General features: G+C 36.9%; 2 protein-coding genes and 1 long non-coding RNA gene across 4 annotated transcripts; 2 read left to right on the top strand and 1 right to left on the bottom strand.

The window, feature by feature from the left end:
• The first annotated feature begins 28,655 nt into the window (after positions 1 to 28,655).
• LOC132036798 (probable arabinosyltransferase ARAD1) lies at positions 28,656 to 34,664 on the top strand. 2 transcript variants are annotated; one of them, XM_059427187.1, is made up of 4 exons: positions 28,656 to 29,320; positions 32,181 to 32,291; positions 32,548 to 32,643; positions 33,176 to 34,664. In XM_059427187.1, exons 1-4 carry the CDS (start codon positions 28,820 to 28,822, stop codon positions 33,590 to 33,592), a joined length of 1,125 nt encoding a protein of 374 aa, XP_059283170.1. In that variant the 5' UTR covers positions 28,656 to 28,819; the 3' UTR covers positions 33,593 to 34,664. The 2 variants fall into 2 exon arrangements, with proteins under 2 accessions (XP_059283170.1, XP_059283169.1); XM_059427186.1 differs by having other exon boundaries at positions 32,181 to 32,477; positions 33,176 to 34,605.
• Positions 34,665 to 41,413: 6,749 nt separating this feature from the next.
• LOC132036235 (uncharacterized) lies at positions 41,414 to 42,682 on the top strand. Its single transcript, XR_009409540.1, has 2 exons — positions 41,414 to 41,518; positions 42,054 to 42,682. It is a non-coding gene; the product is annotated as an uncharacterized LOC132036235 (long non-coding RNA).
• A 430-nt stretch (positions 42,683 to 43,112) lies between these two features.
• LOC132036234 (probable calcium-binding protein CML41) lies at positions 43,113 to 45,883 on the bottom strand. Its single transcript, XM_059426514.1, has 2 exons — positions 45,575 to 45,883; positions 43,113 to 43,522 (listed from the first exon to the last, which is right to left on the bottom strand). Exons 1-2 carry the CDS (start codon positions 45,783 to 45,785, stop codon positions 43,149 to 43,151), a joined length of 585 nt encoding a protein of 194 aa, XP_059282497.1. The 5' UTR covers positions 45,786 to 45,883; the 3' UTR covers positions 43,113 to 43,148.
• Positions 45,884 to 72,089: the final 26,206 nt, after the last annotated feature.

Genomic DNA, 72,089 nt, shown 5'->3' with positions numbered 1-72,089 from the left:
CTCAATATCATTTATAACATGATCATATTCATAAAGTATCAAGAATCATAACTCATTCCAAACATTTACTCAAAAGTGATACTGTTCACACATTCATGACCCATTTCTTATATTCTTTGTAATCCAAGTGTTTCAACTTCCAAATACTTTAAACAACATGGAAACATCATAAAACTTACCTTAGATGGTGTAGGATTGAACCTTGGTTGCATATACCTCACTTGAGCAAAACCCTAGATTTTCCTTCACTTGAATTCCTTGTTTTTGATGAACTTTAATGGGTTTTCTTACTTTGATTCACTTGGTTTGATGATAAGAACCTTTGATTTCCTTTGGATTCTTGTTCATGAAATATGTATGGTGCTCTAGAGGCTTTAGAGAGAAGTGGAGAAGTGTTGGAAATGAAATTATGAAGTTGGGAACACATTTATAAACTTAGAACATTTCAGCCCGTCGGGAGTTCCACGGACTGTTCCACGGTCCGTGGAACCTAGTGCTGGCCGTGAAACTGGTCGTGGTTCATGACCAGCCAGCCATCTTCTCTGCTGGCAGTTCCACGGACCCATCCACGGTCCGTGGAACACAATGCTGGCCGTGGAACATGGCCGTGAAACCCATTGTTTCACCAAGTTCGATCCCGTCGTCTCGTTTGATCTCCAATCCTTATGGAACCTTCTTAGCACTTGTTTATCACTTCATTAACAATCTAAGGGACGTTATAACTCTTCCCCAACACATCATTAAGTTGTCATCAACTTGCTACTCATAAATCCTTTCCGATACTTATCGCATACATGGCCTTCTCTTGGCAACTTTCTCGTCTAACATCGAATGTCTTTAAAATCTTATTTAGAATCATCAAATGCTATTTCTTACTTATTGAAACATCGCATACTTCGTACTCCTCATTAGCCTATTCACTGTGCATCAACGGAAAATTTTTTCGAGGTGTAACATTCTTCCCCCCTTAAGAACATTCGTCCTCGAATGTTAAGCACTCGGGAATTCTACAAAAATTTCGCCAGAGTTTCCCCTATAATATGGCACTACCATCCTGTCACAACAACCCATAATATCAATGCCTCACAGGGCCACAACATAATAGCAATATAATTTGGCCACACACGACCCAAATACATAAAAGGAAAACATACATACCTTATGATCTTGGCGTTTCATCTTGGCCCTCTTCCGGGGGACCGAAATAAGTGCGGATATTTGGATTTCATGATTTCTTCCGCTTCCCATGTCATCTCTTCTCGATTATTATTTCTCCACAAAATTTAACCGAGGCCACTTCTTTGTTTCTAAGCCTCCGTACTTGCCTATCTAATATGGCAATGGGTTTTTCATCATAAGCTAACTTTTACTCGTCACTTGAACATCATTTACTGGGACGATCCTAGTAGGATCTCCAACACATTTACGAAGCATCGAGACATGGAAAACTGGATGAACTGACTCCAAATCAGGAGGTAGATCTAATTCGTAAGCTACTTTGCCTACTTTGCGCACAACTTCATAAGGCCCAATATACCGGGGACTAAGCTTCCCCTTTTTGCCAAATCTCATAACGCCTTTCATTGGCGACACTTTCAAGAATACCCAATCTTTAACTTGGAACTCTAAGTCCCTTCGACGATTATCCGCATAGGACTTTTGACGACTTTGGGCTGCTAACAACCGATCTTGTATGAGCTTAACTTTCTCTATGGCTTGTTGGACCAAATCCGGCCCTATCAATTTAGCCTCTCATGTTTCAAACCACCCAATTGGGGATCTACACTTTCGCCCATATAAAGCTTCATACGGTGCCATTTGAATGCTAGAATGATAGCTATTATTGTAAGCAAATTCAATGAGTGGCAAATGATCATCCCAATTTCCTCCAAAATCTATCATACATGCTCGTAACATATCCTCGAAGTCGAATGGTACGTTCGGCTTGTCCATCGATGTCCGTGGATGAAATGCCGTGCTAAGGCTCACATGAGTCCCCAAACCCTCTTGGAAGGACTTCCGAAAATTAGTCGTAAACTAAGCGAGTACCTCTATCGGAGATAATAGATATTGGAACACCATGAAGTCGCACTATCTCTTTAACATAGAGCTTTGCATAATCTTCTGCTACATACGTCGTTCTGACTGGTAAGAAATGAGCTGACTTAGTGAGTCTATCCACAATCACCCATATGGAATCATACTTGCGTCGAGAACGGGGTAAGCCTGTAATGAAGTCCATGTTAATCACTTCCCATTTCCAAGTTGGGATTTCTATAGCTTGCAATAATCCGCCCGGCTTTTGGTGCTCGATTTTCACTTGTTGACAATTGGGACATTGAGCTACAAATTCTGCTATATCTTTCTTCATCCCATTCCACCAATACATGGATTTAAGATCATTATACATTTTCGTTGCTCCTGGGTGGATAGAATAACGGGAACAATGAGTTTCTCTCAATATTTGGTGGCGTAGACTTGCCACATTAGGAACACACAATCTACCTCGACATCGGAGAACTCCGTCTCTCGTAATCTCAAATCATGACTCCTCTTTTACGAGGGAGTGTATCTCTGTACTGCACTAGCGTGGGATCTTCGTATTGTCGCTCTTTCACTTCCACTACTAGCGACGAAAGCTGCTGAATTACGAATGGTAGTTCCCCTGCTACTACTGAGTCCACTACTCGAACTCCTAGGCTAGCTAGCTGCTTTGAGCTCACGAGTCATTTCTCTTTTCTCCGATTGTACATCACATAAACTTCCCATAGATGCGGCTAAGAGCGTCAGCCACAACATTTGCCTTTCCGGGGTGATATAGAATATCAACATCATAATCTTTTAACAATTCTAACCATCGTCGTTGCCGCAAATTCAACTCTTTTTGCTTGAAGATATACTGAAGGCTCTTGTGATTTGTATAAATATCTACATGAACACCATATAAATAATGTCTCCATATCTTTAATGCATGAATCACTGCAGCCAATTCAAGATCATGGGTTGGATAATTCTTTTCATGTTTTCGTAATTGCCTTGAAGCATACGCAATCACCTTGCCATGTTGCATCAATACACAGCCTAGCCCAACGCCTGAAGCATCGCAATAAACAACATAACCTTCCAATCCCTCGGAAGTGTCGGGACCGGTGCGAAGTCAATCTATCTTTTAGCTCTTGGAAACTACGTTCACAAGCATCCGTCCATTGAAACTTTGGCGATTTACGGGTCAGCTTTGTAAGTGGTGCAGAAATAGAAGAAAAACCCTCTACAAATCTCCTGTTAAGCCAGAAAGCTACGTACCTCCGTAGGAGTTGTGGGCCGTGGCCAAGTCTTTACGGCCTCAATCTTTTGGCTATCTACCCAAATACCATCGGCTGAAACAATGTGCCCCGAAAATGTCCGAGTTCAACCGAACTCACACTTAGAAAATTTTGCAAATAACTCTCGAGTTTGAAGAACTCGAGGACAATACGCAAATGATCCACATGTTCTTCCTCGGATCTAGAATACACCAAGATGTCATCGATGAATACAATCACAAACAAATCTAGGAAGGGCCTGAACATCTCATTCATTAAATCCATAAACACTACTGATGCATTAGTTAGCCCAAATGACATTACTCGGAACTCAAAATGGCCATATCTTGTTCTGAAGGCTGTCTTAGGGATATCTTTCTCCCTAACTCTCACTTGATGATACCGGATCTCAAATCTATCTTCGAAAACCATTTGGCACCTTGTAATTGATCAAATAAGTCATCAATCCTCGGAAGAGGATATTTATTCTTAATCGTCACCTTATTCAATTGCCGATAGTCAATGCACATTCTCAAAGAGCCATCTTTCTTTCGGACAAACAATACGGGTGCTCCCCACGGGGATGAACTAGGCCTAATAAAGCCTTTCTCAAGCAAGTCTTTCAATTGCTCTTTCAACTCTCTCAGTTCTGCGGGAGCCATTCTATAAGGAGGAATAGATATAGGCTTAGTGTCTGGCAACACATCAATAGCAAAATCAATCTCCCGCTCGGGAGGAAGGCCTGGAAGCTCTTCCGGGAACACATCCGAAAATTCATTCACTACAGGAACTGACTGAAAAGTCGGCGGTTCGGCTTCTACATCTTGAACCCGCACTAGATGATAAATGCAACCTTTTGTAATCATTTTCCTTGCCTTTAGATAGGAAATAAACCTACCCTTTGGTGACGCCGTATTTCCTTTCCATTCTAAAACTGGTTCTCCCGGAAATTGGAAGCGAACCATTTTCATTCTACAATCGACATTGGCGTAGCAAGAAGCCAACCAATCCATGCCCATAATAACATCAAAATCCACCATTTTTAACTCATGCAAGTCAATCATAGTACGGCGATCACAAATCACAATTACACAATTTCTATATACTCGGCTAGCTATTACCGATTCACCAACGGGTGTAGACACCTCAAAAGGTTTAATCGACTCTGGTTTGATTCTAAACCGACCCGCAATATATGGAGTAACATATGACAATGTGGAGCCAGGATCTATCAAAGCATATACATCATGAGAAAGTACCGATAATATACACCGTGACAACATCGGGAGAAGACTCAAGATCTTGGCGTCCGGCCAAAGCATAAATACGGTGCGAGGACCGCTAGAACTCGGGGGACTCTCCCCCTCCTCTACCACGGCGGCGCGTGTGAACACAGCCCCATAGGGCGTATAGATGCGAAGATCCGGCTACCGACCCCGAAGGCCGGGTCCTACCTCTACCACTAGCGAGGGGCAATCTCGCATAATATGGCACGGCCGACCACATGAATAGCAACCCTCGAACCCAATGCACCGACCCCAATGTAACTTCCCACACTATGGAGCATCGTGGTATGGGTGGCCTCGCGACCGAAATCACCTCTAAACCGAGATCCCGAAAAGCTCGACTCGGCCGGGATGAGTAGATCTATCAAATCTCTGGCACCGAATACCGTGGAGGCGCACTAGTCATAGAATAGCCCGAATGTCTAGAAGAGCTGTGTGCTGTGCCCACCTCTATACTCGTTCATCGGACCCGAAGATCTAGCCCTCTTGCTATGCCCTCTATCATGCTCACTTCTTTGTTGTTGTAAGCTTTCTTCTAAATTTTGAGCATGGGCTTGGATGCGTGCAATATCCATATTGTCCTGAAGGGACGCGATCAAGCATCTATCCATCAAATGTGGCCCTAGGCCTTTCACAAACCGGTGCACTCGGTCACCCATATCCGCTACCATGGCCGAAGCATACCTAGCCAAGGAATTGAAGCGGAGACTATATTCTAGAGCACTCATGCTCCCTTGTCTCAAATTCAAGAACTTGTCGGCTCTAGCTCGCCGAACTTCTGGAGGCAAATAATGTCGAAGAAATGCATCTACAAACTCTTGCCATACCGGAGGTGCATTGGCTCCCCGTGAAGCCATCCAAATCGTGTACCAACATACCGCAACATCCCTCAATCTATAGGACGCTAGCTCCACCGATTCGGTGTCTGAAGCATGTATCAACCGAAGCGTCCTCAACATACCATCAATAAAATTCTGAGGGTCCTCATCCGGCTTTGATCCAAAGAATTTCGGAGGGTTCAAACTAATGAAATCACGGGCTCTTGCACTAACAGCCCTATCACCTTGCCCTGAACTTTGCCTCTGAGTCTGGGCAGCAACCAATTGAGTCACCAAATTAATGGCCTCTTTTACATCTTGGCACGAAGCATCCGGTGGAGGAGCCGGAGGTGCTGGAGCTGGGGCTGAGGCTCCCTCACGCTCCTCTAATATAGGCACTGATCGGGAGGACTGAGATTGAGCCGCACTTTGGGACTCACTTTCTTCTACTACCGGTGGCGGTGCTCTTTCAGCCCGCTTTTCTACCACCGTCTTGCCCTTTTGGGCTGCTGAAGCCTTTCTCTTTACAGGCATTTCTGAAATACACAACACATGTTAAGAAACAAGAAGTTCTTACATCATAGCTCTATCGCACGATTTCTTATGAAGAAAGAAGGTCATTCATTCCTAAAATGTCCGCGACTTCTTGTTTATAAGTGTGGCGCGCAACACACCCATAACCAAGACTCTACTAGACACGGCTCGTAGACACACCCTAGGACTGAACTGCTCTGATACCACTTTTGTCACGACCCAACCGGAGGGCCGCGACGAGCACCCGGTGCTATCCCACCCGGGCACCCCTTAACATACTTATACATCACATCTAGGTGAGCCACATAGTTAAATCATGCTTTTCATTCATCATCATTCTAATCTCATTGGGCAACAACACATCTATATCATCATTAACAACTATGCCCATATAAATGTACATAAGCCGACAAGGCTATCAAAATAATATCCCAAAATATAGGCCGACAAGGCCGAACATATCTAACCATATACACATGTCTACGAGCCTCTAAGAAGGGTACGTCATATCATAACATATGGGCGGGACAGGACCCCGCCGTGCCCATGAATATATACACAAAAGAATCTATACCAAAAGCTGCAGCTTCGAATGAAATGGAGCTCCGCTATGTAGTCCCTGAGAAAATACAGCTATGGATCAAGTCTGTCTCCCCCGGCCACTGCGGGCATGACATAGCGCCACCAACAAAAGGACGTCAGTACGAAGAATGTACTGAGTATGTAAAGCATGATCAATATCAATATGAAAGCATAATAGATAACATATGAAATAACATAGGATGAGAGATAATAGCATCATCATCATAGCACTTACTTGCTTTCCATAGGGACGTTCCATTTCTATTGCGTATTCGCGTACATACATTCATATCCGTACTCATTTACCTTTCGTATCCATTTTTGTATTCGTATTCATATTTCCTTTCATACTCATGCTCATATCATATACATTGCATATACATAGCCTTTACTTGGCGTTTACCTAATCTTAACATAGTCGTACTCTTATTGTCATATACATAGTCACTATACATATACATAATCGTACTATTACATAGCATAATCGTACTCATATTGATGTCATATACATAGCATAATCGTACTCATATTGATGTCATATACATAGCATAATCGTACTCATATTGATGTCATATACATAGCATTTATATAGCATACCCGACCACGAAGGTTCGGTGTTTCACGTACCTGGCCCTACCAAGGCTCAGTGCCTGCAAGGCTCGTCATTCGTACCCACCATGAAGGTTCGGTGTTTTACGCGCGTACATATATATATATATATATATATATATATATATATATATATATATATATATTATACTACGGCCATATAAGCTCGGGGTTCACAATAGCCTCTCATGGGCACACATACATATAAGCTCATATCTATCTTTAGCCTTTTTACTATCGTCATTCATTACATTCTATCTTTAGAGAATTACTCGTCGTATAAGGAACTTAGTACAATCGTATCATTTGAGCATCATAAGCTTAATAGCTTCTAGAGATAGGATCATTGGAGAATATCATGAACTCGTAGGAAGGATAAACATTTGGCCAAAGAACCATGCCTTATGAAAGAAGGGTTAGCCTTACATACCTTTCCGTGCAACTATTCTATCACTTGTACGTTCTTCTTCAAGGCTCACGTTCTACCTTCATTGAAGTGCATACTCATATTAGATAATGGATAGCTTAGCATTCATGACTAATTCTAGAGAAAATCGGACAGCATCTCCTTTATTTATACGACTTCCTCCATAATATATATCAACTCCCAAACATCAATAATAACATTCACAATATCATCACAATAGCCTTTAGTCAACTACATTACTCTTACTTCACAATTCACTTCAATTCATCCATATTCATAGTCATATCTCGACAATACGTTCATTCACATACAATGTCGATTCCATACTCTCAATATCATTTATAACATGATCATATTCATAATGTATCAAGAATCATAACTCATTCCAAACATTTACTCAAAAGTGATACTATTCACACATTCATGACCCATTTCCTATTTCCTTATGTAATCCAAGTGTTTCAACTTCCAAATACTTTAAACAACATGGAAACATCATAAAACTTACCTTAGATGGTGTAGGATTGAACCTTGGTTGCATATACCTCACTTGAGCAAAACCCTAGATTTTCCTTCACTTGAATTCCTTGTTTTTGATGAACTTTAATGGGTTTTCTTACTTTGATTCACTTGGTTTGATGATAAGAACCTTTGATTTCCTTTGGATTCTTGTTTATGAAATATATATAATGCCCTAGAGACTTTAGAGAGAAGTGGAGAAGTGTTGGAAATGAAATAATGAAGTTGGAATCACATTTATAAACTTAGAACATTTCAGCCCGTCGGGAGTTCCACGGACTGTTCCACGGTCCGTGGAACCTAGTGTTGTCCGTGAAGCTGGTCGTGGTTCACGACCAGCCAGCCATCTTCTCTGCTGGCAGTTCCACGGACCCATCCACGGTCCGTGGAACATAATGCTGGCCGTGGAACGTGGCCGTGAAACCCATTGTTTCACCAAAGTTGATCCCGTCGTCTCGTTTGATCTCCAATCCTTATGGAACCTTCTTAGCACTTGTTTATCACTTCATTAACAATCTAAGGGGCGTTATAACTCTTCCCCAACACATCATTAAGTTGTCATCAACTTGCTACTCATAAATCCTTTCCGATACTTATCGCATACATGGCCTTCTCTTGGCAACTTTCTCATCTAACATCGAATGTCTTTAAAATCTTATTTAGAATCATCAAATGCTATTTCTTACTTATTGAAACATCGCATACTTCGTACTCTCATTAGCCTATTCACTTCACACGCGATCTCCAAAAGAATATTGATATCAACGTGCAAAAGATTGGTTCAAGTGATAATATGGTTGATTTGTTCACCAAGTCTCTACCAACTGCAACTTTCGAGAAGATGATACACAAGATTGGAATTCGACGATTCAAGTTTTGGATTGATGTTCTCATCAGGGGGAGTTAATATGCGCTATACTCTTTTTTCCTTAGCCAAGGTTTTGTCCCAATTGAGTTTTCCCAATAAGTTTTTTAAAGAGGTAGCCAAAATGCATATTATTAAAAATGTGTACTCTTTTTTCTTCACTAGAATTCTTCCCATTGGGTTTTTTTAAGTAAGGTTTTAATGAGGTACATGATCTATCAAATAGACATCCAAGGGGGAGTGTTTTATCTTTTGTTATGGATGTCTATCAGATTATAGATAAATATCACTATGTCTATCTTTAAGAGAGAAATTAGGCTTTGTAACTTTGGGATTAAGTCAGTTTTTTCCTATAAATAGAGGGATTTTTCTTCATTGTAAAACCACCCCTCAAGAGAAATAAGAACTCTTCTCTCTTTCTCTGCAATACTATTCTTTTACTTTATTATTTTATAACAAAAATAAGTTAAATAAATAAAGTACATGAGGTGAATATTAAAATAAATTTTACTTTATGGGTGTATTCGGTATGAAGGAAAATATTTTCCACAGAAAATGTGTTCTTGAAAAATAAGTGAATTTCTACTTATTTTCTTGTGTTCGGTTGGGTAGTGGAAATTAAATGAATTTCTTACTTATTTTCTCATGTTTGGCTGGTTGGTAGAAAACATTTTTTGGAAAATACTCACCCAAGTCCCACCAACCCCACCCCGACCCCTCCACACCCACCCCCAACCAACCACTACCCTCGAACTCACTTCATTTTCACCCACCCCTACCCCATACCACCACCCACCCCAACCCCACACCACTGCTCCATCGAATCCTCCCACCCTCCCATCCCCTCCCAAATTTTCTATTTCATATATTTTATTTATCTTTATAAATTTTTTTTAACAAAATAGGAATTTTTTTCTTTCTCACCCCGACCCCACCACCACCCACCCCACACCAAATTTAACCATCCAAACTTTCCATTTTTATAATTTTTTTATAAGGTAAATTAAATATGAAGTAGAAAATTCGAGAGGGGTAGGAGGTGCAGGGGGTTAGGTGTAGAAAATAAAAAAAGAAAACTTTTCAAAGCTTTTTCCTAAAAACAATTTTTTTGGAGGGGGTGATGGGGTGTTGGGGGGGGGGGGGGGAAGGGGCGTGGCGTTTCATAGAAAATAAAAAAGAAAAATACTTTTCAAAAGTTTTTTTTAAAACAAATTAATCTTTTTTGACGGGGGTGGTGGAGATGTTGGGCCCGGGAGGGGGAGGGGGGGCGGGGAGGGATGGTGTAGAAAACCAAAAAAAAAAAAATTAAAACTTTTTAAAAAAGAAAGAATTGAAGGGTTGGGGGGGGGGGGGGGGTTGGTGTAGAAAACCCAAAAAAAAAAATCGAGTGGGGTAGGGGTGGTGCGTGGGGTCAGGAAGTGATCGGGGCGGTGGGTTGGTTGGTGAAATGTCACTTGTGTACTTGTTTTCCCTACTTTGATTAGGGAAGTCATTTTTCCCGTTTTTAAGGGACTTGTTTTCCTAAAAAAAAATGTTTTCCAAATTTTTTGACCAAACGAACATGAGAAAATTAGAAAACATTTCCCGAAAAATATTTTTCTCCATACCGAACACACCCTATATAGGTACTTGAATGTATTAAAAAAAAAAAAAGAGAAAATACATAAAATCACCCCCAAACTTGCACTTTAGCAATTAAACTTTGCTAATAATTCTTTTACCGCCCCCCCCCCCCACCATTCTAATTTGAAGTGAAATTAATATCCCCTAAGAGGTGACGTGGCAAAGAAAGTGGTCTACACCCCTACACGCGCATGACAAATGAAAAGGTATAAAAAACAAATTATGTTATACACGTGACATCTTTTAATTGGAGATTATTGAATTATGTTATACCCCCCTTTTCTTTTTTCTTTTTTCTTTTTTTTTCCTTTTCTTTTATCCTCATTCGCTTTCTTTCTTTCACTTTCCCAAAATGCAAATATCCTAACTAATTTTCCGATGAACCGACACCGGAGTTATCGCCGGATAATCTTTCCGGTGATTCCCTCTCATCTCTTTTTATATGTTCTTTTCATCTCTTAATTTCATAAACATTCTGCAGTTTCCTGAAAAAAGACACAAAAAAAAGAAACTAGAAAACACGAACCCCCGTTTGTTTTCCCGTTCATCCACCGCCATTGTAGCTAAGGATGGGGAGAAGATTACATCGGAGGTGGTAGTGTATGTGGCTAATGAAGTGATGAGCACCTTATTATCATTGATTTAGTATTAAATCTCACTAATTATGTCATGCCGCGAACCATGGTCTGGGCATAACACGGCACTCGGTGCCTTACTGCATGTGATCGAGCGAACCACATGGTTTGCTGAATCAAAATGGGGCATAAACATGAGCGGAATATAACTTAAACATGATGAGCCTGAATAAACATGAGATGTCATAATAATAAATAAAATACTTGATTAAAATGTGAATACATATTGTCATAAATACTGAGCCAAAGAAGGCTATGCGACTCTGAATATCTGACATAACATGATTGACTAGTCTATGAAGCCTCTGACTTGAGTCTGACTCCTAAACTGTTTATCGGGATAAGATCCCCGACATACCTTTACTGCATAACTGAAATAACATAAATAAGATAAAACCCCGAATGAGATGGGGCTCACCAATAGCTGATACGTGTAGAGTCCTAACGAGCTAATCCGTCGTCCTGTAAATCTGCATCGTGAAATGCAGGCCCCCAGGCAAATAAAGGAGGTGTCAGCACACTTGAATTGTACTGGTATGTAAAGCAACTGAATGAAATAAAGCACGCACATGAAATAATAGAACTGAAACTGAAATTGTAAACTGAACATGAACAGAAGTATCATCTGACATGAATATATGTATAGCATGAGTAAAACATTTTCAGTGGGAGAGCCTTAGTATAACCGACATGTAACCACCACGTAAATATGTGGCGTCTGATCTCTGCTCGACCAACTAAGCCATCCTGTACCTTGCCGGGGTACAAGACATGAACATGAACATGAATGGATCCAATAACCACAATGGGTAAACATGAAGGTATCGTCCTAATTGGGCGAAGCGATCCTTATCCTACGCTGGCATACGTAGTTTCAGGCTATCTGAGCCTTCTCAGTAATCTGTGCAACTCCCAAAACATGAACATGGATATAGTTGGGTTAGTAGCCCATGAATTATATAACTTGCTTGTAAATAAGATTCTTGCTTGTATTACAACATGAAGGTAATATATAATATAACTTGTATGAAAGCATGGAGACATATAGGATTTTCATGAAAATAAGCATAATAGTTCATATCTTGCATGTAAGAAACCAACGAATGCAAAGTATGGGTTTTTCATGGATTACAGACAGATTCTCAATAACCAAGTAATCATACAAATATGGTATATAATGGTACATGAACTTAGGGTTATCACGAACATGGCTAAAATCCTAGTTTTGGTGAACTATTGTATAATCATGGAGGAGTGTGGCGTGGGGAAGAACAAAGATGTTTCCACACATAGAAAGAAACCCTTCATACCTGGTAATACTCCAAATTGATAGTAAAGGTATGAACTTTGAAGAGGAATCCCAAAACATTAAATCTTGAATTCCTTCAATGGTTTTCTTGAAAACCATAGGTTAAAAATGAATTCTTGTTTAGGAATCATGGGTACACATTAGAATTGACTTGGAATGCATAGAATCAGCTTACCTTAATATATCTTGATGGTAGGGAGAGGAGAACTTCGTTCCTAGGGCTTGAGAGAATGAAAAGTGAAAAATAAAATTGAACCCACGTATTTATATTTTTCGGCTGAAGCAGGTGAAGTACCGCCACCATGTATGGGTCGTACATAGAAGTACGGCCCGTACATTCTGGCCGTAGTTGGAATGGAATTTCCAGTAGCTGGGTCACGGTCACTTGAGACTTGGATGTACATCCCGTACATCTTGCCCGTACTTCGATGAAAATTCCAGAACCTCCAAATTTCTCCCAAGGTATATACGCCCTAAAAGTACGGCCCGAACAAATTGATGTAGCCTGTACTTTTCCCATTCTGAAGGAATTTTCCAATTCCAACACTCCCGTCTTGATTTCTAAGTCCCAAATCATGAACGCAGCCTAGTTTAAAGGTACGAGGTGTTACAATATCTCCCCCTTGGGATCATTCGTCCTTAAATGATGGGTCATGGTTAAGATGGAGATTGGACATGGCTTGAATACATGATTGTGAAAGAAACATGACATGAAACACGAGCTGGAATGACATAACATGGTTACATGGAAACATGAATACTGAAGCATGAGACATGGGTATTGAATACATGAACGTGAACGGGAAACTTAAGACCTGAATAAGTAAGGGACATGACATGGATACTGAAGGTATTTACCTTGAACGTTTTCTGCTTGCTCTTCAAACAAGTGCGGATACTTGGATTTCATATCTTCTTTGGCTTGCCATGTAGCCTCTTCAACTTTCTGACTCCTCCATAAGACCTTTACTGAGGTTATTTCCTTAGTTCTCAACTTGCGAACCTGACGATCAAGAATCGCCACAGGGATCTCCTCATAAGTTAAACCATCCTTAACTGTTATAGTGTTAGCAGGAATAACCAAGGATGGGTCTCCCACACACTTCCTCAACATGGACACATGGAACACTGGAAGGACAGCAGCCAACTCTTGTGGCAACTCAAGCTCATAAGCTACTTGACCAACCCTTCGTAGGATTCTATAAGGTCCAACATATCTGGGACTAAGCTTCCCTTTCTTGCCAAATCTCATCACACCTTTCATAGGTGAGACCTTTAGGAACACCCAATCATCAACTTAAAACTCTAAGCCCCTTCTCCTCACATCTGTATAGGACTTCTGGCGACTCTGAGCCGTTCTCAAACGCTCTTGAATCAACTTGACTTTCTTCGTAATCTGATAGACCAAATCTGGCCCTAGCAATTCTGCCTCTTCGAACCAACCAATGAGTGATATACATCTTCGCCCATAAAGAGCTTCAAACGGTGCCATCTTAATACTAGCATGATAACTGTTACTATAAGAAATTCAATGAGGGGTAAGTGATCATCCCGACTACCTTTAAAATCTAGGACGCATGCTTTCAACATGTCCCTAAGAGTCTGAATGGAACGCTCTGCCTGACCATCTGTCTGAGGGTGGAAAGATGTGCTGAGGTTCAGCTCGGTACCCAATCCTATCTGAAAGTATTTTCAGAAGTTCGCTGTGAACTGAGCACCACAATCTGAAGCAATAGACACTGGGGTCCCATGCAATCTGACAATCTCATGAATGTACAACTTGGCATAGTCTTCTATTGAATCTGTGGTCTTAACTGGCAAAAAGTGTACTGACTTAGTAAGCGGGTCAACAATCACCTAAATAGAGTCATGTCTACGGGATGAACAAGTTAGACCTATTATGAAGTCCATATTTATCATCTCCCATTTCCAAATAGGAATATCAATATTCTGAGCCAAACAACCAGGCCTCTGGTGTTCGTCTTTCACTTGCTTACAATTCGGACACTTAGGCACAAAATCTGCTACATTCCTCTTCATATCATTCCACCAATAAATCTCCTTAAGATTATGAGTTGTGAGCTTCTGACATGATTTTCTCTCTGAGCCCATCTACATCTGGAACACACAACCTGCCTCGGTACCTTAAAGTACCATCATCTCCCCCTTGTTCAAAAGTTGTTATCTTATGCTTGTGAATCCCCTCTTTCAGTTGTAACAAGTAGGGATCACTAAACTGCTTTTATTTAACTTCTACCACTAAGGAGGAATAAGCTTTGTTCTGAACAACAACAACACCTTCCTCGGAGTCCAAGAGTCGAAATCCTAAATTAGCTAAATGGTGAACTTCCTTGGTCATAGTTCTTTTATCTTCCTCAACGTGAGATAAACTTCCCATGGAATGCCGAATAAGAGCAACGGCTACCACATTCGCTTATCCTGGATGATAGAGAATATCCACATCATAGTCCTTAAGCAATTCGAGCCATCTTCTCTGCCTAAGATTCAGCTCCCTTTGCTTGAAGATATACTGCATGCTTTTATGACCGGTGAAAATATCAACATGCACTCCATACAAATAATGACGCCACATCTTAAGTGCAAAAACCACAGCTGCCAACTCTAAGTCATGAGTCGGTTACTTCTTTTCATGAGTCTTAAGCTGACGAGGTGCATAAGCTACAACCTTACTATGCTGCATTAGGACACATCCGAGATCAATTCCTGAAGCATCACAATAAACTATGAACCTTTCGGTTCCCTCTGGCAGCGTCAAAACTGGAGCAGCAGTCAACCTCTTCTTCAACTCTTCAAAGCTTTGCTCACATGCATCTGACCACTGAAACTTAACCTTTTTCTGAGTCAACTTAGTCAATGGAGCATAAATAGAGAAAATTCCCTCTACGAAACGTCTACAATAGCCTGCCAGACCTAAGAAACTTCTTATGTCGGAAACTGAGGTGGGTTTGGGCCAATTCTTTACGGCATCAATTTTCTGAGAGCCAACCTCTACACCTTCACCTGAAATTACATGGACTGGAAACGGGACTGATTTGTGCCTAAATTTACACTTTGAGAATTTAGCATAGTCCTCACGGTTCGGAAGTGTCTGCAACACTATTCTGAGATGTTCTGCAACACTATTCTGAGATGTTCTGCTTGTTTAGTCTCACTACGGGAATACACCAAAATATCATCAATGAAAATAATGACAAAGAGATCAAGATAAGGCTTGAAGACTCTGTTCATAAGGTCCATGAAAGCAGCTGGTGCATTTGTCAACCCAAAGGATATGACAAGAAATTTGAAATGACCGTAATGGGTTCTGAAAGCGGTCTTAGGAATATCAACTTCCTTAATTTTTAACTGATGGTATCCTGATCTGAGGTCAATCTTAGGATAGCACTAGGCACCCTGAAGTTGGTCAAACCAATCGTCTATCTACGGGAAGAGGGTATCTGTTCCTAATAGTGACCTTGTTCAACTAATGGTAATCATTTCACATGCGTAAGGAACCATCTTCCTTTCGGACAAACAAGACCGGCGCACCCCAAGGTGAAACACTAGGCCTAATAAATCCTTTATCAAGGAGATCTTTTAACTGTGCTTTTAACTCTTTTAACTCTGCTGGAGCCATTCTGTATGGCGGAATAGATGCTCAGTGCTGGGAAGTAGATCAATTCTAAATTTTATCTCTCTGTCGGGAGGAACTCCGGTAAGATCTTCTGGAAAGACTTCTGGAAACTCATTAACGATTGGAACGGACTGGAGAGTTGGGGTCTGAGTATCTGAATCCCTGACTCGAACTCAGTGGTAGCTATTCCCTTTGGAAATTATCTTTTTGGCTGTAAGATAGGAAATAAGTTTACCCCTGGGAGCTACTGAATTACCCTTCCACTCTATGACTGGTTCATTAGGAAATTCAAATCTTACAATTTTGGTTCTACAACCTACTGTGGCATAACATAAAGCTAACCAATCCATACCCATGATTACAACAAAGTCTACCATCTCTAATTCTACTAAGTCAGATATGGTTCTGCGGTAATAGACTAAAACTGGGCAACCCCTATAAATACGTGTAGCTACAAATGACTCTCCAACTGGAGTGGACACTTCAAAGGGTTCATCAAACTTTTCTAGTTCAATCCCAAATTTCTTAGCAATAAATGGGGTTACATAAGATAAGGTGGATCCTGGGTCAATAAGGGCATAAACATCGAAAGTGAAGACTGTTAATGTACCTGTGATCACGTCTGCACGTTCCTCTGGGTGCCTCTTACTACACTTGCCGCAAACTGGATTATCATAAGTCTGTTGACCCATACTAGCCTGAGAGTAAGAGTAAGTTGGCCTGAAATTCTGCCTCTTCTGATCATTCTTGAACTTTGGAGCTGGGGCACTGGCTGCAGATGGAGCGATCCTGATGATCTGTTCTTGAAAAAAATTCTGCCTCCACCTCCCCCATGACTGAAGCTACCTGCAGACTTAGCTCTCTTATTAAATTCTTAGTCCTTCTCTTTCTGCAAAGCCTCCTCCTCTTTCATTCGATCCTCAAGACCCTGAACAAAGGCAACCATCTTGGTGATAGTCATCTTGTCATTCTGAGCAAAGAATATTCGCATCACCATACAAGTCGGGTGTAAGGCCCAACACAAATCTCCTAACTATGGCCCTCATGTTAGGAAGCATATACGGAGCAAACTTAGACAAGGAAACAAACTTGAGATAATATTCGTTCACGCTTGTTACATTTCGCTTTTACGCAGGTTAAGGCATAAAAGTTACTACGAGGTTGTTGGTGCTCTAAATTGGATATTTAGTATTTTAGAGTCGCCACCTAATTTATTTAAGGAAAACTAGGAAAATCGGGTTTAAAGAATTTTTCAAGCAAGAGAAAAAGTCTTTTGGGCCAGAGTTCGAGGTAAGGGTTCTGGTGATCCCTTAGGGAAGGTTTTAAGCACCCTAGTATTAAGGATCCGTAGAATACAATTGACCTACGAGCTTCAATGTGTGATTTGGTAATTATTTGCTTAAGACTTGTTTAGATTTTCCGCAAAAATATCATTCTTATTCATGTCATAATTTCAGAAAAATTCGGCAAAAGTCCCCTTATAAAGGGGGGTTTTGGTTTACAAAAATCCGCGGAAGTGTTCAACTCACTTTATTTCCGGACTAGGACATACTCAGGATTTCTCCCAAGTAGAGTCACTACTATTCTAGTCCTAATAAATGAGTTTAGTTCTTACGGTTTTTATTATATATATATCATGTCAGCCCATAGAATCAATTCGTGCTCCAAGCCCAGATCATGTATACAGTTGCATACAAAACCAAACAAAACAAGCATATACCATTAAACAAGTCTAGTGTGAATAAAACTGAAGCAGCTTGGAGATATACATTTAAACATCTTAAAACCAAGATAAACACATTTAGGCTACCTTGTTTCTTTATTACATCAGAGAATCCCATAGGACATGAGTTCACATGAGGGAACCCCAGAAGTATTGGGTAGGGGAATTAGGCTGAGTTAACTAGAAACTCTAAGCCCTCCTCCCTTTCCTTTGACCCTAGGTAAGTCACACTCATGTTCCTTCACATGCTAAGTGACATCTCTTTAAATGACTTTAACATATCAATCCAATACATTGACTCTAAGTTACACCTCAGTTCAAATTAATTTCTCATTTTTATCAAAGACATATATAGAGGATGACAGGACATAGAGTCACAGACAGAACACAAACAAGTAGGATAGCAGGCCTTGAAATCATTTTTGAACAAATGGTGTATGGTGGGGTCACAGACATACATTATACACAATTGATTCAAGACACTTTCCCAATAAAAGAGCAGACAGGTTCAAATAGGGGTCATATGGCATATTTCCATCATATTTCAACCAAAATAAGGCCTCCAACATGTATCACAAGTTCCACTGATTACCCAATTTGTTCACAGGTGCCACACCTTGCATTTAAAAGACCTCTAAACCCCTCTGCATACATTTTAAGACCCAGAATACCAGACCAGTTAGCAAGATTCATAACATATGCTACACAGCTTAAAATAGGGTCACACAGAGGTCTTGGTCTTAAATAGAATTCATTTTATCTTCAAAGAAGCAGTTTTTTAGGTTTAATACCTCAGAGGTTCCATTTTTTGTCACTTTATATACATAACATCTGTAAGAACAGTGCTAAATCTCAAACAAGTCATCACAAAGGAAACAGTCATAGTATATTCCAAATAGGGGGTCTTGAATGACCTTAAACAATTGTATGAAGCTAAAACAAAATCCTTAATGCACAAAAAGGGAACATAAGTAGATATTGCATTGGTCTTTACTAGGCATAGGACAAACAGTTTGACACACTAGACATGGTAAACAAACACATGCTCTAACAAATAAGCCAAGCATTTATCCCAAATCCCTTTAATATTGTTCCACATTTTTATCATATGATAGGACCAGCATTTGTCACAAGAATGAGTTAACAGCACACCGACAAGGCTACATAATATGCTTCAGATAAACAAAGACATATAGTTTTGGCTAAACACATGTTGGCAACATAATTTGGAATTTGATAATACTCAAGTCATGTCATCTCTACTAAGTAAAGCAACTAAAAACCAACATGTAAACATGTTTGACTGGAACAGAACTAATCCAAGCTATCACGTAAACATGCTAAGCAAACTAACACATAAGCATGTTAAACAAAACTGGGCTAACTAATACATAATCATGCTTAACTGAATGAAATAATCATATAAGACTTATTGAACTAAGCTAATCTAAGCATACTAAACAGGTTTAACTATTAAACAAAATAGGGGCATTATTCATCTGATTATAATCAACATGCTTAAGAACCAACTAAGCTAACATATATATAATCCTATTGAGGCAGATTCTAGAACAAACTAAACCAGTAAGCATGCTTAGCAAAGTAACTAATTATCATACCAAATAACATAAACAGCAACTGATGAACTAAACTAAGCTATCTAAGCATGCTTAGCTAATTTAAGTAAAATAAACTATAAATGACTAATACAAGAACATATTAATCTAAACAAAACCAAAATAAACATGTGAACATACAAGCAGCTAACATAGACAACTACGAAGCATAATAAAATGCAGAAAAAATAGAAAGGAAAGGGGATTACCTCTTTGATGCGTAGCCTAGTGTCGAGAATGAACTTGGAGATCCTTTGCTCCGCAAATCCCAACTCAGCCAACACACAAAAGAAAAGAAAACTCTTTAAGACGTTGAACTTAATCGAAAGTTAAAGGTCTCAGGTATATAATACTATAAATCCTAGGTACTCAATTTTTTGCAAGTGTATATCGGATGCCCGGTCCCCCCCCCCCCCCCCCCCTCATAAAATGATTTGATAGAACCCCAACTTGAAGCAAAACCCTAATTTTCACCGATGTGGGATAAATCAATTTTTCAGACTTGTTCCTCACAATACATCATCGTGTGCCTTAGATTAGGGTCTAAAATCAAATAAAGGGTCAGATTTCACCCAAGCTCAATAGATCCTCGTGGTTACCATTGAGCCAATTACGTTTGAGGATTCAAATTCGTAAAACAACAAAGGTAATTAAAGGAAATCAGTGAAAGACCGTTGAAATATCATAAAAGTAAGAGAGAGGAGAGGATTTTACTGTGCTAAGGTAGCGTTTGGTGAGATTTGGGGACGAAACATTAATTATTGCCTCAAATGGTTGAACCATGACTGGAAAAAAGCGCGTACCACCTGCCATTTTGCCGTTTCAGGCAATGGTGACGAGAAGAGAGGGTTTTCTCCTCGTGGCGGCGCTAGGGTTTGCCGAGAGAGGAAATCCTCTCACTAAGGGTTCATTTGGTGTTGAGAAATGAAAGAAATAAGGGGGTATTACCCCTGTTATGCAATGGTCTGGGCCGGTTCGTGCCCTGTGTTGGGCTGGACTCGGTCCAGAATTAAAATGAAGAACTAAAGGGGGCCCTTTTATGCATATTCATATATACACGTGATATACATGTATGTCACATGTATATCCGTGTATATGTGTATATATGCGTCGGGTCTTGACACTCGTTTTAATAGATAACCATGATTAAGCGAAGACTAATTAATTTAGACCCTTAATTATGATTAGATGAAATCTAATTAAGCAAATAAAGGTTCATTTTGCAAATATGTCTTTTAATTGACTTGGTTTTAAGACCAGGCTCTTTCAATTGGGGCCTTATTGGTCCAATTAACCATCTTTAAAGTGAAAATTTTGCACAAATGACCTTTATTGGTCAACTACAAAGACTAATTTGTAATAATGACCTCAATTATGGGAATTAATTTCCAATTGGGTCATATTTGAACTATTAATTGATTATTTCAATTGTAGCCATTTGATGACCAATTTACAGAATTAATCACAATTAAAGATTCAATCAATTATGATAAAACTCTAACAAATTGAATATGCAAAAATAAGAATTGAGTTGTAAAATGATTAATTCATTTAATTAATCAGATTCCTTGGATTAAACAGAGTGAAATACTTGCAAATTGACATTTTAACAATTTAGATAATTAAATAAATAATTGTTGTAAATATATAAAATGTGTAAATTAATTTTTAAATGATTTATGATATTGTAGAAATTATTTTACTAAATATGAAATGGTAAAATATTATCTGAATAATTTTTATAAAATCATTTGGGCTTCTGAAAAATATATATTTCACTCTGTTTGATGTCCAGGGACTCTAAATGATTAAAATAATTTGCGGGAGGTAAAAAATTAGGTGTCAACAATGCTCATACTGTTCTGCCTGAGTCTCCCAAATTCATAGGCCTTCGCCTCTCTAACCTTAATCGGCTGGAAGTGATCAATGAAAGCATCAACAAACTCATCCCAAGTTGTTGGAGATGTATCTTCCCTGCACGACTGCTCCCACGTCTCATACCAACTGGGCAACATCCTGCAATTAATAAGCTCTGAACTCTACTGCCTCTGTCTTCGTAGCATGCATAACACGAAAGACTTTTTGAAGCCCATCGATAAAGTTCTGGGGATCTTGTCCCTTAATAGACCCGGTGAACAATGGAGGCTTCATGTTTAGAAATTCCTTGGTCCTAGAGTTGTTCGACCCTCCACTAGCACCTGCGCTAGGAGCCGTTTCCTGACGTTGTGGCTGATTAGCAACAATTTAGGTAAGCAGATGAATGGCTCCCCTAACATCCATGCCAGTAGCATTCGGCTGCAGAGTAGCGGTGGGACAGACCTCCGCAGGCCTCTCAGTAGCTAGGGTTTCAGTATCTTATGCAAACCTCTGAGTCTCAGGCTCCACTTCTGGAGTAACTTTAGTGGTAGTCCTCTTGGTGTACTTTCTTTACGCAGGCATTGTCTGAAATACGTAATACGTACGAGTTAGAAGAATTCCTGAAAGCATAGCTCTAACTACACGAACTAGAGTATGAAAGAAGTGAGACAATCCTAGATGTCTTGGTGGTCAACTGTTTACATGTGTGGGGCCCTCACACATACAAAAGTGACCTCATTGGACATGGTTTCATAGAATCCCTACGACACTTGAACCTAGGATCTGATACCAAGCTTTGTCACTTCCCGAACCATGGCCTGGGCGTAACACGACACTCGGTGCCTTATCGCATGTGATTGAGCGAACCACATGGCTTGCTGAATCAAAATGGGGCATAAACATGAGCGGAATATAACTTAAACATAATGAGCCTGAATAAACATGAGATGTCATAATAGTAAATAAAATAGTTGATTAAAACGTGAATACGGATTGTCATAAATACTGAGCCAAAGAAGGCTATATGACTCTGAATATCTGATATAACATGACTGACTAGTTTATGAAACCTTCCGATCGAGTCGACTCCTAAACTTCTTTGTGACAAGGCCCCCGAAAGATACCTTTTTTTACTTGCATAATCGAAATAATATAAATAAGATAAAACCCTGAATGAGATGGGGCTCACCAATAGCTGATACATGTAGAGTCCTAATGGGCTGATCCGTCGTCCTGTAAATCTGCATCGTGAAATACAGGCCCCCAGGCAAATAAAGGGGACGTCCGTACACTTGAATTGTACTGATATGTAAAGCAACTGAATGAAATAAGGCATGGCATATGAAATAATAGAACTTAAACTAAAACTGTAAACTGTACATGAACATGAGTATCATCTGACATGCATATATATGTATAGCATGAGTAAAACATTTTAAGTGGGAGAGCCTTAGTATAACCAACATGTAACCACCATGTAAATACATGGCGTCTGATCTCTGCCCGACCAGCTAAGCCATCCTGTACCTTGCCGGGGTACAAGACATGAACATGAACATGAATGGATCCAATAACCACAATGGGTAAACATGAAGGTATTGTCCTGATTGGGCGGAGCGATCCTTATCCTACGCTGGCATACGTTGTTTCAGGCTATCTGAGCCTTCTCGATAATCTGTGCAACTCTCAAAACATGAACATGGATATAGTTGGCTTAGTAGCCCATGAATTATATAACTTTCTTGTAAACATGATTCTTGCTTGTATTACAACATGAAGGTAACATATAATATAACTTGTACGAAAGCATGGAGACATGTAGGATTTTTATGAAAATAAGCATAATAATTCATATCTTACATGTAAGAACCCATGGAATGCAAAGTATGGGTTTTCATGGATTACGGACAGATTCTCAATAACCAAAAGGGAATATTAAGAACACATTAATGAAGTAATCATACAAACATTGTATATCATGGTACATGAAATTAGGGTTATCCTGAACATGGCTAAAATCCTTGTTTTGGTGAACTCTTATATAATTATGGAGGAACGTGGCGGGGGGAAGAACAAAGATATTTCTACATGTAGATAGAAATCCTACATACCTGGTAATACTCCAAACTTGTAGTAAAGGTCTGAACTTTGAAGAAGAATCCCAAATCATTAAATCTTGAATTCCTTAAATGGGTTTTCTTGAAAGCCCTAGGTTAAGAATGATGAATTCTTGTTTAGGAATCATGGGTACACATTGGAATTGACTTGGAATGCATAGAATAGGCTTATCTTAATGTATCTTGATGGTGGGGAGAGGAGAACTTCGTTCCTAGGGCTTGAGAGAATGAAAAGTAAAAAATAAAACTGAACCCACGTATTTATATTTTCTGGCTGAAGCGGGTGAAGTACGGCCACCATGTACGGGTCGTACTTCCGTACATAGAAGTATGGCCCGTACGTTCTGGCCGTACTTGGAATGGAATTTCCAGTAGCTAGGTCATGGTCACTTGAGATGTACGGGAAAAAAGTACGTCCCGTACTTCGATGAAAAATTCCAGAACCTCCAACTTTCTCCCAAGGCAAATACGCCCCAAAAGTACGGCTCGTACATGAATGTACGGCCCGTACTTTTCCGGTTCTGAAGGAATTTTCCAATTTCAACACTCCCGTCTTGGTTTCTAAGTCCCAAATCATGAACATAGCCTAGTTTAAAGGCATGAGGTGTTACAAATTATATTGCAAATTACAACTTCAAATCCAAAAAAAAAAAAAAAATGATGGTTGCTTTCTTCCTCCAAAAGCTAAATCTTCATTAGCACTACCTTAATTTCTCATCAACTTCACCCACCTTGCCGGAAAATTTTCCGGCCACCTGCACTGGATATTCCTAGCTAATTAGAATCAATAGAGTGCTTATTTTTTTCCGCCTTTTGTTCTTTGCTTCGGATAAGCTGTGAAGAATAGAAATAAGTTTGAGAGAAATGGATTTGGTGGAGCTTTTTCTGGCGTTTGACCGCAGCTCCGGTGGCGGCAGCAGTAGTGATGGTGACAGGGTTGGAGTTTGTGAGTGAGGAAGAAGGGTATAGAATTAGTGAAGAAAGAATGTGGAAAAAAATACGTGTCATGACATGGTGGGCGCGTGGCTCACAACACTTAGTTTTGACCTGGTTTGAGCAAAGGCGGGTTCAGTATAATTCACTAGAAAGTTGTTTAGAGGGGTAAAGAAATGTCCGTAAAGTTTAATTGTTAAAGTGAGTTTTCGGTGCAAGTTTAGGGGTGATTTTATGTATTTTCTCTAAAAAAAACTATAATACTTTAAAAATCTAAAAAGTATAAATTAACTAGCAACATATGCAGTGAAAATCATAATATGCTGGGATTGTATTTATCCATTTTTACAATTTTTGGACATTTTCTAGGCACATAGAAGTGCCTCTTTGCCAACCCAAACCTTTTCAAACTCTTTCTATTCCGTTCCGCTCCTCTCCTCTCCCTCACGGTATTCTTCCATCCATTTTCAGTTTTCCTACTGATCAACTCAAATCACTCCTCTCTCTCTCTGTATTCTTCCTCCACTGCACTACATTAGAAAAATGGATACACATCGCTACCGCCTGCAAAATTCAACTCCCTGAAACTCCTCATTGGCGCCACAGAAATTTTCACTTTGTATTCTCCATTCGCCGTCTCCTACCGCTCTATATTCCCCAATCGTTGTCTCTCTAAGGGTTTGCTAATGACTTCGCTCGCCGGCCAGGAGTTTATAAACTGGAATAGGCTTACGTGGAATCATCTTCATTATACAGGTATGCAAATCCTCTTTTTCAAACCACTTCATTTTCCTTTTGTTGCGGTGCTTCCTCGACCACTCAACTGTGCCCATGGAGATTTTTTCAAACTACTTTATTCAAAATAAATTTAGATCTTTCACTCCCATATCTTGAATATAGCGTTATCATTTTTTGAAATTATCTTTATATTTAGCGAGTTAAAACTTTTAGACCTTTGATTGTTGAAAAAGTTACTCGCTTTAACATTTTCTAGAATTCTCATTTAATTCTGCAGGATAGAACTTTTAGACCTTTCATTCTTGAAAAATCAGTTTCTGATATTATTTGTAAATTTTGCGGGATAACATTTTTAGACCTTTCACTGTTGGACCAATTTGTGCAGATTTATGGGATAAATACAAGTATCATTAGCGGCTTTGGAATTTCATTGCAAGTTTTCACTCTGAAGGCCAGGCCTTATCGTCTATGGTTCGATCGTTATCTTAATAGCTCTAATTTATTTAAAAGCATATGATGAAATGTTCTAAAAATTTCTGTTTTTTAAATCTTTTATCCTTCTAATTGCCTTTTCCTCTTTACCTATTCTCTGTTTGTATGATGGTATTGTTAGAAAAATTCCATATTTTTGCAAAAGGTTGAAATAATAGTGTATATTTTCTGTGATGGATGAGAAAGAAGAGTCGATAATGTCATTAAGAACGTGAAAGGTTCGTACAATGGTTATTGGAGAAATTAGTACCAGAAGTCGTGGATACACTTCTTGATAATGGAACCAGGGACAATCAATGAGGGACGGTCATAATAAAGTTTACAAGTCGTTTCCTGATGTAATTAAAGGAGGTGAATCGGATCCGATACATAAATCAGTTAACAAAGGAATAGAAAAAGCTTTTACCGTGTCATTTGAGTTATATAGGAATTCCTGAGCTCAAGAGTTTATAAGAATAACAAGTTCTTGAATACAGTTAAAAAAAAAAAAAAAAAAAAAAAACCTTTGAAAGTTGAATGTCTAGAAATCTTAATTATTTGCATTTCTCTTTAGTTTCGACAAGTGTTTAAAATGCACTCCAATTTCCATTAGGCTTTCCCCCTTCCCATATTTAATAAAGACTTTACACATGCCAAGTTAAATTTGAATATCAAAAATCGAGTGATTTTGAGATTCTATAACTTCATGTTTTGCTCCGGTGACCAAGATTCAACAAAACTGAATTGCTTAGTCGATTAATATGAGAAAGAATCTTTTTAATTCCAAGTTCTCAAATTAACAATGTTAAAATGATATAATTTTATTGAAGAATGTGTTAAAATATATTTGCTGACAATGCTGCGATTTAGGCCTCATTGCATCATGCACAAATTTTGGCATATATTCATTTCTGCTTGATATCAGCTTATGATTTGCGCACCGGTAAAAGTTAACTATTATTGTATTTTGCCAAAGTGACAACTTAGGGTGTGTATGATGGTGGTTCAACTTCCGACTACTTCTTATTTTCTTTTGATTATATAGATTCGTGCTATATTAGTATTATTATGTCCAGAAAAGTTATGTGATGCATTTTTCATCGACATTTTCCTAGAAAGTACAAATTGCAGCTTACATACTAATTTATTTTTAAATGGATATGATTGTTGGTACTTATCTAATCTATTCTTCTATTTGACTTACATCCCTTGTATACATGGTGTTTAGATATATATAGATTTGAAAGAGTCTTTAGACTAAATTTAAATCTTTTGCTATTGTTAAACAATTAGTTGGGCAATCCATTATGCAAGTTCAAAAAGCTATTATGGTTTGACAACTCAAAATATTAACTAGGATGGATTGAATTGGCTATCCACGAGATTTTTGTTGTGCTATCAGATCTACTGTGCAATATGGTTGAAGTTAATGTGTGGACTTACAATGGTCTAATTGCCTTCCTAACTTATGTGAAGGAAATCAATTGAGGACTCTCAAAAGATTAATAGTACACATGTATGCCAAGACAATACGGACTTGGAATTCTTTTGACAGATGTAATTAGCAAAACTATCATGAGACGATGAGACAGGTCTACTACTTCAAGATCTAACATAGACTTAAGAGGGGCATACTGTAGATTTACAAGTTGGTAGATTATTGCAACAGTTCATTGTGGACGGTTACATGACAGTAGAAGCTTTCGTTATATTCGAATAATAAGAAACAACTAAAGGTTGATATTTTTTTCTAGATTGATGGATGATTGTAAAATGGTAGGAAAAACTATTATTTTGGCTTCGTCACTTGTTGGAGGATCTTGATATAAGATACAACATTACAAAGATGCAGTTGCAATATGTTAAACGATAGGAAAAATTGTTGGGGAACCTTGATATCGGTACGTTGAATACATCCACTTCTCTTTCTTTCTATTGTTTTCTGTTTTGATTATTTATTTAACATGTTTAAGTGTTCAACAGTACTTTTCTTTGTTGAATTTGTTGATGAGATTTTGAAAAATAAATAAATTGAAAAAGAATACATCACGGTTGTTTAGTGAATTCAATTTATTTTCATTTTCTTTTGTGGCCTGACATTGTATTCTCTTCCTTTGTTTTTCTTTTTTGTAGTTCTTCATTAGTTAGAGAACTAATATAGTAATACTAACATTTCAGCGATGATTTGAAGGGTCAACTTTATTAGAAGAAGATTGTCGGCAATTGCCAAGTAAGATTATTATTGACTTAATTTTTAGTCATGATTTTTTTTGTGCTGCTTATTAACAGGTTCAAGTTCAACTTATTTAAACTATAACCCTTGATCTTTATGGTGATGATTTTAGGAAACCTTATAAATATCATGAAGATCTTGAGAAAGAGAGTACATAGTTGAGTCATGAAATTGAATATTTTATACTTTTCATGTAAATTAATGATTGATTATTTCATGAAAGATCACTCAAAATTGAGAAGCCAATAATTAATTAACGGTCTATCAAGGAACAAAGGTTACAATTGAAAAAGATGTAGTATACAAAACTGATCCAAAGAGAAAAGACTTTTGCGATCAAGAGGTTCTTGAGATACGTGATAGCATCCAAACTTTGAATTTTTGTTGGAATGTCCTTGATGTTCTAATTTTTATAAAAAAAATTACCTTTTTGTTATTTTTAATATTCAGATATTGGGATTGAATTATTCTTAAGTTTAATGAGGCCATTCATGACCTCACGAAACGCGGCTAAATTACCTAGATATATTAATATTATAATTAATAATAATAATAATAAGAACAAGAAATCAAATTGGGGTTAGGAGGGACGGAATTGAATATAACACTACATAGTTAAATAAATTTAAAAAAAAAACTATTAATGAGAAAATAAAAAAATTAGTAGTAATTTCTAAATATAGTTGAAAGTTGATTAGGAAATAAATTGAGAGAGGGGAGTATTTAAAAGTCTATCAAAATTAGGAACCGACAGTCCGACACAAACCCAATGGTAAGTCATAACTCATAAGAATGAAAAAAGAAACAAGCTATCCATGACAATCTCATTCTCAAATTCACACGATCCAAACATCATAATCTATTCCCCTTTCACATTTCTCAATAATCAAAATCATCATCTCATTCGTTTCCATGCTCATTCAGCTATACAACCCCATTTCACACATTCAACAACCATTTCCAAATATCAAAACCAAGACACACAAAAATGAAAGAAAACATGACTAGTAATAAGTGTCTAGTGTCATGCTTCACAATATTCACTTTATTCATCTTCGCATCTCTATTACTTTTCTACAGTGGTAAAACCATTGATTACAGATCAAAATTCCTACTCTTCTCGTCCCCACCAACTAACCATACACCCTGCACCACTCAATCCCCTCCACTCAATGTCTACATGTACGATTTGGGTACAAAATACAATGTGGGAATGCTAAACGGGTCGGGTTTGAATGGTCCACCGGTGACCCGCGAGACATTACCGGAGTACCCGAATTATGTCGGGTTAAGGAGACAACATACGGTGGAGTATTGGATGCTGGCTTCGTTGTTGTTGTATAATGGGACGACGTATGGTGAAGCGGTTAGGGTTATGAATCCGGATTTGGGGGATGTGTTTTTTGTGCCGTTTTTTAGTTCGTTGAGTTATGATACGTATAATCATCATGGGAATTATTCCGAGTCCAAAGTTGATGATCAATTGCAGGTGATCTATCTATCTTACTTTTTTTTTCTAAATATCCTTAGGGTCGTTTGGTAGGGTGTATAAGAATAGTACTTGAATGAGGTGTTCTAATTTATGTTACACACTTTCTTTTAGTCTTGTTTTGGACCATAAATTTCAAAAGTCCTCAACCTTTGTGTCAAGTCAAATAGTATCACGTAAATTGAGACAGATGGAGTATTGGATAGGGTGTGCTAGTAAGAGGGAGTACTGGATAGGGTGTGCTAGTAATATTGGGATTAATTATGCTGACATCATTTTTTAATTTTTTATTGACTGTTTGCTTTGTTGTATTAAATAACATGCATTGCATAATTTTTAAGTAGTACTGAATAACATGTATTAGAATAAGAATAGTATTGGTATTGTTACTGCCATGATTTACTATGTATAAGAATAGTACTGAATAGGGTGTATAACTAAGGGCTTGCTTGTTTGGGAAACAAGTTATCCCGAGATTGTTATTCCACCCTCAATGTGGGATAAAAATAACACTACAATCCCTAGATAACTAATCCGGAAATTAGTTATCCCGGCATTTCATCCCAACCAAACGTGGGATAAATTCATCCAAAATTTAATCCCGGGGTTAATTATCCCTTATCCCTCGTACCAAACGAGCCCTAATAGTATTAGTTATGCATAGGTTGAAAACTCTACCAAACAAGGGATTAAATAATACCAAAGCTAATACTAGTATCATTTGCTCTAACACCTCCTACCAAACGATCCCTAATGTTATGTTCTGCTGGAAGAAAATGGGAAAGGGATGAGTGCAGAAGATTGTACTACTATTCACTTTGGTTTTAAAAAAAAAAAAAAAAATCCTTTTCTTCCTTTTCCTTTTTCATTTATGTCCATTCTAATCAAACGAAGTGTAGTGCTAAATAGCAGCATTTAGTTATAAGAAATGCTTAGTTATTCGGGCTATTTATTTTATTTAGTTGTGTTGAATTGCTTGTTCAATTTTAGCTCTAACACATCCTGGATGTTGTGCAAAATTGCTTTTCATCAACAAAACGTTTGGTATTTAAGTAGCATTTTATGAATGTGCTAAACTTTCGATACTGTATTAATAATTCAGATTTCCTTTGGTTACAGTTAGGAGCTTCTTATCGTTCTGTATGGTTTAGGCTTTGTAGCTTCTTATTGTTCTATATAGTTTAGTTTTGTTATAGAAAAAGGATAGCTTGTTTATGCCTGACTTGTTCTTTTATTCGGAATCTGTTCAGCTATCACCTCACTCATTTCTTTTTCTTTTCGCTGAGCTGCTCAATAAGAAGAGACTAGGCATACTTGATCAAAAATAAAAAGAAGAAACTAGGCATGGGAGCCAAAATATATAGTATCCCAAATATGTCCTGTTAAATGACAGGAAAGATAATTTTCTTATCTCTTTTACCTTCAATTTTCCTCCTTGGGCCATTTATTTGTACAGGGCAGTTCCTGATATGTATAGAAAAGAGATCTCAAGACTTGATAAGAACGTTATTTAACGGCTTAGTGAGTGTAATTGTGGAAATCAATAGCTGTTATGAGCCAAGGTTCTTAAAATTACTTTGTCTGTGTTAATTTGTCCATGAAAAGCCCTGTGAAATTGGGATAAGGAGTTGTGAAATTTCTGTTTAGGCTGTCTAGTTGGCTTCTGATTCATAAACTACATGCTTATGACTGGTGAGAGCATCATCTACTAGGCATGTTATGCTAATCTCGAACTCCTGACCCATAATAATGGATACTTGCTCGGCTATTATGAGAAGGAAGTTTGAATTTGATTTCATATTAGAATTATGAGAAGTGGTTAAAGAATGGTTTAAAATATAAAAAGGAAGAGTGATTAGATGAACAGGTAACTTGTCACTGCTAACAGGATATAAAGTAGCTTTAATTGTATTAGTTTGAGTCCTTAGAGAAGGAAAAATAGAAAAGGTATAGATGTTAGATAAAAAGATTTCTATTTAAGGCTTAGATAATATTTAACAGTATTAGTTTGAATAATCAGGGAAAACCTTTCAATTAAGGGAAGTAGGTCAACTTTATCTAGGAAGGAGGGAGTATTAGAGCGATTTCAATGAGCTTCCTTTCAATTAACCAATGAGGTAAATAGCAGTTTGACTTGCTCTGTAGGAGGAGTTGTATTGCTAAATGTCGTTGATAGAAATGTTAAACACATCAATTAACCACTAAAGTTTATAGGGCAATCCAGCAGCTTGGAGAGGGTAGAGAAGTTGCTGCTTTATCCGTAATGATAAACACGTCGAACAGGTTTTTTTTTTTTTTCCAGTAAGAAGAATGCTGTACAATTATTTAGGTTGTATACAGCAAAGGCATTCTACCTTTTCTTGTAAATTTCACAAATTTCAGCCATTTATGTATGATGATGTATTCACATTGGAGAATATTATTGCTAAACAACACTCTTGTGTTATCTACTTATCTATCTATACATGTGTTGGTTTATAGAATACTCTACTGTATATGGATTCTGGGCAAAGATCTCTTTACCTTCTAGTTATGACAAGACGAAAGCAATAAAAGAAATATAACCTAAGTTGTGAAAATTTGAAAAGGGACCTACCACCAATGTTTAGTCCAAGAAAGAACAAAGTAACTTTCTTTTTGGTACCTAATTTAAATTCTTAATGTAGCATAAACAATACAGTCTTTGGTTGATTTTCTCATCACCTTTAGAAAATGCCATTATTTTGCTGCGTGCCATGTTGATTGATAAATCACATAGGATATGTTTTACATTTTGCTTCCAGTATTACTATGTGGATGGTAATAACCATCCTCCTTTCTGCATTTTATTTATCTGTGTTGACTTAGCTTCTTCTTCCAGGCTGAAATTGTTGACTTCTTACAAAAATCTAAATATTGGAAGAGGTCTGCTGGTCGAGATCATGTGATACCAATGCAACATCCAAATGCTTTCAAACGTTATAGGGAGAAGGTAAATGCTGCTATATTCGTTGTAGCAGATTTTGGTCGCCCTTCTCCAGCTGTGTCTAATTTGAGGAAAGATGTTGTGGTCCCATATGGACATGTGGTTGGAACTTTTGAAGCTGATGACCTCTCCGACCCATACGATTCTCGCACAACGCTTCTTTTCTTCCGGGGGAGGACAGATAGAAAAGCTGTATGCTTGAATAAATAAGTTACATTTTGTTTTTGACAAAAATAGTTTCCAACTCTTATTCGTATTGCAGGAAGGGAAAGACCGTAAGCGACTGGAAAAAATATTAAGCGGCCAAAAGGATGTTGTTTTTGAAGTAAAGGAATACTCAGAGGAAGGTGTAAATGCAGTAAGTAATTCTGTTGTACCACCTCTTATATATATATATATATATATATATATATATATATATATATATATATATATAAAAGATTGAATAATGGCTTAATAACAGTAGGACTTATATTATCGACCTTCATTTTTCCTCTTTTTTGTCAATATTTGCGCTTGTTTAACAGTTGAGATTCAGTGAATAGTCCTTAACCTGTAACTAGTTCCATTTACTTCAAGGAATATAGAGCCTGTTTGGATGGGCTTATTTTAAGCAGCTTATAAGCTGTTTTAGATAAGCTAAGTCAAGCGGGTCCAATTATTTTTTTAAGCTTATTTTAAGCACAAAATGACTTTAAGCTGGCCAGGCAAACACTCAAAAAAGCTGAAAACAGCTTATAAGCAACTTATTAGCCAATCCAAACGGGCTCATTGTCTATTTTGAAATTGCCTTTTTCCTCCCATTCGCTTCTCCTTTTCCTTCTCCTATTGTGTTATTTTGGCTTTATTGTGATGGTTTATTTACAGTTGTTTTTCCTTTTATATGTCAGTCCACCAAGGGGATGCGTTCATCAAAGTTCTGTCTAGATCCAGCAGGGGATACCCCATCATCTTGCCGCCTTTTTGATGCTATAGTTAGTCATTGTGTCCCTGTAATTGTGAGTGACAAAATTGAGCTACCTTATGAGGACGAAATAGACTACAAGAAGTTCTCTATCTTCTTCTCACGCGAGGAGGCAAAGAAAGAAGGCTACATACTTGATCAGCTCAGGAGCATTTCTAAACCAAAATGGGTTGAAATGTGGAGATATCTCAAGAACATTACACATCATTTTGAGTATCAGTACCCTCCGAAGAACGGTGATGCTGTAAACATGATATGGAGGCAAGTGAAGCACAAGCTTCCTGCTGTAAAACTTGCTGTACATAGAAACAGGAGGCTTAAAGTGCCCGATTGGTGGAGATAGCTGATGGTATAGTCTATACATTTGTATGCTTTCATAGGCAGAATTTACCCCCACCCCCCCCCCCCGGTCCCCCCTAGGGGCACCCCGAACTGAGCAAACTTGTTTACAAGCTGTTGTATGTGTCGGATCCTCCAAAAATGCACTACTTTTGGAGGATCCGACACGCACCCGGTGTCATTTTTGGAGAGTCCGAGCTACATAGGTTACAAGTGCGGCAATAGAATAGTTGGAACACATACTATTAGTCAGTGGAACCCCTCAGCGATTTATTTTTCTGGAGAATGAAGGTTTCTTGCTTTGCTGCAGCAGCTATGACTCAACTATCATTTCTTCTTTAATATATGTGCTAGTTGAAAAACAGAGTTGATCTACCTTCCTTCATTAAACCAACCCCCATACCTTTAGAGTTTAGAGCAAGCATCAGTTTTAAGTTTTAACTATAAAGATTTCCGTGACGTCAGCCAATGCTAAGATTGGTGCAGTAACCAGTGCATCCTTAAGAATTTGAAAGGCTGTTTCAGCTTCTTTATTTAGATGGAGGAAGAGCCTTAACAGATTAGTTAAGGGTTCGCTAATGATTTCATAGGACCTAATCAACCTCCTGTAATATACAGTTAATCTTAAGAATCCCCTACATGGTTACATTGACTTAGGAATTGGTTAGTTGGTTGTGGCTTCAATTTTGGATGGATTTGTAGTTCCACTTTAAATTGGCCAAAAGAACATTTGGATAGCTTAGAAAAGAGCTGCTCTCTTTTCAGAATTTCAAGCACCTTTCTGAGATGCAGAATATGTTCCTTGAGTAATGCACTGTACATCAAAATATTATCAAATAATACTAACACAAATTTCCTCAAGTAGGGTCTGAACACATGATTCATTAAAACTTGAAATGTGGCAGGGGCATTAGTCAAGAAGTAAGACATGACCTTAATTCATAATGCCCTAAATGCGTTCTAAATGCTATCTTGGGAATGTCTCCTCCCATTCTAATTTGATGATACCCAACCCTTAAATTATTTTTTAGAATAAATGTATGAGTAATTTATTTCATCCATTAAATCGTCTACAAGAGGAATGAGAAATTTATCCTTCGCAGCATGTTATTCAGATGCTTGTAATCTTTGCAAAACCTCAAACTACCATCTTTCTTTTTAACCAATAAAATAGGAAAAGAAAATAAGGAATGACTGGGCCATATCATTCCATTGCCAAGGAAAATTTAGAATCGTTACCTTAAATTTTAATTATGATTCCTCGTAGAAATGTTGTAATCTCATAGCTTAAAACTCCCAAAAACTTGAAAAATAATGGTTGATTTCCGAAAAAAATTTGAAGATTAAATACATGGCCTTTACTGTGATAGTGGCAACTGGCAAGCCTTGTGCGATCACGTTGAACAACTAGGTTGTGGTACTTTGCTTTGGTGATCGCGGCGGTTGGGACACGATCGGACATCAATGGCTGACCACTCATCGCGATCGCGCTGCACTTGAGATTTGCCCTCTTAGCAATTGTTACTGGTGATCGTTATCCAAAATTCATTCGAGCTCCTCAGGTCTCAATCCAAACCACCCCAACAAGTTCCAAATGGTACACATAACTTGTACAAAGTTTGTAAACATTAAGTGGGTCATAAGTACTCAAAACGAAGAATTGAATTGTGACAAAAATAGATCACGACATTGATCAACCAACTTCCACTTACTTCATGTGCCACAGATGGAGTCCGAAACATTTTTAACCCAAAAAATAATTTTGGAACCAAACTAACCCTTAAAAAAAAAAAGAACCAAACTAAGCTTCACGCACAGATTCTGTGCATGAAATCCTCTTTCGCCCGACCCCAACCTTTATTCTTTGGAAATCAAACTCAAAATTAAGCTTTTTTCCGTACTTTGACCGAATTAGTCACGTTTCAAAACACCGGAATATAAATATTTTATATAGAACTTAATTTTTTTTAGCATAAAACAATGTCGACTCATTACATCAAGTATACATATATGTTTAGATCGTCGTTTTAGGGGTTGTAAAGTGCCTCGAAGTAAGTTTGAAAACTTGTTATCTTTAAGTTTTTTTTTCATACTTTGACCGAAGATTAGTCACGATTCAAAACGTCGGAATATAAATATTTTATATAGAACTTAATATTTTTTTTAGCATACAATAATATCGGCTCATTACATCAAATATACATATACATTTGGATCGTCGTTTTACGGGTTGTAAAGTACTCCGAAGTAAGTTTAAAAACTTGTTATATTTAGGTTTAAGTGTCATATTTTATAGAGTTTTGATTAATCTCTTTTATTTTACTCCCAAAGCTATGAAAGTACTTTTTTGGTTCAAGAAAGATAGAAAAGAAAAAATTACTCTGCTTTGTATTAGGTTTTTTTTCTTTTATGTCTTTTTTATTTTGTTATTGTATTGTGTAATCCGCACCTTTTGAATGTGCAAAAATAAATATAATATTTAAAAATAATTCATCCAATACCAGAGGTTCATAATAATTGAAAAATATCTCATTTCATTAGCAATGAAATACATCATTAAATTACAATAGACTTTAAAAAAAAAAAATCAAGTTCTAGACACTCTTCTAGCATTGTATTGTCAAATCGGTCTTTTATGTGTCATAAAAAAGATGAAATTGGCATGCATGATGTATTGTCAAATCAAGCATGAGTTTCATAAAAAAGCTAAAATTGGCATGCATGATATGCTGTCAAATCGGTCCTTTATGTGTGATAAAAAAGCTGTAATTTTCAACCATGATGTGTTGTCAAATCATGTTATATTGCGCATTGAAATGTTGCGCAATATGAATTAAATTCAAATAAAACGATAAAAAATGTATGATAAAAAAGCTGAAATTGACATGCATGACGTGTAGTCAATGGAAATAAAATACACTTGTATTGCGCATTGAAATGTTGCGCAATATGAATTAATGTCTAATAAAACGGTCAAATAATGCAGCATTGTATTGTCAAATCGGTCCTTTATGTGTCATAAAAAAACTAAAATTGGCATGCATGATGTATTGTCAAATCAAGCATGGGTGTCATAAAAAAGCTGAAATTGGCATGCATAATGTGTTGTCAAATCGGTCCTTTATGTGTGATAAAAAAAGCTGTAATTTTCAACCATGATGTGTTGTCAAATCATGTTATATTGTGCATTGAAATGTTGCGCAATATGAATTAAATTCAAATAAAATGGTCAAAAAATGCAGTACTATATATAACATGATTGACAAACAGCTAGTATTCACTTTAAAACGAGTTATCATGACATTCTACACCCAATTTGGTAATCTTGATTCTATTACTTGTTTTAACCCAGCAAACATATTTGAAGCAATTGGTAGAACATGGGAACTAGATGATGATGATTTTTGTTACTCAAATAACCCTAACAAAAGATTCAGTCGAGAATACAATAAAACAATGAGAGAGGAGTGGAATTGGCTTGCTAGGAAGGCTGAAGCACTGGAGCAAAAGTTAGCTTCAGTAGGGCTTAAACGCCCAAAAAAACGTGCTATGTCAATGCCCCGTGGAACTCCACAAGAGTTTAATTTTGCTCTTAATAATTTTCGTAAAGAGAACAATCGGATGCAAATACGTTACCATAGGGTAGAATACGGTGTACAATCAATATGGTGTACAATCTAACACAAGATTTAGATCCAAGTGGGATTCAGACTATGAAATGTCCGATGAAGATTAATATTTTTTTTATAATAAAGTAAGTAGGTAGGGTCATAAAGACCCTCCCCCCCCCCCCCCCCCCCCCCCAACAAAGGGTACTTGGGGGTTTGCAACTATATAAGTAGCCCTTTCTTTTGTTATTAGACTATAGCGTATTCAATGCCGAGTAGTAGAAACGCACCTTGGTCTTTACTCCTTCCAAAAGAACCAAATAGCAGTGATGATGAGAGTTCAAACCATAGCAGTTTTTCGAGTGATAACAGTGATTTCAAGCTAGACGAATTGAATCCTCACCTTAACTTAGAGCGTAATGATGATTTTACATGTGTGAAATATTCAAATCCGTGAGAATATTATTGCGGGTTACGCCGAGAATGGTCACATCGGCTTGCCGAATCAGAACGTCTTGTTCGTGACTTGAAAAATCTCAACGCTCCAATCCCAACAAGATACTCAATAACCATGCCTCCAGTAGGTCCAGAAACTTACGAGTTTGCCATACAAAGGATTAGAAAAGAAAACAACAGAATGCTGGTAAGATGTTGTAGATTTTACGTGCTAAAGTTGGCCGAAGAACAAGCATCATCAACCGGTAGAGAATTAACATCTCCTGAAAAAAGATGTATGTTAAGAGACCGCCAATATCGTTTTGAGGATTATATTGAGGACTTCTATTCTGATGACGATTAGGATTTATTGAGGCTCACTGTCTTAGATTATGGGTCATTTAAGTTTCGGACTAAGGTTGTTAATTTGTACTTTTATTTTATGATGAAGTCATCAATTTGAATTTGTTTGGCATGTTTTTAATTTGCTTTTATTGTTAAAGTCTACTATTAATTGACAATTTAACAAAGAAACACAAATAAATTAGTACATAAAGGGTGCGGATTATATTATAGGGGAAAAAGTACAACTAGTAAAAAATATAATCCATAGAAATATTAAACTTAATAAACAAAATACATATTATTAATAAACAACAACAATGTAGCACAAATAATCTTCCACAATTTAAGTCTTTCTTTCAAAGCCATTTTCTCGTGTTGAGCATTTCTAAGGTTAGCCTTGAGCAAAATTCGTGTTTTTTCGAAACCGGTGAGCAAGACCTCCAAAAGTTTAATTTTTTCTTCAACTTCCACAAGCTTAAATTACGAGTCCAACTTAGCAGTATCTCTAGAGATACGTGAAGTCGCGGTATCTCTATCAAAAAGTGAATTTTTAAACTTCGCCGCCACCGTTTTATCCATGTGAATGCTATCTTCCTACCGAAAGTGTTTGCAACCGCCCATATCCTATAAACATTACAAGAAAATCAGTTTTTTAAAGTAAAATATGTGGATAACGTGAAAAAAAAAAACACTAAAAAATGTAAAAACACTTACTTCGGACACTTTACAACGCCAAAAACAGCGATCCGGATTATCTTAGGTGTTTGATGTTTTTAGTTTGCAGTAATAACCGCATTCACAAATATCGGGTTGTATATGAAACTTTCAAGTTTCAAAACTTTGAAACATGTTTTTGGGAGTGCAAAAGTGTGTTTAACCGGTGAAAATGGAGGAAATGAAAGAGAAGAGTATGCTGGAAATGGGAGGTTTCTAGTGAGTTTTTGTTACGCCTTTCACGCACAGATTTTGTGTGTGAAGCCTAGTTTGGTTTTTTTTTTTTTTTTTTTTTAAAGGGTTAGTTTGGTTCCAAACATTATTTTTTGGGTTAAAAAAGTTCCGGACTCACCACAGTTGCTATGACGACATGATGATATCCATCATCGTAGTACATAAAATACTCAGCGTCAACAACTATGTGCAGAGAAAGAAGAACAAAGCGTTGAATTGACTGATTGCCTCATAGTAGTAAGGTACAACCCTTTTTTTTTCAACTTAAATTATATCTTCAGTACATACGTTTAACAAATTTAAAGACAAAGCTTACGTGGGTCTTCACTATTGCCACACAGTGTAGTAATTTACGCAACATATATCACCTTTCAGCCAAACAACTTTTGCTTTCAATGTCTCATTACTTTACTTTACTTTACTTTACTACTATACTACTATATTGAAATGATACTTGAGGTGTACGAACATAACAACAATTAGTTGTACAGAAAGTAAAGTGGATGATACTTTAAACGTGGGCCCTCCCTTAATGGTGATTAATTATTTTGGTGTTCTCCTATAAGGCTATAATCCTATAACACATGTATTATCTCTTAAAACACGTGTACTTTCAAATGTTGCTCTTCTTTCCCTTTCATTTTACCCAGCGGTTGCTTCGCTTCTCATCTCTGCAGCTAGAAGTGCTTCCTCTCGTGCTCTCTTATGCTATTGCTTCCTCTCGTGTTCTGATACTTTTCTTCTTTTTTCTTTGTTTATCACGTTTGGGGATTTTCTTGCATGCAATATCTGACTTATTATGAATTTTCTTACATTTCTCTTTCTAAATGCTTGTACTATCTGTGAGGCCATAAAGTGCTCGATAAAATTTCCATTAGGAAAAGGTTACCTATATCTAAATCTGCATTATTCTCATTTTATTGGGTCAATTTGAAAAGGTAAAGTCATCTCCTATGAAAGTCATTGCACTCTGAGAATATGATTGTTGGAAAGAATCGGAGAAAGCTTGACCTTTTAAGTTCTATTATTGGGCATTGATGTGCCGATCAGTTTTAAAAGTTGAGTGAAACTATTGAGTATAGGAAGATAAATTGAGAACATAGGCTTAGAAGGGAGATAATGAAATTATTTACAAGAAAGTGCTTCAATAACATTGAACAATTCGGGTGCAAGTGCCTCGATTATGGATGGACATGGACAAAATTGAAAGCCTGATAGCCAATTACAACTTCATTATGATTTAATTAAATTAATATTTTACTTTATCAATCCTATTCGCATGATTCATTTACTTTATAGCATATTCATACTCTCATTTCATCTTTCAGGACATTGAATACACGACAAAGTGGTCCATCCTCTGAAAGTTGAATTTGTTTTAAAACTATGATTTGTATGTCCTTAAAGTGAGAGTGATGTTCATGTTGATATAGGGGAGTCTTGATGATTTTGCACTAAAGTAAATATAAAAGCTCTCATTTGGCAGCATATCTGAGTTGTGGTATAAGCAAATAAATTATGTTGTTTTGTGTCCCTAATCCAACTGTGTTTTCATTAGCTTCATGTCCCTAAATCAACTGTGCATTCGTTAGCTTCATTGGCCTTGAAGAATCCCTTTTCTCATCCCTACACCAAAGCATATCAGAGAAATCATAAAAGTAGTTAAGCCATTAGCCCCACTATGCTATATAGATCCTTCAATTGATTACTTGTGTCGAACGGATATGGTACTTCATGCAGTTTTTCTAAATCTAAAACCGAGGAGAAAACTACATGTACCCATATGGGATAGCTATTAACACTCTTAATCAAATACTTTTGCAGTAATACTTTAAGAATATCTGCTTCTAACGCCCACAAAATAAGGAAAATTACAAAAGAACGCTATCTCTTTTTAGTGGGGGAAGAGAAGATTTTATTGAGACAAGAATTGGACAGTGCAATTTGACAGAGTTTCGCGTAGTGGGAGTAGAGTAATCACAGACAATTGCAGAGACAGCACGCGGCAAAGAGAACGAACATGTGGTCTCTACTTTCACATTAAAGTGAAAATCCTTCTTAATATGTGCCTTGGGTTGGAAAAGTTGCCCAAATTTTATCTTATTAACAGTGGTAAATCACGTTGTAATCATAAGGAAAACCGTTTATATGTCTTTCCACTTATTAAATATGTTCAAAGTTTTTCCCATGAGCTTCCAACATCAGTAGTGCATGATTCTTCTTTGTGTGGCTTAACATCTAAGGGTAGTTTAATTTGTTACAAGATACTATGTTGTCAAGACTATGTCTTTTTATGTTATACAGGGTTCCAATTAACTGATTCCTCCCTCTTTGATAGTTTGATGTCATATAGGCTTTACATGCATAGCATTGCTTTTGGTGCTGGGATCAAGCTTTTGGTTGAATTGTGATTGTGTTATATAAACTTATTTTGATAGTTAATATACTTACAATATATATATATATATATTTTTTTTTTTTTTTTTTTTTTTTACCATTGCTTGCCACAATTTTAATAATCATCTGGACTTTATCTTGTAGTTGGAGGCTGCTTACATGCGAAAATGACCATAAAAGAAACAAAGGCTTTTGAGGTTTGTTCACTCTTATATACATATCTTTTAGATGTTCATGATTATTTCATTTGCTTCTTTGTACTTTTTAGTATTTGATATGTTTTCAGGAAGTAGTCTTGATACTAATTTTTTTTTTTTTTTAACAGTAGCGAAGAAGAATAAACTGCACGTATAATTGAAAGAGTTTGCTTGAGTACTTCACTGTGAATTATTATGCTTTGAAGTTTTATTGTGTTTGAGTCTGATTTTAATAAAGTTCCAAAAAACTGAAGAGTTTAACCTCTTAGAACTGATAGTTTTTTTTAGACTTGAAGCTTGAACTTGGATTTCCTTTTAAGAAATGGGAAACAACACAGGTTGCCTAGAAGAACTTTACAAAGGCAGCTAACAGGAAGACCACTAAATAATTTCATTGTTGCATCTTTTAATCTATTTTTTCTTTTGAGCTAGGTACGCTTATATTTCGTCTTTCCCATTTTTCAGGAAACTAAATTTCATGCCTTGGATGTTTTAGAGCTACATTGTAACCTAATAATACAATTTATAATTGCAGGTTACTCTGTCCGTAGTTGAAGTACTTTCACCCTCAAATGCTTTCGTCACATGTATTTGAGATTACAAACGGAAGATAATCTCAGATAGATTTAGAACAGATTTGTATCAGCGTTAGAAGATTAGATTAATTTTTTAACACTCAAGTTTTTGTAACTATAACTACAGTCATGATAAATAGAATATACTTATGTGTATGTTGCTAACTTGCTATAATACATGACAGATAGTATTTGTACACAACTTCTTTACTAGAATACTTTAGCTAAACAAGAAAATCATGTTGGGCCTGTGCACCGCACTGGCTTACCCTGCTAGTTAATAGAAAAGAAATTCTTATGTTCCATTGGTACATCAAACAAGAACAAGAAACACATAACGGAATCTTCTAATTCATCCATAGATGTTCAGAAAATGATATTTTGGAGGATTAAAAACAATATATGTTACAAGACTACATGAATTATACAAAGAACAATTAATTACAGACATGCAGAGGAGAAAATTAATTAACCTTTGGCTAGTTGAGATTTCCATTACTGTTTGGTCTCAGCCACTCAATATCATGTTTTTTTTTTTTCTTTCTTACTTTCGCTTAAATTTATTTTTGGTTTAATACATTTATAGCCCCTCTAATTTGCCATCAAATTATATCTAGACACTCGAACTACGGCTTGTTTCAATTGAACACGTCAAATATGATTAATGTTCTATTTGACAGTTCGTCTTCAAATTTTGGAAAATCTTTTGCGCGAGTTATCAAGCACCTATTACGTAGATAAGCTAACCACGTAAAATATGTCACCTACTATAATTATGCACACCATCCTCAATTGGAACACACACAGGTTTTACGAGTTAATGAGGCTAATGCGCATAATTAAAGAAAGCGACATATTTTAAGTAGTTAACTTGTCAACATAATTGGAGCTTAAAAATACCCGCACAAGCTTTTCCAGAATTTGAGCTTGAAGTGTCTAAACGAAACAAGTTATCATGTATTCAGATGTTTCTTGAAATATGTCGTAATTCGAATGTCTAAATGATATTTGGTCACAAATTTAATGGGCAATCGATGTATACGGCCTTAAATTAATTAAGCCGTCATCATTTGGCAAAACTCTTGATAATCAAGTTCCCCGTTACCATCAATGTCATAGACTTGAATCATGGTGACACATTCATCATAAGACTTTGGATCTCCTAAACGACTCAAAACTCTTTGCAAACTTTTAGGTGTAATCCGACCACAACCTTTTTCAAGTTCATACATCTGAAAGGCTGACTTTAAGGATTCATCCTCTTCAGTACTTCCTTCTTTTTGCACCAAAAGTTTCTTAAAATCTTCAAAATCTATAGAACCGTCACCGTCAGTATCGAGTTCGTCTATAATTTCTTGAGCATATTCATGTGACATATGTTCTCCTATTGATCCAAAATATGCTCTTAGCTCGAAAGCCGATATTTTACCTGTTAGAAATGTAACAATAAAATAAATTAGAATTAGTAAAAAAACTACAGCAATTTTTTTTTTTATATGCTGCACATAGTGGCATGGCGACATATAATCAAGGATGGTCAGTTATGTTAGGGACAGTGACGGATTCAGGATTTTAAGATCGTGGGTGCTGACCTCCTGTTAATGTAAAGTTATCTACCGATCATAAAATATAAGAACAAAACTATTTGAACACAATAATTAAAAGAAAATTAATGAAAAAAACATAAAAATAATACTCTCTCCGGATCAGAAAAAGTGTCCACTTAGCCTTTTTTTCTTGGGTCAAAAAAAGTGTCCACTTATCAAATAAAAAAACAATTAAACTTTTTTTCCAGCTTTGCCCCTATTAAGTTTTATATGATCAAATCCCAATGTCTATTTAATTAGGATTAGTTTAGTCAAATTACCTATTTTTGTTTAGGAGTTATTATTTTGTTAAAGGGTGTGCAAATGGCTAAGGGGACTCTTTTTTTATCCGCAGGGAGTAAGTTAAAAACTAAACGAAAAAGTGAACAAAGAAAGTAGAAAAAAAAAAAAAAAAGAGGAAGAAGAAGAAGAAGAAGAGTAGATATAATTCTAAACAAGCTGTAGGGAGAAAAAGAAGGGAAAGTTAAGTAATAAAAAGAGAACTGGAGATCTTAAACTTGTGTCACCTGGATTCGAACCGTGACCTTCGCCAACCCTGCCCCTTCAACTCCAGCTCTCAACCAAAGCACCCACCCTGGCTTTTGGTTGATGGGTGCTATCTAGAGCCTGTTTGGATTGGCTTATAAGTGGTCAAATCAGCTTATAAGCTGTTTTTTTATTTTTTAAGTGTTTGGCAAAGCAGCTTATAAGCTTAAAAAGTGCTTAGAATAAGTCAAAAAAAATAAATTGGGGTGGCCCAACTTATTTTTTTGGGCTTATAAGCTGTTTTTTGGTCAAACCAACTTATAAGTCACTTTTGTTAAGCTAAGCCAAACGGGCTCTTAGTATGTATATCCAAATTTGAAGAAATTTCTATATAAAAACATATAGTCCGCGTCCGGGTTAATGGGTGCTCGAGCACTCGGAAAACTACATGTGGGTCCGCCCCTGGTTAGGGATAAGGATAACTAATGTGTACCCCCTCCTTTACCTGCCTTTGATTTACATACGTTAGGTGAAAAAGAATAGGAATGGTAGGAGTCCTTACTAGATTACTCAGTTTAATTCAAATTCCTTGTAGATTATCATATGTGCACGGTTGTTTTGTATAAATAGCAGAAGTGTGGAACATACATATACAATGAGGCTGTCACGAGCCGAATTCGGACCTAATCAGAACTGATATTCGTTGCCTTAACTTAACTGAGCGTACCTTCTAAACTCTTATTTCTGTTTTATCGTGCAAGTCAAATTAAACCATCTCAAATAAAAGAAATTCACTTTCTTTACTAGAAATAAGCTTATTCTAAAATATTCCACATAATTCAAACTTCTGAAATAAAATATCTCCGTCTAAGGACTCCTACTACTCCTATCCTTTTTCACCTAACGTAGAAAATCAAATGCAGGTACAGGAGGGGTCCCTAACAAGTTGAACATCCTTTGTTAGAAAATTATATTGTGTGTATAAAAAATCCAATCAGGTATATAGATCAAAAATTACTATTTGTACACACATATATGTGTGTGTAAATTTGAACACCATTAAGGAAATTCCTTACTTCACCACCGACGGCAAATTTTTCATAGCCATTTCCTTTGGAATTTCTATATTGTAGAGTGAAACGTAACAAATAGAATAAAGTAGAACTAAGAAAAGGTTTTGAGGCATGAAACCAAACTTAAAGAGATATTACTCGTATATTGATTGGAGAAATATATACAAATCTCTTCATGATGCGAGAAAACCTACACATGTATACTGCACATTTTTCATAACCAGAAAGGAATATACGAACAAACATTTCACTTCAATCACATATCAGTTCTATTCAAAATCTAAATTTAATAAATTAGACGTGTATTGCAGATATGCAAACTATATTAAAAATTACCATCGTTATCGGTATCAAAATGGCGGAACACTTCTTTAAACTCGTCTTCTCTTGATGAATTTCGTCGTGATATATTTGGTGATGATTTTGGAGTAGTTCTTGGAGAACTTTGGCTTGAATTTGAGGACTTTGATCTAAACCGTGGTAAGATTACCCTAAGGTTTTTATGTGAAGAGAAACTAAAAGATTTTGGCAGTCTAATAGATTCCATGAATAAAAGGATATTGACAGTTTTAATTATTAATATGTGGACTCTCAAGCCAAACAAGAAGTATATAATTTGGTTTTCTGCTTCCTAGCTTGTTGTGATTTGTGACAATTTATATAGACCAGAAAATGTATTGAGATGTGAACTACACCACTACAAGTTGAAAAGTCACTTGTGCAATGTACTAACTATGAAAGTTCCAATCAGATTTCAAAATTGTTTAGCGGTCGGTTTGTTTTATTGTACAGTATAATTTACTAATAAAAAATATGGAGAAAATTACACTGTATGTTAAGTGGGGTAACAATGCTACCAAAATTGACCCATTTTTTAATTCTTATAAAAAATGATCCAAACTTCTCTCTCTCTCTCTCTCTCTCTCTCTCTCTCTGCCTTCTTATATGTATGTATATGTTAGTATAAGTGTCTGTATATGTTTGTATATGTCTATATATGTTTGTATATTTTAGGATATTTTTTGTAATGTAAGTTTTGGACTATTTTTTTGCAATTTAAGTGACCAACTTGTATATTTCTGAAATTTTCCCAAAAATATATGTATTTTTTTGTGCATGATGGAATGTCGAGTAATAATATGTTCGAAACTACACGAATAAGAGTAAATAAAAATAAAAAGATCCTTAAAGTAAATAATAATCCACGCATAACAACCTCAACATGTTTATCCACCGCATAACGGTATTCACTATATGAATAATTCTCGAATTATAATCTATAATACGTGAACCAAACAACCACTTGAGTAGTGGAGGATCTAGAGTGATATATCTAGGCTCTGAGGAACCCAATAACCTTTGTTCAAACATTGTATATGTATTAAAATATATATTAAGCTAGTTATTATTTTATATTAACTTGAAGTTATTATACGTATGAATTCATAAACTTTAAATTCTTGATCTACCTCTGCTCTTGAGGTCTTGAAATTGACTCTTCTAAGTGTCTTCATTTTTAAGATCAATTGGTGAGTAAAATGCTTGGTTATTTCGCTAAGAGGAAAAGGAAAAGGAAAAGGAAACAGCGAAGAGATTTAAAAAGGAAAAAAAGTAGATGATGTTAAGTAATGTCTCACCTCCCAAGGAAAGTGGGCTGTGGAATTTTCTGAGAAATTGAAAGGCATGATAAAGGAGGAGACAATACTAAAATAATATTGACGAAGAGGAAATTGCATAGGAAGCTTCCTTTGGGTCACTAAGAATTGACCTTGCACTGCTCTATGCTACGTACAAATGTACCAACCCTGCTAAAAACAATGAATCGGAGGCGGATTCAGAATTTGAAACTTATAATGAATTCAGGATTCTAGTCCTTTTAAGTCACTAAGTTTCAGATTAATAATTTATATGTATTTGAAGGAATTTCTCAAGACAAATACAGCGTTGGAATCAAGGCGACTGAGTTTGACTGAACTCATACCTTTGTCTGTAGCTCCGCCGCCTCGACAATGTACTACTAATAAACTGCTTATCTGGTAAAATCATAAGAAAAATGTTTTCCTGCTCTTCGGGTTGCCATTAGCATCGAAGAACATGTATAGATTAAGACGTATTTTTGACTTGTTAGATATCATGAGCTGGTGCAAACGCAAGAAAATGACTTCTTGAGTAATTATCTTAGATAGCCTCATACATTGAGTCCGGAGCCTAAAGGGTATAAAAATACACGGTTTTTACCAAAAGGGAACGTCTAAAAATTATTATACCAAAAGGGGTATATCGTGGGCTGATCCACGATATACCCCAAAATTCTTTGTCAGACGATTGAAGCAAAAACAAAAAAAAAAAATATTTTACTTGTATAACGTGGGCTGATCCACGTTATACAATATAAATTGTATAACGTGGGCTGATCCACGTTATACAATATAAATTGTATATATGGATCGGTCCACGTTATACAATTATAACTTGTATAATGGGGTAAAAATTATCCACGTTATACAATTTATATTGTATAACGTGGATCAGTCCACGTTATACAAGTAAAAGAATATTCTTTTGACTCATATTCGGTTATATTTTTAATAAAAGAAATTTATTAATTTTTTTAATTTTTAAAGCATGATTAACTCAAAAAAATATTTTAACACATGCAAATAATTAAATGTGTTATATATGCGAACAGAAATAAAAAATTAAATATAAGTTAAATAAACGTCACACATTAACTGAGTAATAAATGTTAAATTACATACTAACTATTAAACTGCACAAGACATGTTATATATTCTTGGAAGAGTACATAAGGAAATAACAATTGTACAAGTTAAGAAAAAATATAAAAACCAACAAATAACAACAACTACTGATTTCTATCGGGGCAGCGATTCTTGTTATGACCTGTTTGCTTGCACGTACTACACTTTCTAGCCATGCGAGCAGGAGCTATATCCATTTCATTCCTTCTTCTAGTTGTACTCCGCGCTCCCCGAAGTTCGCTCGTATTCGGTGTTTGCAATTAAAGCGAAGGAGAAGGTGGCCAATATGCCTCATCACCCAACGGTGAAAAATTTCCACCGTACGTTTGCTTGTAAAACTCCAACCGTAATGCAGTACTTGCTAACATAGTCCTTTGGTTGAATTCCGCGGATATCACAAAATTTAATTGCATGTGAACATGGCATATGGTAGTTTCTCCATTTCCCACACGAACACTTTTCCTTCCCGGCGAGAGACTTTATGGATATTTCCGCCCTTTACCTTCGTGTGCAAATGTCGAATCTCAAAGACCCTTCGGTTGCATTGTATTCTTGCATGTCGGTATGCTTTAGGGACCTCTCCCGGTATTCATCAAACTTCTTTTCAACGACGCGCGGCCAAAACTTTTTATCCGCAATCAACAAATCGGCAAGGGTGCTTCTCTCAACAAACCGATCAACAAAATTTTTAAACGTATAACGGACCATGGCGATGTGGCGAATCCACGTGCTTTCTTCAATAAACCGTTGTAAGACTCGGAGACATTCGTTGTCATAGCCCCCACCTATGACCGTTGTCCTTATGCGAATGTCCATTTTTCCTCAGGAAGAGCCTTTAACCACAAATACGCCGGAGATGACATTGTTTTGATTTGTTCCATCCTCATTTTATACTTTCTTCTGTACGGTGCTATCCTTGTAGCCGCCAACCACATTAGCTTCTCAAGGTCACCGCCGAGGAACTTTTATTGAAGTTGCTTTTCAAATGCCGAACGCAAAACCTATGGTATGTGGATGGTGGTTGTAACCAATCATGTGTTTGGACACATTGCAAGATGCCACGATGACGGTCGAGAAATAAGTCCAATTCCTTGTCTCTCACGAACAATATGTCTCCACAACAACACAAGGAACCACGTCCAGGACTCAAAGCTCTCACGTGCAACAATAGCATATGCAAGTGGAAAAATGTTATTGTTTGCATCAATTCCAACAGCAATTAGCAGTTTCATCTCATACTTACCGTACAAATGATGTACGAGTATTGAGATGACGATACCAACTGCGCAACTTTTGAATCCATCGATGTTTGGTTTATAAGCCCGGAAGCAGAAACTTGAAGATGTGTTCACCTTGCATTGTAGTTGATTGGTGCTCCCACCAACAATGGTCCCCGGATTGAAATATTTTAAGGCGACCATGTATCGGGGCAATGTCTTGAAAGAGGTTTCAAAATCACCAAATACCATTTCAATAGCTTTCTTACGCCCTTTTTGTGCTTTTCTATAACTAGGAGTAAACAAATGCAATCCTTTTATTTTTTCCTGAACTGACTTAATACTGATGTATGGATCGACCATAATATATGGTATCAACGTAGTAGCAATTAGGTGACTGTTCAAATTGAAATGATCCTTTCTGTAATCATCCGTGAGACAACTGTGGTGGAGATCCGCTTTGCCTGCCTTCCACATACCACTTGAAATTTCTCTAAAACGGATCATCCACTCACATCCCAACATATGACGCTTGCAAATAACCCTCCAAAATTTACCTTTGACCGATCACAAATGAACTCTTTCTTTTCTTTGAGACAATATTGTCTCACTGCGCCTTTCATTTCCTGCTTGTTCTGAAATAACATACCTAATTGCATAGTACAAGGAAAATTATCAACCCCTTAAAAATGGTCCAACAAATAAAAATAATATTCATTGTCACCATACTAACCTGATCTGATAAATTCAGGTTTTTACAATCCCAAAGTGCAGATCGAATTGGACCGTCATCTCTCGTGAAGGCAAAATCATCGGGCCTTCTTCTGTGTTGTCCAAATATGGAATCGCATTAGAATGGTAGCTAACGTTACCATCACTCGGAGTAGTAATGTCTTCATAAGAATGACCATCACCATCAGATGAGTGATCATCGTCTGTTTCTGTGTGATCTAATGGGATATCACTATCTGACTTATCGGAGTGATCATTAGCTACGTCGTTATTGCTCACAATTTGTGTGAGCTGAGTCAATACGGGGTTTTCTTCAAAATCGTCACACCTAAATTAACCCCATGGACAAATTAAAAAATAAAAAATAATCAAAATAACATGCCGATTACAAAATGAAAAATTAAAAATAAAGTTATATTATAAAAATAGTACATGAGAACTAAATAACATGTTGTATTCTTTTTATTTTCCATGGATGAACAATGAAAGAGGTTAGTTAGAATTTGCAGTATAATAATTTACATAGTTATCCTGAAAGTTATATTATAAAAATGGTACATGAGAACTAAATAACATGTTATATTCTTGTGATGGTTAAACGCACAAAGACGGTGAATAGAACGTAAATGAGAAAGTTTTCATAAAACATCGTTATATTTACCTTTACGTAAATGACTCTACTTGAGTAGGGTGATATCGAACTATACTCCCGCCACCTAATTCGGTTGTATACGGAGCACTACTCGGTCCAGAAATATCACAGCTCTGCATAGTCCAACCAAAGTTATGTGACTAGCTACCAACTCCTACCATTATTTCTTGTTGAAGTGTACCTCTTTGAAGCCCAATATACATAGCGGGAAAATTCGTAGTACCCCGAATATCAAACTCATCGTCAATGGGTTCTTCAACATTATTAGAGCGTTCAACAGTTGCATACATGTCAAGTGTCGCTACACCGATATGATTGCTAAATATATCGGGACTTCGAAGAAATAACGATAAGGAGTCGTCATCCGAAATAAGAGTTTCCCGAAATGGGAAATCCCCTAGCCGTAATTGATGTTGGATATCGTCCAGTGATAACCACCGAAAGGTTAGGATCAGATATGGCCATTTTGCTTCTGAAAACATGTTGTAGACGATCGTATTTGAGGGAAATTGGAAACCTTTGTACGGCTTCCGGATGACGGTTATATCTAATCGAACCTTAACTTCGTACACAACTTCCCACCCCATATAAATTAACTCTTACATAATTTTCCTCCATATTATTTTCAACGGAATGCAAAAGTAAAAATTAATGGAGAGCGCGAGACGAAGTTGAGAGTTCGTAAAAAATGAAGTCTACAATAGAGAAGTGTAGAATTCGATGAGACATACAAATCTGCGATTTTATATAAAACTAATGATTCACGGATTTTACTATTTCATTTTACGCAAAACACGCTTGATTTGACGATTGGATGGCGATTCGACGACTTCATGCATTACTCGCGATTTTACACAAAAAAATTTACAAATTATTGATCGTTTTTACTTTTACAGCAGCATGCGTGATTTGACGACTGTAACGATTCTCTGGCGTAAAAAAAATTTCGCGAATCAATTATTGCGCGAATCAATTATCGGAGGAAAAACGTTGGCAGCCAACGTTGCAACAAAATATGAATTGTTGCAAAACGTTGGCTGGCCGACGTTTTGCAATTCATATTCTTGGAAAACGTTGGCTGGCCAACGTTTTGCAATTCATATTCTTGCAAAACGTTGGCTGGCCAACGTTTTGCAATTCAATTTTGTTGAGAGTTTTACACACATTAAATATGCAGAAACGAGGTGAACCAGAATTGAATAAAAACAGACAGACATTGGCAAATAAAAAACGAAACTTGTCCATCCTTTTCCGAATTCAATAAAGTTTACATACTAATACTTCAACATGAAGTTACCCACTATACAATAAAAATTTAATTTTTACAGTGTCCCTTTTTCCCCCCCGTGCCACACCGAGTTTGCCGACGCTCTCGTTTTGATCTACGTTGGTGAACCTCCTCTTGTATCACACCTGCATCCTGTAAATACCATAAAAAAAAATAGAAGTTATTTTTGTTTGATAAATTTTCGTACCAATTATTTGATTGTCTACGTAAAATCGGGCAGCATCTCCCCTGTAACAAGGACTTCCTCCAATACCATATACCAACACAAACAACCAAAGCAACCAAGACAAAACACCACATAACAACCACAAGTCTCCAAAAACTTTGAATTAAAAGCTAACCTTGTGCTCAAAAGTGTGTACATCCGGCACAGGAATGTGTGAGGATCCAACATCAAATGCCATGGGAGACTATGCAAAATAAATAATATAGACACATAAGGTAGCCATTACTTTAAACAAGATACAAGCTATTTGAGTGGTTAGAATACTCACGTCGGGTAAAACTCAGTCTCCTCCCAATTGAAGAGCTCTGTCCAGTGAATGCAGGTAAAGACCCCTCAGTCATCCCATAAGAGCTGCTTGTCTGACCACCAAACTGTTGGGCCATAACTGCGAGGCTAATAGGCCCAGACGATGCGAATGCCTGAAAAGGCCCCTCACTTCTGATTACAGCTGGTGATTGAACCTCGGGAGCAGACGTCAATGAGCTGGACATAAAATCTATTATTGGGTGATATGCATCATCATCTCGAGCATCGTTGAGTGGGCATATCTTGATCAAAACGAACCTCTTCCTCATCAACCAATCGGTGATCCACGGGAACTCGACCCGTCGTTACTGTTTGGCGTCCTCACCACGCGCGCGGGTCTTGGTACATTAGGACGTTGCCTTGCACGCATGGCGGCTCATCATACTCTGCCGGTGGTGTATAATATGGAGCGAAACTCAACATCGTCCCCAGAGAGCGGCGACCATGGCCTGCAGCGTATTAATGTGGCTAAACATCTCTACTATTTCCTTCACTTCATCAGACTTGGTTGGATCTTGGATAGTCTGCTGAGCCAACCTGTACGATTCTTGATGTCCTAAAGCCTAAAAAAAAAAAAAAAATTGCAACATTTGATAGTGGTCTAAGACACATATAAAGACATCAAACATCTAATGGAATGTAATGTACGTACCAGTGCCTCATGCACCTTTGCACTGTGTTGGTATCCTATCCACATTATGCGCAAGATTTCCTGTGAAAGTGCGCGGTGACGTCGATACCAACAAAAATACGCGATAGTGACTGCGGGTCTTGAGTTTCATACTCGGCCGAAATTAAACTTTCTCGACGATTTCCCCACAAAAAGTCTTTCGTAAAATATTGTTGATCCGCCGCTTTTATAGCATACGCTTACGTTTGTAATGAACGGGATCAATCTCGGCACATGGACCGGAATATGTTGCTTCCTACCAAAGCTGTGCGAGAACGCGGTCTACCATGTGCCACTCTCGATAGATACCACAAATAAGGGGAACCTTCGCACCAAATATCTCGGCCACGCCGACACCACTCAGGGAGTCTATTGATGATGGCCTCTGAATAAGGCTGCCACACAAACTACGATAGAAAGAACATAAAATTACATGATAATAAAATAAATAAATTACACATAAGCGTAGCTATTATATCAAAACGCCATTAACAACCATAATTATGATAAAATACCCGGCCATCTATTAGGTTATCCAATACGTCCCTACATATGGGTAAAACATCACGTGCCTCATTTTCGTGGGATTTACGATGAGTCCACCTTCGTGCAAGAGCCGTGTGTGTGGCGGAAAGGCCACTGGTGGTGGCTGCATCGGTATAATGCGCTCCCAAGCCCAAACCTATATTAAAAAATTAAAATAAATACATAAAAACCTTATAACTATCAAATAGGACAACCAAATAAAATTATATAATTTTAAAGGTCACGTACCTGCAATAAGGAAATGAATCCACACACATCCTTGGCTTTCCTCAACGAAGCGCGGCATAAACAAGTATATAAATATGACAGTGCAGCCGCTCCCTAAGCTTGTCCACTCATTGCTCTAAGGTCACGCATGTCAAGCAAATAATCTAAATTAAGTAAGTCACCGGACTTATCCGGAAATATCGTGCCGCCACAAAGCCATAGCAAGTATAACCTAACTTGCATTGTTGCACATCAATTTACGGGGTCGATGCATCGTAATGTCATCTAAGCCTCTAATATATTCAATTAATTTATGTACTTCTAACCTACTAACACCATTAAAACAATCCGGACCGGGTGCCCAACCGAAGCTCATGGATCAATTGTTGCCACCCACCAATATCTATATATCTAGCATTAAGATTATTCAAGGGATAACCATCAACAACCAAGCCAAACATGACCTCGATATCTTGTAATGTGATGGTCGCCTCACCTGTATGCAGATGAAAGGTGTGCGTCTCAGGACGCCATCTCTCTATAAGTGCAGTGATGATTGCGCGATCATATGATACACATCCTACCTCTTACTCCCCTAAATCCACACAGGCCAAAGTAGTCAAGGATGCGAGGATGAAAAGGATGACGCCTCACATGCTTCCAAAGTTCAGTATCCGCGCGCCGAGGAAACAGGCATGCGGTCGGTCCTGTCAAGGAACCATCCCACACAGCCTCTGATCGATGCTTCTCCTGGAGTGTTAACACATCGTACACTTCTGGCCCCGGATGTACGCATACCCGTGGAAACTCCATACCTTATATAAAAAAAAAAAAAATGAAGTCCAGATCAAGCTATTTAGAGTAACTCACTATTAAAAAAAAATATATTATTCCAATTTTAGCAGAACAAATATGCACTGGCTAGATAAAGCCAACTTCCATACGCCTTATTTAGAAACCACTGATAGTGGACCACATTAATACCTATAAGGTATAGACAAAATAATTGTCTACCCACTTAGACTTAGGTCCCATATAATAAAGCATTATCATGACATTTTAAGTTTTTTTTTTTTTGGGAGGCATCAATTAAGTTTCACTTTTCTGGCTATATAAATATCACATTAAAGGTACAATGAAATATATTGTATAACAATCCATAACAAAATATATTGTATAACAATCCATAACAAAATATATTGAATAACGTGGAACTGTCCACGTTTCACAATTATACCAAACTTCCGAGCATAGGGAAGAAATTACGAATTCTGCGCTTATAAATTACTATGGTAATGCATAAATACATCAAACAAAGCAACATTCACAAAATGGGAGGAAAAAAATTAGATCCTTTATGACACATTTCACAATTCTTTTCTCCTGTACCGAAAATGTCATCATCGGTCCATTATTGGCAATATCCACGGTTCACAATGTTCCACAATGTTTTAAGATAGTGATCTATACTTGTAAAACGTGGATCAGTCCACGTTTTACAAACATCCACAAAACTAACAAAAATAACAGCAACATAACAATCCATAGATCTTTTATAAAAGAATCCACAAAAATAACAGCAACATAACAACAAATTTTATTCAGATATTTTATATAACAATTCACAAAAATAACAGGAACATAACAATAAATTTCTTCAAAAGTGCTACTAAACAAATCGGACCTTTTATAATAATGCTTCTAACAATCATATTTTAAGTTCAAATTAAAATAACACAAATAACACAAACGTATTAAAATAACACAAATAAAAAATAACAATTAAGATATATAAGACAAACAGATCTACATCTACTATAAATATATAATATTATATGAGTTAGAAAAAATACCTTAATTTAAATAACAATAATAGATAAAGATGAAGAAGTTGCTCCAAAAATTAGACTGTATTGCAGGGTTTAAAAAAAATAGAGGAGAAGAAAAAGGAGAAGGAGATGGAGGTTCTGCAAAATATTTGCAATGGAGGAGAATGGAAGAGAACGAAAGAGAATGGAATGAAGCGGCGGAAGAAATATTTTAGGGCAGAACGGATCAGTCCAAGTTAACAAATTTTACTTGTATAACGTGGACTGATCCACGTTATACAATATAAATTGTATAACGTGGATCAGCCCACGTTATACAAGTTATAATTGTATAACGTGGACTGATCCACGTTATACAATTTATATTGTATAACGTGGATCAGCCCACGTTATACAAGTAAATTTTTTTTTTTTTTGTTTTTGCTTCAATCGTCTGACAAAGAATTTTGGGGTATATCGTGGATCAGCCCACGATATACCCCTTTTGGTATAATAATTTTTAGACGTTCCCTTTTGGTAAAAATCGTGTATTTTTATACCCTTTAGGCTCCGGTCCCCTCATACATTTATGTAAAGCTTCACTGGTTTCATTGCTTTTCAGAATGAATGGTTTGCCTAACGTGATAGTGGTTGAAGCCAACACGTTATAACATATTGTAGGGCGAGTCACCAAGGATTTCGTCTGCTCTGATATCATACTAAATTACGCAAAATAATATTACATGTAGTAATTAATTTAAGCTATTATAAATATCTAACAGTTTAAACTAATATAAATATGACACTTTGATTTATTGATATAGAATATACAAAAATGCATATATACTGAATAGTTTAAAGTGCTATCATAAAAGAAATTTCTAGGAAAGGAATAAAACAAGAGAAGGTTACGATAGACATGCATGGAGCACGGGAATATAGACATGACAAAATTCTAGTGGACAACTTGAAATGAATTGATTAGATTTAAATGGAAAAACATACTTTTCTTTAAGAATTTTGAGTAGATATGCTTCAAACAAAAACTTTCACTTTGTATCAATTAGCATTGGGCTTTTTGCTACACCCATGTATATCTGTCGGTTAAAAAGGATTCTTGTTATTCGCTTCCGAGTTTACAGTCTATGGTGATTCATTAACTTCCATAGACCATAGTATTTAATAATTCATTCTTGGTTAGTGGAAAGTGGTTGGTACTTGGTAGTTATAGAATTATTCCTCTTCATTTTTCATTGTCTCCATTTCACCGAGTTCTTACTTAAAAATGTATCTCATGTAAAAATTAGTAATTTAAATTTAATGAGTTAAAGCTAGGCCTTAATCATATTAAGATAACAGATATATTATATATTTGCTCCATAATATATGGCAATCCTACAATTCTAACTGTTAAACTTATTGTTGTTATAGTTCCATTTACATTTGTTAAAATATTAAAAAAATCTGATTGCTACATTATGTATCATACCTGCACGACTGCGAAAAAGAAATACAAATTCTAGTATATTATTTTTAAGCGGGAGATCCAAAGGCCAGTAACAATGTGATATTCCATAGATAAACAAGAAATCGAAGTCTCTCTTTTTATTTATGATATACCGGCTTGAATTCACCTTCACTTTAGGAAATGATTTATTTCTCCTCAAAGTAGGTGTTCGCTCCGCAAAATGAACAGGTAGAGATGCAACGTCGATCACATTGGGTGGGGCCATTCTCCCAGAGCAGAGTTTGAAGCTAGGATCAGAACTTTAGACGGTTGTTGTCAAAATAATCTGTATAAGTTTAAACAAAGTTTCAACAGAATCTGTAAAACACTTAGTAAAACCAGATTACACAGTATAAAATATTTAAAACAGTAAACTACAGAAACTGGAAAATGAACAGAAACAGTGTTGGAAGATAAAAAATATTTCCAGAATATAATCGAGCCCACTTAGTTCAAAGTGTGTCCTTAAGGAAATTATTCCCCTCACAGTACTCGAGGTTGATGGAATATCCCCTCCCAGGATAGAACGATTATCTTACCAGAATAGTAGTACTCCAAATTCTGGTAGCGGCGAACCACTCAACAGTAGTGTATCACACAGAATAAAGAAGAGAGTTTTTGGAGAGAAAGATTTGTAAGCGCAGAAAAATTCGTACTGAATTCTGGAAAAATGAAGGAATTTATACCAGTTGGAGGTACTGATTCTGAATGTTTGCAACCATTCAGATCAGTCACCAGGTTTTTTGGAGGGAATTTTGAAAAAATCCGGGAAGAGGAAAAACGGACCGGGTCGGTCATGGGTCGGGGGTCGGGGGTAAGGGTCGATTTTCTATTTAATTAAATAATTAATTAAATAATTGTCCAAAAAGATAATCAATCAATCTTTTTCCAAAGCCAAAGCCAAATAATCAATCGGCGATCCGGCCGCCGAATCCGGCCGAATCCGAAGCCGAAGCCGAAGCCGAGCTGAGCGAGCGACGACGACGGCGCGAGGGTCTCCCCCTCAACCCTTTTAGCAACCAGAGAAGGTGTAATGTAATATATACACCTCTCTTTTCCTCTCTTTTTCCTATGTGGGACAAATGCTTTAACCAAAGCAAAAAGGACCTTTTACATTCCCTTCACTTTTCATCCCATCATTTCCCATTCACCAATATCAAAACCCAACAATCCCCCACATGAATGGGGAATGGCCATAATATAAAAGAATGCGCGGACAAGTGTGATATACAAGCGAAGATTGACTGCATCTGGATAAGTAGGTTTCCCTTTGAACTTTCCGTAGTGAACTTATATCGGATATACTCGATCAATCGGTAGATTTGATATCTTTGAACCGTCGAACTTTGTTGTATACCTAGACAACATAAGTCACACAATCAACCCTCGGCCGTTTATGGTTCTCGCGGTTGTGTTCGTTTCGACCATGAACACCGCCTGGTTTCATGAGTACATAGAGAATGGGCCTTCATTGTCATTCCCCTTTAAAGCGGCTTACACTTAACACTCACATAGGTGATTTCTAAACATGTGGTCCTATAACCACATTATCTGGTCATACACTTTTGATTTAGATAATCATTAAAAAACCTTAATGCTTTATTAACTCATTAACAAGCCATAAAGTTTTATCCTTATTTCTGAACATTGTCTTCATCCGAGAATGGGTTGAGTTATTTGACAATGTTGAACCGTCAGTCACAACTTTGTTTGATCTCCTTGAACCTAGCTCTTGGGATCTCCAGTCTGCTAGGTAGAGTTACCGCCATGATGACTTGTCCTCGGCCTTAACCCCATTCCCATTGACGATCTACTAACTCCCTCTCTAGATAAGCCTTTTGTAAGCGGATCCGCTACGTTATCTCTTGACTTTACATAGTCAATCGTGATAACGCCACTAGAGAGGAGTTGTCTAACGGTATTATGTCTCCGTCGTATATGACGAGATTTTTCGTTATACATTATGCTCCCTACCCTACCTATTGCTGCTTGACTGTCACAATGTATACATATAGGAGCCAAAGGTTTGGGCCAGAATGGAATATCTTCTAAGAAATTCCGGAGCCATTCAGCTTCTTCACCGGCCTTGTCTAAAGCTATGAATTCAGATTCCATAGTGGAACGAAGCGATGCAAGTCGTTTGGATGATTTCCAAGACAACGCTCCATTCCCGATTGTGAAAACATATCCACTCGTGGATTTAACTTCGAACGATCCGGTGATCCAATTTGCATCACTATATCTCTCAATCAACCGGGATATTTATTATAATGCAAAGCATAGTCTTGAGTATGTTTTAGATACCCCAAAACTCGTTTCATTGCCATCCAATGTGTGTGATTGGGATTACTAGTAAACCGACTCGGTTGCTAATAGCACATGCTATATACGGTCGTGTACAATTCATGATATACATCAGACTTCCCAACACTCTCGCATAGTCCCCTTGTGATTTACTTTCACCTTCATTCTTTTGAAGTGCGTAACTCATATCAATTGGAGTTCTGGCAATCTTGAAATCCAAGTACTTGAACTTGTCAAGTATTTTCTCTATGTAGTGAGACTGTGATAATGCTATACCTTGTGGAGTTCTATGAATTCGATTCTAGGATTACATCGGCAACTCCTAAGTCTTTCATGTCAAATTTGCTAGCCGAGCGTACGCTTTGTAGCATTTATATCTACATATTTTTGCTCATTATCGGCATGTCATCAACATACAAACAAACAATGACTTCGTGGCACGGAGTGTTTTTAATGTAAACACATTTATCACACTCGTTGATTTTAAAGCCATTTGCCTGGTTTGGTCAAATTTAGCATGCCATTGTTTGGGTGCTTGTTTAAGTCCATAAAGCGACTTTACAAGTTTGCACACTTTCTTTTCTTTACAGGAACCACAAAACCCTCGGGTTGTTCCATGTAAATTTCTTCCTCCAAATCACCATTTAAGAAAGCTGTTTTAACGTCCATTTGGTGAATTTCAAGACCATACACGGCTGCCAGAGCCACTAACACCCGAATGGACGTTATTCTTGTTACAGGCGAGTATGTGTCAAAATAATCAAGACCTTCTTTTTGTCTATAACCTTTGACCACAAGCCTTGCCTTATATTTGTCAATAGTGCGGAAATCTTTCATTTTCCTTTTAAAAATCCATTTAGAACCTAAAGGCTCGTTTCCGGAGGAAGATCAACCACTTCCCATGTGTGGTTATCTAAGATTGATTGAATCTCACTATTGATTTGCCTCTTTCCAAAATCTTTGAATCGGGAGATGACATAGCCGCCTTGAAATTTTGAGGCTCATTTCAAGGGGAATGTCACAAAATGGACCGAAGGAAGTAGATGTCCTTTGACGTTTTTACGCCTTGGATCTTCTTTGCTAGGGCATTCTCCATTGGTTCTTCCCGTGGTCGTTTAAATCTTTCATTCGACGACTCGCATTCAATTTTATACGGATAGATGTTTTCAAAGAATTGGGCATTATCGGATTCGGTTACCGTATTATTATGAATTTCGGGATTGTCAGAATCATGAACCAAAAATCTACATGCTTTACTGTTTGTTGCATATCCAATGAAAACACAGTCCACGGTTTTTGATCCTATTTTCACCCTTTTGGGTAAAGGAACTTGTACCTTTGCTAGACACCCCCACACTTTTAAAATATTTCAAGTTGGGTTTTCTTCCTTTCCATTTTTCATAAGGAATAGAGTGTGTTTCTTTGTGGGGTACTCATTGAGTATTCGGTTAGGTATGGATAGCTTCCCCCACAAGTTCACGGTAAACCGGAAGCGATTAGTAAAGCATTCATCATTTCTTTTAATGTCCGATTTTTCCTTTCCGACTCCATTGGATTGTGGTGTGTAGAAACGTAGTTTGATGGATGATTCCATATTCTAAACATATTTACGCAAAAGGAGATTCGTATTCCCCACCCTATCACTTCTAATCATTTTAATCTTTTTATTCAATTGATTTTAGAGCTTCATTCTTATATTGCTTAAATGCTTCTATTGCTTCATCCTTACTATTTAGCAAATAAACATAACAATATCGAGTGCAATCGTCAATAAAAGTTATGAAATACTTTTTTCCACCGCGGGATGGTATTGACTTCATATCACAAATGTCAGTGTGGATTAAGTCTAAAGGACTTAATTCTTTTGAATAGGACTTATACGAATGCTTAACAAACTTTGATTCAACACATATTTGACATTTAGATATATTACACTCAAATTTAGGCAATATTTCAAGATTAATCATTTTTCGCAAGGTTTTGTAATTGACATGTCCTAAACGAACATGCCATAAATTATTTGACTCCAATAAGTAAGAAGAAGCAGTTTCCATTAATAATTGCATCAACAACCATTACATTAAGTTTGAAAAAGGCCCTCGGTGAGGTAGCCCCTACAAACATGTCTATAAGTACAAATTTATCACTAACCAACACGACTTAAACCCATTTTTCACGAGTAGTGCGGTAATTTTGAAACTAAGTTCTTCCTAATTGATGGAACGTGCATGACGTTGTTGAGGAGTCGACACTTTCCAGATGTCATCTTCAACAGAACCTTTCCATATCCTTCAACTTTGGCTGTTGCAGTATTTCCCATGTATAGCTCCTCTTCGGGTCCAGCGGGAGTGTAGGTTGCAAATGCTTCCTTAACGGCACACACATGTCGAGTGGCGCCAGAATCAAGCCACCACTCCTTTGGGTTACCAACCAGGTTGCACTCAGACAGCATTGCACACAGGTCATCAACATCTTCCACCATGTTTGCCTGACCCTTGTTTTTCTCTTTGTCCTGTAGCAGGGGCACGGACGGTCGGGAGCTTTATGGCACTCTTTGCACCACGATTATAACGGTTGCCTTGAACTTTTTCTTGTTATGATCCTTCTCCTTTCCGAAGGCCTCTTTCTTTTCTTGTTCTTTTTCGGGCGGCATGCCTTCAACGATGTTGCCCCTTGATCGGTGAACTCTTGCGGTACCTCTTCTCGGCCCGATTGTTATCTTCCTCGATCTTGAGACGAATCACAGATCCTCCAGACTTCCGTTTCCTTTCTCTTGTGCTTAAGATAATTCTTGAAATCTTTCCATAGAGGGTGGAAACTTCTCAATCATTGCGGCCACTTGGAACGCTTCATTCATTACCATACCTTCGATGTAAGGTCATGGAAGATAAGTTGAAGCTCTTGAACTTGGGTTCAACGGTTTTTCCATCCACGTTTTTTAGTCTAGGAATTTGGCAACCCTGAACTTAGCTTGACAAGCATCTTCGGTTTGTACTTCTTTTCAAGTGCACTCCATAGTTCTTTGGAGGTCTCTCTTGCACACTTTGTAGACGTTGTACAAGTCATCTTCTAAGGCACTCAAAATGTAGCCTTTGCACAAAAAATCAACTGTTTTCAAGCCTCGGTAACCATGAACTTTTTTGGTTGTCGGGCATGTCGGCGACGAACAGGAGGGTCTCATTTGGTGAACTTTTGCATACCAGGGTGGTAAGCCAAAAGAACATTCTTTCAACGCCATCCTTTAAAGTTGGCACCGGTGAACTTCGGAGGTTTCTCAGCTAGTGGCACGGTACGGGTTGTAGGAGTAGCCGGCCCGGTGCAATGTTCGCGAGAAGGAGTTGCGGTGGCGAGAGGGAGTTCAGTCTCGGTTGCCATTATTTCTTTGTCAGTCAAATCGACAAAGCCCCATTTTAGTTACTAAAACCAAAATAGCAATTAAATCACAAACTTCAACGATGAAGATTTTATTTCTTCAAATCGCAGTATAATTATGAACTTTGGTATTCCAACGAAGTTTTTATATCTTCAAGTCAGAATACTATTCATATGGAGTAGAAAACTACAGAAGTTTTAATCTCCTTAAACAGAATACAGATTATAATATTATAATAATTTCCTTAAGATTGTTGTCAAAATAATGCGTATAAGTTTAAACAAATTTTAACGAGAATCTATAAACACTTAATAAAAAGCAGTTACACGGTATAAAATATTTAAAACCGAGTAAACTACGAAGCTGGAAAATGAACGAGAAACGGTGTTGGAAGAATAAAAATATTTTCGAATATAATCGAGCCCACTTAGTTCAAAAGTGTGTCCTTAAGGAAATTATTCCCCTCACGGTACTCGAGGTTGATGGAATATCCTCCGGGATAGAACGATTATCTTACCAGAATAGTAGTACTCCAAATTCTGGTAGCGGCGAACCACTCAACGGTAGTGTATCACACGAGAAACAAAGAGAGTTTTGGAGAGAAAGATTTGTAAGCGCGAGAAAAATTAAATGCTAGATTACGGAAAAATGAAGAATTTATACAGTTAGATGCGGTGCGAATGTTTGCAACCATTCGGATCGGTCTGAGGTTTTGGAGGGAAATTTGAAAAAAATACGGGAAGAGAAAAAAACGGACCGGGTCGGTCACAAGTCGCGGGTAAGGGTCGATTTTATATTTAATTAAATAATTAATTAAATAATTAATTTATCCATAAAAGATAATTAATCCAAAGATCCAAATCCAAAGCCGAGCGAGCGACGACGAGCGGCTTATTGCGAGGGTCCTTGCTAAGCCCTTTTAGCGACTAGAGAAGGTGTAATGTAATATATACACCTCTCTTTCCTCTCTTTTTTCTATGTGGGACAAATGCTTTAACAGCAAAGGACCTTTACATTCCCCTTCACTTTTCATCCCATCATTTCCCATTCGCCAATATGAAACCCAGCAGACCTCACAATCGATGAAAGCTAAATGCGGTCATTCATTAATCCACCGTCAACACATTCTCTTTTAAGAGAAGCATTTAATCCAGTTCAAAGGCAGAATGCAAAACATAAACATATAAAAAATCTTGCCTGAGAGGGCCTCTTACAAAAGTTTGTCCTTCAAACTACTAATCAATCATCCAACACTCTACTTCTCTTTAAAAATTGGATTCCTTTCCAAAGCATCCAAATAGAGACTTCGAACTTTTATAGAATTGAACAAGCTCCCGCTCAGCTTATGAGACAAAGGTACAAAAAGTGACATGGTGTTAAAAAGAGTCAATTGTATTCTCAAACTTTTTAACAAATTGTACACTCTAAATCCTTCCCTGAAACATAGCAAAGATAAATTACAGACAAGTACTTTTTCGAATCTAGAGTTTACAAAAAAAAATAATCATGGCCAAACAAATCTTTTGCGGGATAATTTTGTCATTACAGATGGACTTTGTGCGAGGAAAGTCCAATTTTTTGGAAAATTATATATGTTCTCTTATCCAAATCATGGTATATGTTCTTATCCAAGTAAGAACTGGAGGAAATGAAGGCCATAAAATACGGAGGGAGCCAAATCTGTAGCTACGTAACTCTGTATAATCAACAAAGATATAAATAAAAAGGGGGAAAATCTATATATACAAAATAAGACTTATATTTTATTTGTGTGACAGTTTCATTTTACTCCATCCAGTTTCAAAATGTTTATACGATTTTGACTTATTTCATATCACAGTGTCTTGTGATAAGAGGTGCCACCAAGACTTAAAGATAAGTTTTACCGAGTAGTGGTTAGACTGACGTTGTTGCATAGGGCGAAAGTGTTGGCCAATCAAGAACTCTCATGTTTAAAAGATGAAAGTTGCAGAAATGAGGATGATCAGATGGATGTGTGGACTTACTAGGAGAGATATGGTCAAAAATGAAGAAATTCGGGACAAGGTGGGAGTGACCTCCGTGGCGGACAAGATGCAGGAGGCGTGACTGAGATAGTTCGGACATGTCCAGAGGAGAGGCACAGATGCTCATGTGAGGAGGTGTGAGAGGATGGCATTGGAGGGTCGGGAGAGAGGTAGAGGTAGGCTGAAGAAGTATTGAGGGGAGATGATCAAGCAGGATATGACAAATCTTCAACTTATTGAGGACATGACCCCAGATAGGAGTGTGTGGAGGTCGAGGATTAGGGTAAAAGGCTAGTAGTAGGATTAGAATTATTTTCATTTCTTGTAGGATCAGTATTATTTCCGTCATTTTTGTATTTTTATTTTATTATCCACATATTTCTTATTCTTAGCTTCTATTACTACTTGCTGTCTCTTCTGCTTTAGTTTTCTTGCTATCCTGATGTTGTTTACCTTTATTTGATAGGGTCTATCGGAAACAACCTCCTACTACCCCTGTCAGTATGGAGTGAGTCTAAGTATGCTCTGCCCTCCCCGGACTGGCAATGGGATTACATTGGGTATCTTTGATTAGTTTGTTGTTGTTGTTGTAGTATGGTTTTGACATGACACAGAATTTAAGAAAGTAAAGAAGATTTTTGAATCTTGTACTTGTTAACTAAAGGTATGTGCAATGTACCAAAATGCCCTTTAATCTTGTGGTCTTGAACATACCATGTGGAAAGTTGAAATTTTAGAGTTGCCAAAAAAGGAAAGAGACATTCTTTCTTAAAGGGACTAAAAAGGAAATTAAGACAAATATTAGGAAATGGAGGGAGTATAACACAAAGCAGAAGTTGTCTTTATAACATATATGAAATAACACTTCGAATCTCGCTCAACGCTTAGAATTTTGCTCATAATTTTGTGTATAATAACTGTATATGGTGTGTATATATATATATACACACACACACACACACACAGACAGATATATACTACTTTCTCGGCCCCAATCTTATAATATGTGATGTGTGAAAAGAATATCAATATTTTCAAAATAAAATTTTAATTAACTAATCATGCATGAAAGAATACAATACAAGTTTCTGTGAATAACCAATGTGGATAGTCATATAGTGACTTATTTTTGGGGTCAAAATGATCAAATATCGCATGAACCTATGAGAAAGAACAATCAAAGTTTAAATTTGGGGAGAAAGAAAGACTTCTTTAGTAGTACAAATTGTTTTCTATTTCGATCATCGTTATACTTCAAATATTTGGTTGGTTGTTTCCTTGTTTTAGACATTTCAGCAGCACAGTTAAAATGAGAATATGAGCAATATCGGGTATGGATGCAAATGTATTCTCCTTTTTTTGCATTGCATGCATATGAAGAAGTGGTTGACGAATGAAAATTGTATTTTGTAGATGTTGTACAGAAATTCGATCAGCACATGTCTTCCTTAGGATGGCTAGTAGACCATAATCAATTTCATAGTGTATACATGTAAAGTAGTAGAAATTATTTGCAATAGGATAACTTAATAATTACAACGTCATTTACTTTCCATTGTCGATGCCACATATTTTTCCAACAACAACATATTTTTCCAACTTTTAAATATAATTTCCTGTGAAAATATTACTTTAATATAAAAATAACTATAAATATTTTGTGACACATAATATAATATGTGTATATAAATATACACGTCCACATCATACATAATTATGCACTCAAATAGGTGATTTGTCTCGTTTTTTTTGCAAATTATGCGATAGATATAATGAGGAAGAGTTAAATAGCTCCTTCATAGGCTATTGGAGTGTGTGTTAGTCTCATATATACATCTCATTTAACATGTATATATTAATATAGTCAAAGTTTACATTTTATGTTGATGGATATGTTTTTTCTAAAATAACTATTATTTTTCACAGTAATGACAAAAACTCAATCTTATTCTACTTTTGATTTACTCAAGGAATATTTAGAGACTCATTCCAAGCAAGAGATATATTTCTCCCATTTGTTCAACTCGTATACCGTGTTTTTTTTTAAAAAAAAAAATTGGGGATAAGGGAAGGGAAAATGAAGGATGTAATTATAAGGTGGGGAATTGATCAAAAACCAACAAAATGAAAGTTCAGATAGCGAACCAACTAAGCTAATAAGACTCTTCTATACGCCCTTTTTTGTGGTTAGCATTAAAATTTGATTTAATAATGATAGATCAATTAGTTAATGAGAATAATCTTTTAGACATAACATTTCAAATCAATCAATTTCATGTTTATATCTTTCTAACCACTTTCCTGATACCTAATTTCTAGAAATCTCCCTCCGTTCTATTTATTTCATTTTCCAGATTATGTTTTTACTTTCTAATTTTTAATCATGAATTCCAAATATTTATAGGAATTTAATTAATAGCTACAAAAAAATATAAATTACCAATTCTATTTAACATGCTAATTCTATTATTCTAAGTAATTACTTATTTTCATTACACTTCAAGTGACCTCATAGTGAAAAAACATATATATTATCAATGCATAAAAGTTAAATTTTATTTCTAAAATTAATAATATTTTTCATACGATAGTTTGAAGTTTATATACCATATTTCTTCTAGATGAGGAATTGTGTTTTGAAATGATAAAATAACAGGTAATAAAAAAACGGCCACAAATTTGAGAGATTCAACAAATATTGATAAAATATGTGATGCTTGTTCTTTTCTTAAAATTGTAGACAAAAGCTGAAGAGTCACGTAATGTTCTCGTTGGTGAACATGATGTTATAACGATGAACCTAGAGGTCAATCCAAAGAAAATATCTTTCTTCTCTTCCTCTACTTGTGTTCCCATTGTTTGAAATCTACCTGTTTTTCCTTTTATATTAAGTCAACCATTTAATAGATTAAAAAAAGACATCTAGTTATTCATATTAAAAGGACAAAACTTTATAGAAAGGATACATCAAATTAAATTATTTAATGAATATTATTGTTAAATAATAGCTGTACATATATAATTAGCAGTACACATACATTATTTAGTTCTTTTAACTTTTGAGTAGGGACCAGGAACAAACCTATCCCTTGTAGATGGTTGTTGAAGCAGAACCAACCCCCCACTCCCGGAGAAAAAGAACAATTGAGGACAAAGAGAAATCGGAACCCAAAAATATTTAAACTCAATTAAATTTAAAATCATCTAGAAATTATAACAACAAAAAAAGATTGTGTTGTTCAAAATGGTAAAAGTAGATTTAAAAACCAATTAAGACACCCATATAAAAAAAATCAGTTGAGAAACAAAGCTAAGAAAGAGCACAAAAAATTTCTACAGATATAAACATTTTCTATTATATAAATATAGTGAATTTACAAGTACAACTGAGTATTTAATCAGGAGAATAAAGAGACAGAATAAGAACGGAGAGAAACCAAGATAATAATTTGTTGGAGTGTGAATAAACTGATTGGGGGGTCTGATATTTAAAGAGAACAAACAAAAATGGAAACTCTTTTTAGAGTATCATTAATAGAGGTGTCTTTTGAAGTGCTTGTATCAACTCTGCGTAGGGCATCTTTTTTTAGGGGTTTTATTTTAAATTATAAATTAATAAATAGGATGTAATAAGAAGGATCGTTTAATTACATAAAGTAATTAGTTAAGTGATAGTTCCAAGTGCATTCATGTTTTGATGATTGTCAAATTGTTTCAGAACTAGATAGAGACCTGGTTTGTAACATGCTCTCTGTGCACCTTGCACTGTCGGCAGAGACAGCTGTAAAGCTGAGCCACTTGTTGCACACAAGTACAGCTGTGAGTTGGCCCATGGTTTAGGTCAAAGTAAGTGAGTGGTCTCTATCCATCCCACATGCTCCCACTATATATATAACATGATGGCAACATATTGAGTAGACTTGAAAACCTAATCAAAATCGAGCAAATCCTTGCCGTCACAAGTTCTCAAGTTCTCTCAAGAACAAGTCACTTACAAAACTGAAGAACCCAATCCATACACAGATTTAGTCTAAAAGTTCTTTATGTTGTTGTAAGTCTTTATTCGTTTGTGCTTAAACTGTAAACCTACTCTTCTTGTTTAGAAGTTGTTTGTACATGTTTTAAATTCTCAAAGTGTGCGTTTTCACAAGCTTTTTGAGTGGTACACTAGGCTAGATTTGGTCTAGGTGTATTAGTTTCATTGGCTAGAGTTAGTCAAGTGGAGGTGCTTACAATCGGTGCATTGTAAGGGTGGAGGGACTATGACAGTTAGTTCCTAGGTTGCAATTATTATAAGGGTGAGGGATTAAGGGAGTTAATTCCTAGTTTGCAATAGTTTGTAATCGGAAAGTTTCTCGTGTAGTGGAGTTGAAATCCAACTTGGGTAGTTTGTGGTTTTTAATCCCTTGACCAAGGAGTTTTCCACAGTAACATCCTATGTCCTTTACATACTACATTGCATAAGGGAACTGGTACACAACCAGGTCCCTTATACATTATTTGGTGGACGCATTGCTTGTATCAATTAGTATCAGAGTAGGTACTTTCTAAAGAGGTAAAACCTAGAAAGAATCTGTGAAATGGCAGCCCCACCAAATATGGAAGAAGGACAGTCATTCACCAGACCTCCCAAATTTAATGGAAAGTACTATGGATGGTGGAAGACTAGGATGCACAATTTCATCATGGCTGAAGACTCAAAGCTATGGGATGTCATCTGTCATGGTCCCTATATCCCAGTTCACACAAGTGAAGAAGGTAAAGGGACCACTGTCAAAACGAGAAAGGAATACAACGAAGCTGACAGAAAAAGGGTGGAGAAAAACTATAAAGCCAAGCAGATTCTCGTCTGTGGAATAGGACCGGATGAGTACAATCGAGTCTCAGCTTATACATCAGCAAAAGAGATTTGAGAAGCTCTACAAACTACCCATGAAGGAATAACTCAAGTAAAAAACTCCAAGATCGACATGCTCACCACCAAGTATGAGATTTTCAAAATGAAAGAGGGTGAATGCATTCATGAGATGCACACCAGATTCACCTCCCTAATCAATGAGCCTCACTTTCTCAGAAAAGTCATCACAACCACCAAAGTGGTAAGAAGGCTGCTTGGTGTATTACCTGACTCTTGGGATAGCAAGGTAAATGCTATCTCTGAGGCTAAGGATCTCAGTAAATTGACTGTCGATGAGCACATTGGGAACCTCAAGACTCATGAAATGAAGATGATCATGAAGAAGGCAGAAAAGAATGAGTTGAAGAAAGAGAATAGCCTAGTTCTCAAAGCTGCAAGAGGAGACTCAACTGATGACGAGTCTCAAATGACCTATCTCACACAGAGACTTCACAAAATGATCAAGAGAAGTAGGGGGTTTCCCAGAACAAGAAGCTCCAGTAGAATCTTCAAGGGAAATGACTACTGCTGTCATATATGTGGGAAACCTGGTCATTTCATGTAAGACTGTCCTCAAAACAAGCAGGATAGTTAAGACAGGACTACAAAGAGGAACTAGGTCCCCAATAGGAGTTTCAGAAGGAAAGAGGCAGCTGATGAGATTACAAGCAAGCACTTGCAGCCTGGGGAGACTCTCAAGTGAGTCTGAGGATGAAAATGACAAAAGGGAATTGTTTATGACGGCAATTGATGATAAAGCAACTGAGCATGATTCAGACCTTGCACTCACAACTAAATCTGACACGGATGATGACGACGATGAGAACAAAGAGGTAAATTTCTTTGATATAAAGAAAAACCTAAGAGTTTACTCTCAAAGAAAACTCATATCACTGTCAGGCGTGCTGATTGATGTGTATCACTCCTTGGTCGTAGAAACACAGGTGTTAAATCTTACTCTTAATGAAATAGAACTGGATAGGGAGGACTTGTGTTTGTTAGCTAAAGATATAAAGAATCAAGTTCATGAGACAAACCAACAAAATATCTTGTTGGAGAGTCAAGTGAGAAAAGATGAGAAAATCTTCTTTAAAAGAAGAGGAGAAGCAAGTAAGACCTTCTTGGAGCTTGAAGAGGAGCTGAATAAAGTAAAGCTGAACCTCACTGTTGAGACTAAAAAGAATGAGCAGCTCAAGAAGGACTTAGAACTGGCTAAGCTCAATCTTGACGAAACTCTCAAATAGATCTAGTTGTCTGATGAATTTACTTCCAGAAATGAGAGTAATGGAAAAAACAAAAGAGAGCTTGGCTTTGTGGAGGAGAAGGCACCCAACAATCCTCAAATCAATCATGTTTTCAATATGAAAAACTGGGTATGCACACATAGTGGACAACCTGATCACTACCAGGAAGCCTGTGAAACGAGGATTGAATCTATTCAAACAGAAAGGAACTTTGTCAAGAAGTGAATGAGAAAGAAAGGAATAGGTCTTCAAAAGAAAGGATCTCGAAGGAAGAAAAGGAACATGTTGCCCGAGTGGGCTAGAAGGACCTTGATCCATCCTTTCTATAACTACAAATGACCCAAGTTGATTTGGGTTCCCAAATCTAACTACTGACGTCACCTAAAGGGGTGGGAGAGAGAAGGAGCAGTCAACATAAATTGATAAATCGTGACAGCTCCAGGATGCAAGACTGAGGTCAAAATATCTCCTGTTCAAAACCCTTATAGTAGGATGTGTCGTATTAAGACGAGTTTCTTTTTACAAATGGTATAGGAAGGGATCTCTCAATGACAAAAAAGGAGGTATACATACATGGGAGGATCAGGAGAACTTAAGCGCAAGCAATTCTGCACAGTTCACAGTGATTGCTGGATTCAAATTACCGTTCAAAGACCTGGTCTCTGTATCTCAGGTCAGTAATCCTTTTAGTACTCATAAATGTATTTGAACTGTGAAATTGCCACATGTTCTTTCCTCTTCCAAGAAATTTATAAATAGTGTCTATGCCAAATTATCACCACTTACTTAAACCAATCTGTTGTCCTCTGTTACGCCTATTCCAAAAGCGTCACCTCAGCCTCTTTAAAGGACATCTCTCTCATCCTGTCCTCTCTTCACTTCCCCAAACCTTCGAAGCACAAGACTTCATTTGTATATCTCTCTCATATAGTACTCAGTCCAAATTGCTCTACTTCTCTGTCTTGTTACCAAGTTCTTGCCAAACATCACCAATCCTTTTCAAGCCTAAGCAAATAGACTCCTTCGATACAAAAAAAAAAAAATCAAAGAAAGAGATGGTGGGTGAAAATAAGCATTTGCTTGATCTTAAGTTGGAAGGTGATAGG

The sequence above is a fragment of the Lycium ferocissimum genome, chromosome 11 (genome assembly GCF_029784015.1).
Source record: "Lycium ferocissimum isolate CSIRO_LF1 chromosome 11, AGI_CSIRO_Lferr_CH_V1, whole genome shotgun sequence".
In the NCBI taxonomy this organism is placed as follows: domain Eukaryota; kingdom Viridiplantae; phylum Streptophyta; class Magnoliopsida; order Solanales; family Solanaceae; genus Lycium; species Lycium ferocissimum.
Note: the sequence above shows the minus strand (reverse complement) of the source record. Positions and strands in the feature narration are given on the sequence as shown.

Bases quoted from the DNA above. Each gene is read 5' to 3' on its own strand.
- LOC132036234 (XM_059426514.1), bottom strand. From the start codon at position 45,785: ATGGAATCTATTAGACTGCCAAAATCTTTTAGTTTCTCTTCACATAAA. The intron at 43,523-45,574 runs GTAATTTTTAAT...CATTTCTAACAG, and splicing joins TTTTGATACCGATAACGATG to GTAAAATATCGGCTTTCGAG.
- LOC132036798 (XM_059427186.1), top strand. From the start codon at position 28,820: ATGAAAGAAAACATGACTAGTAATAAGTGTCTAGTGTCATGCTTCACA. The intron at 32,478-32,547 runs GTATGCTTGAAT...TTCGTATTGCAG, and splicing joins GGAGGACAGATAGAAAAGCT to GAAGGGAAAGACCGTAAGCG. The intron at 32,644-33,175 runs GTAAGTAATTCT...TTTATATGTCAG, and splicing joins CAGAGGAAGGTGTAAATGCA to TCCACCAAGGGGATGCGTTC.